At 45.3% G+C, this 60,948-nt stretch overlaps 3 protein-coding genes across 3 annotated transcripts; 2 read left to right on the top strand and 1 right to left on the bottom strand.

Annotated features, from left to right (window-relative positions):
- The first annotated feature begins 35,321 nt into the window (after nt 1-35,321).
- LOC100843447 (ribosomal RNA-processing protein 12) lies at nt 35,322-50,468 on the top strand. The gene is made up of 30 exons (XM_003565057.4): nt 35,322-35,885; nt 35,966-36,488; nt 37,177-37,425; nt 37,887-37,975; nt 38,672-38,882; nt 38,957-39,138; nt 39,241-39,477; nt 40,419-40,606; nt 41,331-41,427; nt 41,522-41,578; nt 41,666-41,800; nt 41,959-42,024; nt 42,218-42,331; nt 43,595-43,756; nt 43,840-43,968; nt 44,060-44,161; nt 44,624-44,703; nt 44,775-45,102; nt 46,282-46,403; nt 46,483-46,564; nt 46,653-46,743; nt 46,864-46,893; nt 47,010-47,122; nt 47,232-47,304; nt 47,440-47,560; nt 48,715-48,832; nt 49,118-49,257; nt 49,336-49,393; nt 49,540-49,610; nt 49,708-50,468. Exons 1-30 carry the CDS (start codon nt 35,340-35,342, stop codon nt 50,240-50,242), a joined length of 5,049 nt encoding a protein of 1,682 aa, XP_003565105.2. The 5' UTR covers nt 35,322-35,339; the 3' UTR covers nt 50,243-50,468.
- Nucleotides 50,469-50,572: 104 nt separating this feature from the next.
- LOC100844057 (cell division protein FtsY homolog, chloroplastic) lies at nt 50,573-53,360 on the bottom strand. The gene is made up of 11 exons (XM_003565059.4): nt 53,022-53,360; nt 52,819-52,923; nt 52,621-52,694; nt 52,469-52,527; nt 51,837-51,874; nt 51,641-51,761; nt 51,476-51,544; nt 51,311-51,393; nt 51,093-51,161; nt 50,937-50,999; nt 50,573-50,829 (listed from the first exon to the last, which is right to left on the bottom strand). The coding sequence occupies exons 1-11, from the start codon at nt 53,307-53,309 to the stop codon at nt 50,716-50,718; spliced, it is 1,083 nt and encodes a 360-aa protein (XP_003565107.1). The 5' UTR covers nt 53,310-53,360; the 3' UTR covers nt 50,573-50,715.
- A 3,733-nt stretch (nt 53,361-57,093) lies between these two features.
- LOC100829186 (uncharacterized CRM domain-containing protein At3g25440, chloroplastic) lies at nt 57,094-60,624 on the top strand. The gene is made up of 4 exons (XM_003567453.3): nt 57,094-57,528; nt 57,901-58,222; nt 58,632-59,033; nt 59,440-60,624. The coding sequence occupies exons 1-4, from the start codon at nt 57,416-57,418 to the stop codon at nt 59,809-59,811; spliced, it is 1,209 nt and encodes a 402-aa protein (XP_003567501.1). The 5' UTR covers nt 57,094-57,415; the 3' UTR covers nt 59,812-60,624.
- Nucleotides 60,625-60,948: the final 324 nt, after the last annotated feature.

The raw sequence follows: 60,948 nt of genomic DNA on the forward strand, positions 1-60,948 counted from the left end.
ACATCAGGAAGCAAAAAACGAAACCTTTCTCTGAGTCACATAGCTAAGTTCAAATTCAGAGATACAATCATAGTACAAAACAAACTGCAAAAACAGGAGATTCAACTTTCTAAAAACTGATCGAGTGATACAGGAAAAACAAAACTATTTTGCAGAGCTTGATCCGAAGAAGCCATCGAACGACAACATGGATCGAAACCTGGGATTATTATATCTAAATAAACTAGACTAGAATCTTCTACGCCCGGGTGGCGGGCACTTGAGCGGCGGGTGCGACGGATCCAGGTCCAGAACCGGGCAGACCCTCTGGAGCTCGGTGACGCAGGACTCCTCGTGGACGCAGCCGAGCAGCAGGCAGCAGCGGTCGCTCGGATTCTTGCCGCCGTAGACTGCCACAACAAACTCCTTGGCGCACCAATCCGGCACCCCTTTCACGGTGCGGTAGCAGTAGTCTTCGGGCGCCACGCGGTCCGCAGTACTTGTGCCGACGAAAGCGGCGGCGGCGGCGACGACGACGACAAGGCACAGGAAGAGGCTGCGGAGGCAGGGGAACCGGAACGGCGCCATTGTAATTAGACACTAGCGCTATCTGATTTGTGGAATTTAGCCTGTGAGATGGCTTTAGTCGATGGTGTTACTGGTCTCCTGCCTCCGTATATATAGGGGACGGGGGGGGGGGGGGGGGGGGGGGGGTTGTGCTTGCTCCTGGCTCCTTAATCAATCGCCGAGTGAGGTAGGCAAGTCCATGCTGGCCAACAGCCTTAATTTGTTACTCTGGATGAGGACCAAGCTTCCGTTTCCGTGACTGTCTACAAGAGTGAGCTAGGCTAGCCAGCGCTCCAGTGCGAGCAGTAGTTACTGGGGTAGCTTGCACGCCATCTAGCTGTATTGGAGAAATAAACTAACGGAATCTATAATGAGCCAATGTTCGCTCTTTAGTCTTTCGGAACGAACGCCTCTGCTGGCCCTCCAACCGGTGGGTGACAATTTTAGTCCTGCGGGGTGACAACATTAGTCATATGGGATTGCAACTTTACTTCTATGCGGGCGACAACTTTATCACGTCGCGCTAGAAGGCCAGGGAGCTAGCGAGCGTTTGGTTCGACGGAGTGGCAACTTTAGTTCTTTGGAGACCGTGACTTTAGTCTGTGAAGACGACAACTTTATTTCTGGAAGGATGGCAACTTTATCCCGTTGCGCCGGAAGGGCTAGGGAGCGAACGTTCGTTCCCTATTCCATCCCACTAAGCTAATACGACCTATAAATTTGAAGAAGGGAGTAGTATACAATTATATTTTTTTTAAACATTAAAAACAAGATTTTCTTAGAGTAAATTTTAGAAAACCACAGTTTCCAGGACAGTCGTATCGTTGAACCACACTTATTGCAAAACAGTCCGCAGAACCACATATTTTGAGACAGTTTGTCTCAACTAACCCGAAACCGAGTGGTTTGGTGGTTTCAGGTGCTTCCTTATGGGTGGGTCCCACCTGTCGGATGCCACAGGTGGGCCCTACCTGTAAGGCATCATGTGAAAAATGACAGACTGTCCCAGAAACTGCGGTTTTGTGAAATTTACTCATTTTTTTATATAATAGATTTTTCAACTTCTAAAACAAAATTTTGTTATCTGAAATATTTAAAATATTACTAATATACTTTTTTTTTACAGAACCTAAAACAAGATTTTACTGTCCAATATACTTAACATATAATTATGATTTATTACTATTTACAAATCAAGTTTCTATTATCTAATAGATTCAAACATCAACTACAACATTTATAACAAGATAGATTTTATATTAAAACTTCTTTTTAGGGGGGAAACAACAAGAGAGGCTCCTACTCTATCTTACTACTCAGTAATTAGTAGAACTGTACAGGTTACATCAGTACAAGGCAGTAAGCAGTTCAAGGGGACAAGCCCCTGGATTATTGTTACATACAAATTGTATCGGTTTTTTCAAGTTCTTTTGATATGAAAATTGTTTGGAATCTCTTAATCAATGATTTTTATTAGCAAAAATACTTTTCTGTCTTTTTCACATGGGAATTCATCGAAATAAAATAAACTTAAAATACATGAGATATTTTTGTGCGAAAAAGATCACGATGGGCAACTATAACCGTACACGCGGACTAAAATCTTGTTCAACTTCAGTCGTTCTAGAGGTGCATGCTATTCCATCAGTTTGCAATTTTTTTAGATGAGTTTTGCATGGATGATAACTAAGCAATTAAACTATGCACGGCATCGCAGAAATGCAAATCAAATGCACATTGCAAGAGAACAAGCGCATACAGATCGATCGATGAGCAATTTATTTCATGATTCACACACAGAAAAAAAACTTGAAGCACATCAGACGCGCACACATGGAGTCTTCCCCGGCGGCGGGCAGAAGCTGCGGAGCACGGCGTCGCAGGACGCTTCGCCGACGCAGAAGAGCCGCATGCAGCAGTAGGCGCTGATCTTGTACTCGTTCTCGTTGTAGAGCGCCCGGATGAACTCCTCCGAGCACTGCTCCGGCACGCTCGTCGCCGTCTTGGAGCAGTCGCCGTCCTTGCCCAGCAGCGCTTCAGGCGGGCCCGCAATTGGGCTGGCGGAAGAGACGGCGGCCATGAGGCCCACGAGGAGGAGGCACATGAACAGCAGGCAGCCGTGGACGCAGAGTCGCTGCGGGAGCGCCATTGTTGACCTGTGTGGACGGAGAGAAAGCGAGACGGAGATGTGCATATATATATGTAGGCACGGGGGATTGTATGTTTTGTATTATACGGGGATGCAGTTAAAACTTTCTACTCCGTAGTAGTATATTTTTATGGGCTTGTTGATCGACTTATCAAGTCCTTATATTTAGATACAGTACTATACTCTCTTTCATCCACAATAAATGTCATTGATTTAATTCGAAGTTATACTAGGAGGGATTACTGGCAATTCAATTAAAATCTGTAACGCGGATGGCCATTATTGACCAGTTTGCAACACACACCGCATCAGAGAAACGTGATGCAGCAAATGCAGGAAGCAAAAAACGAAACTTTGATCTGAGTTGCAGAACTAAATAAGAGATCGATAGCACAAAACAAACTGCAAACCGGAGTTCCTATATAGTATTTCAAAAAAACTAATTAAGCGATACAGGAACGACGACGTACATGGATCGGAACTGGGATTAATTATTACATGTAAACTAGATTAATTCTTCTCCTCCCGGCCGGCGCCCATATTATATACAGAGCGCTGGCAATGTCTCGGCGGGAATGGGCACTTGTACGGTGGATCCCGGTTGAGAGCCCCGCAGATTTTGCGGAGCGCTGAAAGGCATGAATCCTCGTGGACGCAGACGAGCAGTATGCAGAATTGGACGCTGGGATTCTTGCCGTTGAAGAGCGCCACAACAAACTCCTTGGCGCACCAACCCGGCACCCCCTTCTCTGTGCCTTGGCACTCTCCGTCTTGGGGCTCAACACTACTACTTGTGCCGACGGAAGCAATGGCGACGACCATGACGAGGCACAGGAAGAGGCTGGGGAACCGGAACGGCGCCATTGTTGATCTGTGTGCTACAGTGCTACTCAGTATATATGCTATACACTACTAGATAGATGATTTACTGGATGGAGAGAAAGCGAGACGGAGATGTGCGTATATATGTAGGCACGGGGCTTGCATTTTTGGTATTTTACGTGGATGCAGTTAATACTTTCTAATATATTTTTATTGGTGACTTATCAAATCCTTATATTTAGATATACTCCTTTCGATCCATAATGTCATTGATTTCAAAGTCGTAATAATTAAAATTGTACTAAATCAGCGACACTTGTTATGAATAGTAGTGAGTACTATACAAAAACTTGGCAGGAGATGCTTGGAATATTTGCATGTGGCTTATCACAAATCATAAGAGAAAGGTTGCTGGCAATCTTTTCATGTGGTTATTTCGCATACATATTGTGATAAATACTGTTTCATAAAGATTGGCACGGAACTAGTTCAAAACATAGTAGCAGGGATCGCTGGTCGGTCAGACCCAAGTCAGGATCGGGGTCGACCGGGTCAATTCCCAAAGCTAGATTATCTTAAATTTGTCCCAGAGGTGCCCGCGTCCCACAATCCCGTTCCTCGACCCGAACGAACCGGGTTCTTGGAAACTTTTATGAAACGGAGAAAGTACATAGTACTCATAGAGCTATGAGATAATCGTAGCTACTATCTGTTCTGATACGATGTATCCAAAATCATTTAATCGATCTCTTCTAAGAAAACACGCCCGCGCATGCAGGATGCTTGGCGGATGCAGGCAAGCAACACGCAACAGCGGTCACTCATTTTATCTACTCCCTCCATTCCATAATTCTTGTCTTTGTTTTAGTTCAAATTTATACTAAAACAGCGACAAGAATTATGAGACGGAGGGAGTACGTGTTATTGTGTTATTGGTTAATAGAGCATTCCATTCGGTGCTCGTTACCTTTCCTTCCGTCATCGTTCGGTCAGGTTCGTCTGTTGCTTTTAGTATAGGAATTCAGGAGGGATCTTTTGATGCTTTTAGTATAGGAATTCAAGTGGGATGCTGCGGCCCGGCCCTGAAGGGGGGCGAGCGGCGCGGCCGCCCAGCAGGGCCCATCATTCCGAGAGTCCCCCGAACGGCCTGTGTAGTGTACTGCTCGGCCTGGGCCAAGAACGACAGGTAGCACCAGCAGCCCAGCGCGTACCGGTAGCGAGCTTCGTGACTTCGCTCGCTCGAGGAGACGTGATGCAAAAACGAAACCTTCTTCTTAGTCACAGCACAAAATCCACTAAAAAAAAGTGACAGCACAAAACTAAATCTGTAACGCGCGTGGCCATTAGCCCATTACTCACTAGTTCGCAACACACAGTGCATCAGAGAAACGTGATGCAACAACACCAGGATGCAAAAACGAAACCTAGCTTCTTCTGAGTTCACAGCACAAAACAAACTGCAAACCGGATCGAGTTCTTATTTCAGAAAACTAAGCGATACAGGAAATAAAAAGAGAAAATTAAGCAACTTGATCTGAAGAAGCTGGTATATATTATTATATCTAAACTAGATCTCCACCGGGCGCCCAAAAGATATACAGAGTTCTAATGTTTACGGCGGGGATGGGCAGTGGAACGACGGATGTGATGGATCCCGGTAGAGAACCGGGCAGAGTCCCCGGAGCGTAGGAACGCAGGAGTCCTCGTGGACGCAGGCGAGCAGCACGCAGCAGTGGTCGCTGGGCTTGTTGCCGTTGAAGAGCGCCAGAACAAACTCCTTGGCGCACCAATCCGGCACCCCCTGCTCGGTGCCGTAGCACTCTCCATCTTGGGGCACCCAGGGCCGCTGAACAGTACTACTACCTGTGCCGACGGAAGCAATGGCGACGACGATGACGAGGCACAGGAAGAGGCTGCGGAGGCAGGGTGGCCGGAACGGCGACATTGTTGACTAGACTAGCCCTATTTCATTTGTAGAAGCCGGTGAGATAGCCTGCCGGAGTCGACGGTGTCATTTTGGTCTTTGCCTCCGTACGTTTATACAGGAGGTGACAGTGCTTGACTCCTTCATCACTCACCGAGTGAGCTAAGCTAGTGTATGCTGGCCAACAACCTGTGTTCCTCTAGATGAGGACCCATATTCATTCACTATAACTCACCAAATTAATCACCCGCGGAGTGAGCTAAGCCAGCGCTGTCTCATACAAGCAGTATCTTTAGCATAAAAAAAATTATATGACATATAAATTGGAAGAAGGGAGTCATAGTTTTTTAAAACTAATATTTTGGAACATTTTTAAAATGATTTATGATCTAGCAGAACTTATAAGAAGCAGCCGCTCGTCCTTTCTTCAACTAGAGCGAATACTTCGTTGGTCGTCCGGTTGGGAAGACATGTCTGCTTTTTGTGCGGAGGTGGCTAATATGTTTAAAATATTAATATATATTATTTATTTTTACAACACTTAAAACAAAATTTTACTATCTAATATAATTAAAATATAAACACAATTTATTAATTTTAATATTATATCATTTTCTATTATCTAATAGATTTAAAACATCAACTACAACATTTATATTAAAACATAAACATATTATTAGTTATATTTTTTACAACATTATTTGCAGAAAAAAATATAGCAAACAACTATTTATTATACAGTCCTATGTAATGTTTGAAGTAGCGTGGTTAATAGCAAATAAAATCAAGTTGACGATTGTACCTCGGCCCAAACAGTAGTAAATAATTGCCCAGCAGAATCCTCTTCAATTGTGTTCTAGATCGAACCCCGTTACTCTAGCGGTTTGCCTTGTTGGTAACTAAGCAACTGAAATCTTGTTTAAATGTTCGCGTCGCATCAATGTGAATACATATCAAACGCATTACTCACGAGCGCGTACACAGATCGACCGATGAAACGATTATTAGAGAGGAGCTAGCATCCTTCCATGACAAAAAGAAAAAAAGATTACCTGAAGCATATATATCACACGCACACACATGCATATGTATATGCTAGGTTAATTTCTGCTAATTAACAGTGTGCCTCTAGTGAAGAAGACCGGCCATGGCAATTGCCATAGTCGGGACGCGGGCAGACGGTGCGGATCCTGTCTTCGCAGGTCCACTCGCGCACGCAGGAGAGAAGCTCGCAGCAGTAGTTGCTCATGGAGCTCTTGTCGCCGCCGATTGTCGCGCGGAGGAACTCCGCCCCGCACCACCGGGGCACCCCGTCCACCGTCTTGGTGCAGTCTTCCTGGGCCTCCACGGAGCCCAGCGGTGGCTGTGCGCTTGCAATTGGGCCTCTGGCGGCGGAAGCGACGGCGGCAAGGAGGAGGCACGTGCACACGCAGGCGTAGAGTCGCTGCTGGAGCGCCATTGTTGATCGATCGATGTTCTTGCTCGATCAGTGTTGTCGACGATCGATCCATTTCTCCGGCTGGGCAGTAATATTTATAGATAATGAGATATTTGGCGCTTGGCTTGGATAAACACCAGAGATCTGTAAATAGCAGGTTGCAACTCACGCATTAATAGTTGACTTCAGTTTTTGAGATTTCTTTTGGGAGTTTCCTACTTAATTCGTGACTAGTAGATCACTACTGCATTAGAAGCTTTGCCTAATTTTGTATTGTGCTTCCCATCAATTTAGAGCTCCCTCCGATCCTAAATTGTTGTCGAAATAGTACATGTATCTAGACGTTTTTTAAAAATAGATACATTCATATTTGGACAAATTTGAGTCATGAATTTAGAATCAAAGTGAGTATTATCTAATATATTTATAAACAACAATATACTCCGGAAAAAACATTTCAAACATGATTTTATTATATTTTCACTGCATTTAATCCGATGTTATTATTAGTACTCCCTTCGTCCAACAAAGGATGTCTCAAGTTGGATTAAATTTGAATGCATCTATACACTAAGTTATGTCTAAATACATCCAAATTTTGACAAACTTGAAACATCCTTTGTTGGAAGAAGGAAATAACATATTTAAAAACATTTCAAACATGATTTTATTATCAGAAGAAAGGGAGAAATCAAGCGCCGTGCCGTGGGAATTAAATCCTGATCGATTCCGTCGCTGTCGTCAATCCCGTCGCCTCGAGTATGGAAGGAGAGAAAATCACGAGGTCTGTGCTGCGCGGTGCACCTATTGGGCCTCAGCCCTCAGGCCCATGTGAATTCGTAATGTCAACCGAAAACGCGGGGATCCAGTAAGAATAAGGGATCGGTTCTTCAGTTGACTCCTCTTAAAAAAAAGGTTCTTCCGTTGACCGAGCGTGCTACCTGAATTTTCTGAACTCATACTTCCTCCGTTTTATATTAATTGACGAAATATTACATGTATCTAAAAAAAAATTGTATATAAATACATCCATATTTTAACAAATTTAAGACACTTAATGTTGGACAAAGGAAGTATATGCCAACCGAACTTTAGACGAAAAAAAAGTTTCGTGAGTTCGATTCCGGTTTTTCGGTTCTCGGTTTATTTGCCCACCTTGATATGCTCCCTCCGCCGGGTATAAGTGACTCATTTCCAGACGGGGAGAGTACAACCGATGGATGTTCGAAATATGCCGTTAGTTCTGGAAACTTTTAAGGCACTCTTCCTAAATTACCGCTAATCATGCAAAATTTGGAGGCATATTCGCATACAGCCGGTAATTATTGAAACTGCAGCGGCAAATTACTAAAACTGCCGTAATTAACTCATAATTAAACGGCACAAATACAAAATTACCTTCTAAAACTGACATTAATTAATCAAAGGCGAGACGTGACGTAGTGCAGTAGACGATGGCGGGCATTTGCCGGGAGGAAACCACGGAGTCATCTCCGGCGGCGGGCAGACGCCGCGGAGCACGGAGTCGCAGGACGCTTCGGCAACGCAGAAGAGCCGCCCGCAGCAGTAGTTGCTGATCTTGGACGCGTTGTCGGTGAGGAGCGCCGCGATGAACTCCCCCGAGCACTTCTTCGGCACGCTCGTCGCAGTCTTGTAGCAGGCGCCGTCCTTGCCCACCACCTGATCTGCAGGCGGGCCGCCAATTGGGCTGGCAGAAGAAACGGCGGCCAGGCCCAGGAGGAGCAGGAGGCCCATGTACAGCAGGCAGGCCTGGACGTTGAGTCGCTGCCGGAGCGCCATTGTTGATCGATCGATGTGCTCTTGCTCGAAGTTGTCCCGTAAACTGAGATCTATATCGTCCTTGGCGTTTGGCTTGGATAGACTGCCGAGATCTATATAGACCGCAGGTTGTAAATCACGCATTAATAGTTGACTTCAATTTTGGAAATCGATCAATTTACGGAGTATGCTACCTGCTTAATTTGTGACGATGTCACTACTTGCCTAATTTTGTCTCGTGCTTTCTGCATAAATTGTTTGGATAAACACGTAAGCAATAAATTGTTTCGTGCTTTCTGCATAAATCCTGGGCGGCCAGTCAGCCTCACATGTTGGGAGACCCTTCAGCTGGACTGTGAGGTGCTGATCCAAGCGATGGCTTCTGAGTCTATGAGCAGATCGGGCATTGGTTTCATTCTGAAGGAGTTGCGTCGCCTTGTTAATGGAGATCGTGAGTTTAGTATAAAGAAGATTAGTCATACTCAAAATAGGGTTGCAGATTTGTTAGCAAATTTTACGAGGGAGGCTCGAGGATCTGATCATCTGTTGAATCAGCCCCATCCTTGTGTTCTTGTAGCTCTTGCTGCTGGTTGTAACCCTGTTATAGATTAATAAAGCTCACCTTTTCCTCGCAAAAACACGAACACGACAGAAAAAAAAAAAACGAACACGCCATTCCTGGAGGCTGGAGCCACCGCTTGCCGGCCCGACGCCCCGACGGTCCTCCTCCACGACGACCGCGAGCTATTCCCCGAGAGACGCACACAATATGTACGCCCCAATTCATTCACCGGCAACACGGATACGGCACCGAAGAAAGGCAAATGCATCCACGATCGACATTACAAGAACCCAAAGTAGAATCGCACAAACAAGAAACCAAAGTAGAATCCGAATCACACGCAGAACGCGTACAGAACTACAAAGACCGATTGATCGTGAGTACAGTACTATTTCGGCGGGCACTCGTGCGGCAGCACGGGACCCGTGCCCGGGGGCGGGCAGACGCGGAGGAGCTCGGGGACGCAGGAGTGTTCCTCGACGCAGGCCAGCAGCGCGCAGCACTTGTCGCTGACCTTGAACTTGTAGTGGCTGAAGAGCGCCTGGATGAACTCCCCCCCGCACCACTTGGGCACCCCGATGGCCGTCTTGTAGCACGGCCCGTCCTGGACTTCGCCGCCGGCGGAAGCCAGGACTGCTACAAGGAGACACCAAAAGCACAGCGGCAGAAGGCAGGCGGAGAGTCGCCGGAGCGGCGCCATTGTTTGATGTGGGCTTATCTATCTAGAATTCTAGATCGATCGGTGGCGTTTGGCGTGGATGTATAATGGGAGGTTTGTAACGTATCGTATGCATTAATTGAGACGGCCTAATCTTTGGAAATCAATTCATGCCATTCTTAAATTATCTTGATGTTTTGGATGCGGTGACGTTGCTAAAGATATTTTTTTAGGGGAATAATAACGTTGTGAAGCTAGTGTATATATACTGCTAGTGCACAGTGAATAATAACAAAGAAGAAGAAGAAGGGAAAAAAAGAAAAAGAAAAAAGAAAAAGGCCTTATTTCGGGGCCTTTGCCAAAGAACCCATTTACCTTTAATATTTTAGAAATTGCCCCCGATTGGACTGGACGGATCGGGTTTAGAACTGTTCGACCACGGCGTATTGGTGCCCCGATTTGCCGTGGGCTTTTCTGGCGGCCCACGGCGTATTGGTGCCTTTGACGAAAGACCCGATAGAAAGCCTTCGGCAAAGCCCGTCGTTGCCGGCCTTTTTCGGTAATGAGGCAATACATACTAATTAACTGTACTAATTTTTCAATTGGTTGGTTCTCATCGGTAAGGCGATGGCGTCTCAAATAAAGGTACTTTGATTTTTCCTTTGTTGTGGGGGTGCCTCAACGGACGTTGCCGCGAAGCTAGAATTTGGATTTGTGTACTTGCAGATCAGTTTATACGTATTTGTTGAGTTTTTGTTACTGTGTTGTAGTGCTTTTGTTGGTTTTATCTTTTGTGGTTTTGGAATCCTTCTCCATCGTTCTGGTGAAGATCTTGCGGTTCGACGGCCTATACCTTTAGAGGGATCATTCCCGGCCCAAGTAGTTCAACGGTCACGTCTTCTCATCTTTTTGGATGAGCGACTCAAGGGGCTTTTTAAAACCTTTGAAGGTAGTTAAGTTCGTGAAGGAATACGAGTGGATACGTTGCTGCTGTAGTCTGATTGTAGTCTTTGTGTTAAAGCCATAACGGTGTTTCATATTGCAAAAAATTATACCACGAAGAAGATATCTTTTAGGAATTACCTTGTAATTTCATTGTAATTCTTAATCACAGGAATTACCTTGTAATCTCTAGGATTTATCGTCATTGTATCTGTAATGATTCTCGTGTTTGAATAAAGTTACAATTCATTTTAAAAAGAAGAGCCGTAGGACCATGTCTTCTCAAAAATAAAAAAAATGTAAGACCCCGATTGAATCGTAGGCCCGCAAACTGCGGGTGTACATAAGTTTCATTTTTTTTCCCTCATATTTAAACTGATAGCGTAGTACACGTGGGTTGTTGCTATACAAGCATATCCGTTCCCTATTCTTGAGGGCAGAGTGGAGACTAATCTTCAGCTAGCTTGAGCACGTCAACGGGCTGCATGCAAGCATTCTCGATCCAATCAAGTCCACGCCGTAGTGGGCCTAGTGGCAGTGCCGTTGGACCTCTCAACAGCTTACAATCGGCTCGCTGCTTATAAATACCCAGGATCGATCGATCGAGAATTCGAGATAAAGCGCTGAATATCGAATTATCGATCTACTGATCACCAACATCAACAAAGCAATCAATCAATCAAATGGCGGCGTTCCTCCAGCAGCGACGACGACTCTCCGTATGCATCATGAGCTTCCTTCTCCTGGCCACCTTGGCTTCCGCCGCCGGCCGCCGGTCCCTGGAGAGCGCCGTGAAGGACGGCAACTGCTACAACACAGCGACCAAGTCTCCGCGGCAGTGCGGCGGGGAGTTCATCCGGGCGCTCCTGACCGACAACAAGTCCATCGGCGACCTCTGCTGCCTGCAGCTCTGGTGCGTCCTGGAATGGTCCTGCGAGCCCGTGCTCCGCGGCCTCTGCCCGCCTCCGGGGCTAGCTCCTTTTCTCCCCGGCGGATGCCCCAAAAACCCATAGACGATGACGACATACATCGTCTATATATGTATACCGAGTAGTCTATAGTACCATAGCTAGTGCATTTTCTTCTTGTGTGTGATGCGCCTGCTCCTTAACTTGTGCAATTCAGTCTGTCACTAGCCTCATGCATGTTACAAATAATACTCCCTCGACCAGTATTACTTGTCTTAATTTGTCCAAATATGAATGTATTTATGTGTAAAAAGTATCTAGATACATGTAATATTTTGATAAGTAATTCTGGCCAAAACGAGTAATATAATAAGAAGAAAAATGTTTGCAGTGTGCAGCACTGATCGATAGTGCAAACTTTACCAACAAAATTCGGTATAGTACATAAACATGGAAACGAGCATACTAATTAGCTCAGTCGTTTTTTAACACACACTCTTTTTTGCAATAATTAACTCGCTGGTTTTTTTGCTAATTCAACTTACTTTAGTGATCAAACGATAAATTACAGGGGAATACTATTTTTGACGATACTCTTCGGATAATTCGGTTTAAACAACGGATACACACAGTTGGATAGCAGAAAATCGGCTCCGAAGAAAATGCATGCCTCGCGCTTCAGGTCCAGCAGCTCACCATATATGAGGTTTGACCTGATTTTTCTTTTCCCTTTTTTGCTTTTTCTTTGTAAACGTTCGGGACGTTTCACATGATTTTTTTGGCAATAAATGAACCGCTGCGTCAAAAATGCCAATGCCATTCCAATATCCTTCTTTAATTTCAGAGGTACTCTATCAACGTCAAATTGTCCAACAAGGCACATACAAACGGAAGTTGTTTTTTTATTTAGAACACAGTACAAACGCAGACTCTCACAACACGCGCATACACTCACCCCTATGAACGCACACCCCCACACCCCTGCCCCTATGAGCACCTCCGAAAGACTGAGCCAGCAGTTTTTGAGATATTGACGAAGTCACCGCTTGCGCCTCGCTCTTGACGGGCACGTCACCTACCACTGAAAGAATAGCGCCGGTTAAATCTTGCAATAATTTAGGGAAATGTGACACCCATATCAAGTTTAGGACTTGAACCTGAGTGAGCTGGTTCCACCACAAGGAATTTTCTGTAATGTAGTAGTGCATAGTTATATATAGTTCCGCATGTACTAAAAAGTTAAGTTAACTCAAAATAAAGCTCAAATATCGTCCCTATGGTCTTTGCAATCTCCTAAGGCCGAAAATGGAAAATGTCCACATGGTCCACATTTTTTTCTTTCGAAAATGGAAACCTTTATTCATATAATGCTGTATCAAACAATACAACTACAGAAATAGTAAAGATAAAGATAAAGTTAAAGATAAGGTGTCAATTTAGGCCGTCAATTTAACTATTTCCGCATAAGTTGATACTACGTTGGTAGGCAAGCATATCTGTTCCTTGTTCTTGAGATCAAAGTCCTACACGCCGTAGTATAAATACCCAGGATGGATCGAGCGCTAGTAGCTGCCACCAATTAAGACCGATATCTCGATCGACCATCGACAAACATACACTCAATCAATCAATGGCGTTCCTCCGGCAGGGACGACTCTCCGTGTGCCTGTGCATCTGCCTCCTCCTGGCCGTCGCCGTCGCTTCCGCCGCCGTTTGGCCCCTGGGGAACACCGTCACCGACAAGGACGGCAAGTGCTACAAGACGGCGACGATGTCGCCGAAGGAGTGCGGGGGGCAGTTCATCAACGCACTCTTCAGCAAGTCCCCCGTCACCCCCCATTGCTGTCTGATGCTCTGGTGCGTCATGGAATGGTCCTGCGAGCCCGTGCTCAGCGGCCTCTGCCCGAATCCGGGGGTTGGTCCAATTCTGCCCGGCGTGTGCCCCCACAAATCTAGCTAGTATACCAACAATAGGAGCTAGTGCATTTTCTATTTCTGTGTGTAATGCGCCTTGCATTTTGCATCATCTGTAGCTCAGCATTTTCCCTTTTAAGCAAGGAAAGAAAAACCTCATCTTGCAAATCACAGTTTGTACAACTCGGTTGTTTGTTACATATATACTCCCTCCGACCCATAATAAGTGTCGGCGATTTAGTACAAAACTGGATCGGAGTTAGTAGTACAGTATGCAAATGACTGCTCGTTCACCTGGCCCTGAAGAGCACGTGATCTTCTTCCAAGACCATTGTCATAAGTAGCCACGAGTAACTACGAGGAAACAGCTACGATAGATCACATGGACAGAAATACTTGGCACCGATATTCGTAGCTACAGATCACATGGACAGAAATAGGATGATACGGTTTACGGTACTGAATACGAACTATAGATCACATGGACAGAAATAGGATGATACGGGTACCGTACTGAATACGAGGATATTAAAGGAAACGAAATATTTGGCATTTATTTTCGAATCGGGCTATTCTCGGCTCTGGATCCAGCCTGATCGCTCGGCTATTCAATTTTTGATACGGGAGGCTCACCCAAATGTATCTTTTGCCACAAGCCCACAACGGATCCAACAGGCCCAAATTTGCTTCAGTGTCAACTCCCTGCACATGATTGCATTTCGTTACCGGTTGCATGGAGAAACGTCAAAATGCGGAAGATAGATCTAGAAATGTTTATTTTGAAAGACCACGATGGAGCTTTATCTCCGTTGCTTATGTTTGTTTCGATTGTATCGATTTAGTGTTCTTTCTTTTATGAATCAATAAAGCCAGACCGTTGTTCTTAAAAAAAGAAAAAAGATTGCATTTCATGGATGGATGCAACTGGATCAATCGATCAAATTAATGGAGAAAGCCTGCAGAAACGTGACGCAAATACATATATAGTTATTTTCTTTTCTAAATTACATTTCAGCGTAGCAAAATCCTACTGCTATATATATATCGATTAGTCTCAAATGAAACAAGAGAGACCGATTGATGATAATTCATTTATTTTTCTAGCACCAAATTAAAGCACACCTGCAGCTAGCATCGATCCACGGCGGAAGCTGAAATTGCAGATCGATATCTCACACACACTGCACCACGCGCACTTGACACTGACACACAAAGAAAAGTTGAAGAAGAAGAAGAAGAAGAAGAGATCCATCAGTGGTGAGAGGAGGGGCAGGGTACCCCGGACGGCGGGCAGTAGTCGTGGAGCTCGGCGGCGCAGGTGGGCTCACGGATGCATACCAGGTTGAGGCAGCAGTCGGAGCTCACTTGGAATTTCCCGAAGCTGCCGGCCGTGCTGCCGGTGTAGATGGCCCTTTTAAGCTCCTCCACGCACTCCGGCGGCGCCCGCGACAGCGTGTCCGCGCAGTCTTCGCTAAGCGTCGACTCCACCATGACCGGCGCCACCGCAAGGACCAGAACCAGGGCCAGGATCAGGATGGAGTACTTGACCGCCGCCATTGTTTTGTAGCTATATGTAGCATGCGAGATCGATCTTTATATGTATGTATATATAGGAGCTAGAGGTTGTGTACGTCTACGTGTGGTGGTTTCAGGTTTTTGGTAACTCGCGGGATTGAGAAGTTTATGCCATGATTTGCAGCACATTGCCTTGTTATATGATCCTTCCATCCAAAAATAAAAAGGTAAATCTTAATATAAAAAACAAAAAAATGTAAGTAGGAATAAATTTATATTTTGGATGGAAAGAGTAGTGTTTTTTTTTACTGAAACTGAAAGTACGCACGACTAGCTCAGTAGGGAATAAACCGAAAGAAAATATACTTTTCCATCACCCAGTTTATCAAAAACTATGTAAAATCATTTCTCGACTATTTTTGTATGCTTATCGCCCATGCCAACTGTCGAAAAGTCAAAAACGAACCCCAAGGAACAGTCGTTCACCAAGGAATAATCGTGCATGGTTGAGAAAAAAACAAATCTTGTGCCATGCAGACCCTGGCCCGTTCTATAGAAGCATGACATGAGGTCCATTCTGACCGACACAAGAGGAGACCGAGCTATTCATATGTTGAGTCCTCTTTAAGATGGACCGATACAGCCGCCGCGTGAAGGCCCATGCGGCATTTGATCTGGGCTGGGCTCTTTCCTATGTCGCGTCGGAGGATGGGCTTTGAGGCCGTGCAAACGCCTCGCGAGCTAGGCCGGGGGTCCGTGCCGTCTCTGTGGGGTTAGCAGTGGCACGGCGCTTCGCTCAAAAAAAAGAAAACAGTGGCACGGCGCCAGTCGCGGCAAACGTTGTTCTAGCCAGCCATATCTAGCAAGCCAGTGCCTCCATTTCATAATTTTTGTCTCAAGTTTGTCAAAAAATAAATGTATCGATTCTTAAAAAACGTCTACATACATGTAATATTTCGACGAGAATTATGAAACGAAGGAAGTACGGTGGAGTACATGGAGGTGCTTTCTATAGATGTATGTTTCTCTCTGCTTGTTCATGCTGGTGGCCACCATACCTGGCCTGGCGCGTGTCTCCCCCACCTACCAATGCAAGATTCAAACGAATTTCAAAATATTTGGGTGTGTGAAACCGTGAGAGATTTGGAGCGTTTGTCGGGAATAATTTCCACCAAACTTACCAATGTTAGTTAGCTGTGGCTTGGACGGCCGGTCATATTTCTGGAACAATTTGAAAGCAAAATAACGTTGAGAGAACAGCTAGCAGACGGTACTGTGTTTCTCTCTAAAAATGTGCGCGCCCGCCCATCGTTAGCTTTCGCGCTTTCAAGTTCTTCCAAAAAATGTCTGTTAGCCACCACAGCTCACGTTTGTAATTTCTGGAAGAATTAATCGCGCCAGCTGCTCGCACAGGATATCTCACACGTTTTTCGAATTCGTTTCAATCAGGGGTAGCTGATGAGTATATATATAACAGGATCAAACACGCAGCATTCCACACAACTACACAAGCCATCGCAAGCACAGAAAGCACAGTCGCTTACCTGCTGTTATCAGCCGTTGCTCTATCTAGTCCTAGAACGCTCATATCGATCCATGGCGGAAAGATCCATGGCCTTGCTCGCCGACGACCTCCTCCGCAAAATCGGCGAATCCTTCCTGGAAACTTCCGACCTCGACTACTACATAAACTTCCGTGCCGCCACCCCCCACTGGCGCCGCGCCACCGGCAAGCCCACGGCAGACGGCGACCCACGTTTCATGCCAAGAAACTGGATCATGCTGGAGCGCGAGGACGACGACGGCTTCCTCACCTTCGTCAACCTCAGCACGGGCCGCTTTCTCCGCAAGCGGCTCCCTTGCCTCCGAGACTACTTCTTCGTCGGCGCCGCCACGGGCAGCGGGCACCTCGTGGTCGGGGAGAGAGCGCCGCCGTACCAGACACGGGTGATCAACCCTTTCACGGGCACCATGGTGGAATTCATGGCGCCCATCCCTTTGCCACGGGTGGAGACCGTCGTCGTGACATTTTCTCCCATGATGGTGTTCATCTCCGACGGCGGATTCGTGCAGTGGGCTGATCAGAACAGCGAGAGCTTCCAACAAGCAGAGTTCCTCCCGCGCTGGGCTCGGAGTTGCAGGCACATGACTACGCTCTTCGCTGGCCAAGTGTATGTGACCACTGGCCGTGGAGCCATCGCCTCAAGTAGCATCGTCGAAGCCGCCGGCACCGAAGAAGAAGGAGGCGCCCAAGTTGCTGATCAGAACATTGTGATGGACACGGCCGTTCTCGGCCCACCTTTGGGGGAGGGTCGTTCTTACGATTACCACTATCTGGTGGAGTCCGAGGGGGAGTTGCTTCTGGTGCGTGGCCAACATGACACAAGCCCGGTGGTCTACAAGGTCGACCTTGTGAACAAGGTGCTCGTGCCACTCAGGAGCATCGGCGGACGCGCCCTCTTCCTCAGCGACTCACGGTGCTTCTCCATCGACGCCGGCAAGTTCCACACCATCGAAGCCAGTACGATCTACTACGCCTACGCGGCTCCTGGGGCTCCTGGCTGGGTTCATGCTTACGACTATGATCAGAGCCTCGCCGAGAGAGATACATCAGGGCTCGTGCATGATCTTGGCACCGATTTTAGTCTCGGATGTTGTTGCCGCCCTTTCACCTTCCCCGAGCTCCTCACCAGTTATTTGACAGCCTTACATGATGATCTCACCGAACTAGAGAGGGTGGTGCATTATGGTGACGAGTACTACGGTTATGGCAATGACGAGGCGGATCAAAACGACGAATTGTTGATCGATCACACCAGTGATATATAGGAGACGAAGAGGCAAAATGGTCTTTTTTACATTGTTCACGTTGTTATGTTACTTTGGTTGTCCCCTATAAAAATATAGTCCAATTTTTCTCTAGCTTTCTGATCGAGTTTATAATTTGTATTCTTCTTGCTAGCTTCTATCAATCAAATTCAGCAGTGTTTGTTACATCTGCATATAAACACCAACTATTTCACACAAGGGGTTTGAAAGAACATTACCAAGAAATTGTTTATAACGAATTTTGTTGTTATTTTGCAAATCAATAAATATGAGAAGTGCATGACCATTCGGCGGTTGAGGTTAGAAGTTTCAAATGTGAGATAATCAGATAGGCAATTTAAATTTAGTGACAAAATACTCTACAGTTTAAAGAGACCAATCTACCTAAAGCATTAGTAACATTGGAGAAAGAAAACTGGCAATTAAAAAACTGGCCTCATTTTCATACATTAGTTCAAACATGCGATACCTTAATTAAGTAGCCTATAGAAGTAGTCATGAAAACTTGATCATCGGTTCAAACATGCACTCATATATGCAGGACCTTAAGAAGCCTAGTTAGCGGTAGCAGCATCTTTGCGAGATCAACAAGAAATAGTGAATTACAGACATGCCTTATCCACTCATCTCATGCCATGCCACTCTTGCTTACAATGTTTTATTTTTCTTCTATTTCTTTAGTAATTCACTGCTGAATTTTAGTCCTTTTATTCATTCCACCGGCCATGGCTTGACTAGTTTGACTATGCGTTGTTGCTTGTTGGCTTGACCCCTCTTAACTTGCACCTTGACACAGGAGGTGGTCTTTGTTGCTTGATGGCTGCCACGTAGAAGCAGAAGCCACCCGCGAAAGGAGAAGTACAGGACAGGTCTAACTGTGGAGCGCGTTGCCTGAATTCTGACCTGCAATGCCCGTTGTGAGCGAGCAGAGCAGACGACTATAACGAAGGCGCAAAAGTTTGAAATTTACGTAAACACACATTTGCAGCAGTAAACTGAGAACAAGCGCGGACCAACAGTTTATATATAGTGGCCAAAAGCACCAGATCGACTGCATGCATATATTATTAAGATAAAGCGATGGATGCACATCAAATCATTCCTCACTTAAGAAAGTTACAGTAGTTCAACATCTTCCTCACGGTCACTTAAGAAACCAGCGCCATGATAGATGGGTGGGTTAAGCCTTCTTTAAGTCACGAGTTCAGATTCACGGCTGTTGATGGTGTAGCTGGAGAGTAAATTCTGTTTTTAAAAACCGATTAGAAACCAATACCCTGCCTATGCACACCTTTGGCTCCCTGAAAAAAAAAACATACACACACCTTTGACCTGACCCATCCCTCGAGGCCTTGCTCCTACCATCCTGCCTATTACCATCCCTTGAGGCCATGATCGAGCGCCACCGATCCAATTTATTGGTCAAAGCCTTGTCTTAACGAAACAAAATATGCCAACTGTTATGAAAAAAAGGTTTAGGGTGAGAAATCATACGAAGAAACTCCATCTCAATTTATTTTTTGTATACTCCAACATCCAGTCTCATTATTAAGTACTTCATAAAAAACTGTGCAATGGTTATTTATTTTGACACTAGCATTGGCTTGTTAATTATATCTCCTATTCATATTTGTTATATTTTATATTGTGCTTTTATTAGAACTATATCTTAGCTAACATATGATGTTCATCAGCAGAATTTCATCGATCAACCTCGCCACAAAACCGCACAAAACGACGGTTAAAATCTTGATCCTATTGAATTCGTGTCCTTCCGCTCCTTAATTTGGACATTCCAAACTTGTAGTGCTACTTAGGCCAAAATTACTGTGCTTATCTAACTTATTTGAATATGACTTCTTTTATATGTATGTAGTTAATAATTTTTGTACAAAAACACTATTGTAAATAGCCGGTAAATAACTATTATGAATATATTTTCATCAACCTCACCTCGATCGAAGCTGCACAGATTAATTGTGCATGATTTAAAACCATGGCCCCATATGCATTGGTTTTCTTTAAAATCAATGAGAACTATGATGATATCACTGGAAGATATCAACTGAGGTTTTCTTTAAGAGAATATTAATGCAATCACTGCATACAAAAACAAATTTGTCGTCCTTCAAACATTTGAGACTACCGGTTTCAATTCATCACATAGATTTACATTGTCATTATTTATGACCTGTGTACAGTTTTTATATTATACTAGTGGCTTCCCCGCGCGTTGCTGCGGGTCGTGCGGGGAAAATAGATCTAATGTGATAAAACAGAATATCTCAATAAAAATTATATAAGATCATATTACATTTTGATTGTAATGATTTTGTAGGGAAGAAGAGTATGAGGACTCACAAGGATTGAAGAGAAAACACAAATATTTTTATACCGTAAGAAATTATCTTTTGCACCAATAATTTGTTGTATGACTGAAAACATATAAATATGTAGATTGAACAATTTGGCAGGAGTAAATCATCTAACTCTAGGCAAACAAAAAGATGGACATGATACACTGCAGGTAATATCATTGTAGTAAAATACATCCAATGTCAGCACAAATCATTGAAAAGTTTGCAAACATAACTAAGCAATTATCATGAGAGATGTGTGTGATATGCATGAAGCGCGACAGAGTAGGTGCGCATATCCATCTAGGAGGCCATAGTGATCCTTATTCATCAGCAGCTCAGCACATTGACGGTATCTACAATATGAACAACCATGTTAGTATTTTAAACAGAAAATTGTTCGAATAATTGAAACAGAAAGTTTATTTGAAAGTATATGGTCAAATTGGCAATGTGCAAAATGTTTCAAACCTCCCTTTTTAGTAATGTGGCATCGAGGAGCATAGTTGCAAGAAATAAGAAGATTGCAGAGGTGACTACATTTGGAGGTTTACCTGTATTCTGTGGACAAATAAACTAGCTTAGGTGGCGCTCACAGCTCTCAACTCTCTATGAAGAAGACGAACACAGGATTTGGTGCAGCGTACAACTTGCTGCGTTTTCTGCTTTCTCCTTTTTATTCACTGAGATCCGCGAGAAACGCTCCCTTACCGGTCGTGCCATCCCACGACGGGAATGAGTCTCTGATCGATCTTACAAGCACGGCACAACACAGAAACGTTGGCTCGTGCGGCAACTACAGACCCGGAACAAATCCAGATCCTAACAAACTCTATCTGAAGCAAAGTGCAGGAATAACAGAACTATAACAACTACTTATTTGCTAACAAACTCCCCCTAAGCTAGTTGTTGATCACCTTCATGCCGAGCTTCTCACGCACCTCCTGGAACTTGACACGACCAAGTGCTTTGGTGAACACATCGGCCAGCTGATCCTCAGTACGGATGTACTCGACAGAAACCTTCCCTTCTTCAATGCACTGACGGATGAAGTGGAAGCGCGTCGCAATGTGCTTGCTGCGATCATGAAAGACCGGGTTCTTGCACAACTGAATCACGAATTTGTTGTCGACGCGGATGGCAGTGACTTCAGGCTCCTTGTCGAACAACTCGCCAAGCATGCGACCAAGCCACACTGCCTGGCACGCCGCCGTCGTCGCGGCGATGTACCCGGCCTCGCACGTAGACAGCGCGACGACCTTTTGCTTCTGGGACTGCCAGGTGATGGGCTTGCCGTCGAGCATGAAGATGGCGCCTGACGTGCTCTTACGATCGTCCAGATCTCCCGCCATGTCCGCGTCGCTGTAGCCGTACACGACGCCCTTTCCGCCTCGAGCATAGTGGCACCCCATGTTTTGGGTACCGGCGATGTAGCGCAGCAGGTGTTTCACTGCTGCTAGGTGCTCAGAAGTGGGCTTCTCCATGAAACGGTTCACATACCCGACCGCGAAACAGATGTCCGACCGGGTGTGAACCAAATACCTGAGACTTCCGACGATGCTCCGGTACATGGTGGCGTCAACCGGCATCCCTGCGCTCTCCTTGCTCAGCTTGAGGCGCAGCTCCATGGAGACATGGACTGAGTTGCAGCCCTGCATGCCCGCACGCTCCAGCAGCTTGCCGGTGTATGCAGCCTGGCATAGCGACACACCATCGTCGGTCTGGTGCACCTCAATACCCAGGTAGAAGTGCAGCAGCCCCAGATCGCTCATACTGAACTGCCGCTGCATCTCAGTCTTGAACTGCTCGATCTCAGTGCTGGACGCCCCAGTGACAATAAGGTCGTCGACGTAGATGCCGAGGAGGATGCGCTAGTCGCCGGAGCCGCAAGTGCACACGGCGTGCTCGGAGACGCTTCTCTTGAAACCCAGCTGTGCCAACGTGGCATCGAGCTTGGCGTTCCAGGCACGAGGGGCTAGCCGCAGCCCATAGAGCGCCTTGTGCAGACGCATGACATGGTGCTCGCGCCCTTTCTGGATGAAACCCGGTGGCTGTGACACGTAGACCTCTTCTTCTAAGTCGTCGTTTAGGAATGCGCTCTTGACATCAAGGTGATGGAGCTTCCACCCGTGCTGTGCCGCTGATGCCGCCAGCAGCCGCACGGAGTCAAGGCGTGCCACTGGTGCGAAGACCTCGTCAAAGTCGATGCCTTCTTGCTGCACATAGCCCTTTGCCACGAGACGGGCCTTGTGCTTCACGATGTTGCCGGCAACATCTCTTCTGGTCTTGTAGACCCACTTCAAACCAATTGGGCGGTGACCGGCGTGAGCGTCCACGTGCCATTCTCCTCAATGGCACGGAGCTCATCGAGCATGGCCTGCCGCCAGCACTCGTGTGGCTGAGCAGCGTCGAAGGTGGCAGGCTCCTCATCAGGCAGCAGTAGCAGACGCTCAGCCCTACTGGGTGGAGCGGCATCAGGGCCGAGCAGGTCCGCCACGTGCCGATGGCAGTGATCGCCGGCATCAGCATCGTCGGCGTCGGCGTACTGCTCGGGGTTGTAGGTGGGCGGCGTCGTGAAGTCCAGCGTGCGCGCCGTAGGGGACGCGCGCGGTGTTGCAGGTTGAGGCGGAGTTCCCCTTTCTGCCGCAGTTTCTGCCGCGGCAGAGCCCTTGTCGGACGCCACTGTAGCAGATCCGGGACGGCTGCTGCTCGCGTCTGCCGTCGTTTCTGCCGCGGCAGGGATTTCCTGCCGCCATGATGCTCCCCCGAAACCTGAGATCGGCACAGTAAACGACATGCCCGTTACCTCGTCTGCCTCGTCGCCCCAGTTCCAGCTTGCGCCCTTGTCGAAGACGGCATCACGGGTGACGTGCACGCGACGCGACGCCGGATCGAAGATGCGGTAGGCCTTGGAGCATGTTTCGTAGCCGATGAAGACCATCGGCCTTGAGCGATCGTCGAGCTTCTTCAGGCCGGGGCGCGTCACCTTCACGTGCGCGACGCAGCCAAACACCCCGTAGGTGCTGCACGTCTGGCTTCTTACCATGCCAGGCCTCGTACGGCGTCCGCCCATCCACGCTGCGGGTGTACGACCTGTTCAGCAAGTACACAGCCGTCGACACGGCCTCGCCCCAGAACGCGCTCGGCATTCCCTTGGCCTTCATCATGCTGCGTGCCATGCCCAGCACGGTTTGGTTCCAGCGCTCCACCACACCATTTTGCTGCGGCGAGTAGGGTGCGGTGTGGTGGCGCTGGACCCCGTGGTCGGCGAAGTACTCGGCGAGCTCGTTGGAGGTGAACTCACCACCGCGGTCAATGCGGAAGACGCGCAGAGTCTGGCGCGATTCGACCTCAACACGCGCCTTGAAGTGCTGGATCGTGGTGGCCGTTTCGCACTTCGAGGCCAGCAAGACCGCCCACATGTACCTGCTCATGTCATCGACAACAAGCATGAAATATTTCTTCCCACCGTGTGTCGCCGGTGTGATGGGGCCGCATAGATCAGCTCGGTGGCGCGGTACTTGGCCTTCTGCGGGAACGACAGCCGGCGCTGCTTGCCAACTAGACACGCGTCGCAGAGTTGCTTGACGTGGTCCAGCAGCGGCAGCCCGGCAACCAGCTCCTCGCGCCCCATCTTGTGCCGCGCCTGGAAGTGCTAATGGCCCATGCGAGAGTGCCACAACCACGCCTCGTCATCGCGGTGCATGGCCAGGCACAACGGCCTGGCGATCTCAAGCCGCACCACGTACAGCCGGCTTTTGTTGCAAGGAACCTGCGCCAACAACTTGCTATTTCGGTCAAGTAAGGTCATGACGCCGACGTGAATCCTGGCGTCGCAGTCGTTCTCGTCGAGCCGCCCGAGGCTGACGATGCTCGTCTTCAGTCGAGGGATAAAGTAGACCTCCGTCAGCGCGCGATGCTCACCGGAGCGGATTGAGAAGAGGACGGAGCCGCGCCCTTTGATGTCGACAAGCGACCCGTCCCCAAACTTCACCTTGCCAATCACGTTCCAGTCCAGCTCCGCGAATGCCGATACGTCGCCGGACATGTGGTTGGAGGCGCCGGAGTCAAGGTACCAATGCCCATCGCAGCCCTCCTGGCCGCGTTGCAGATGCGCCTCAGCACGGCGCTCGTTGAGGAAGACTTGGCCGTCAAGCAGCACAGGCCCGGCATCCTCCTCGGACAACATTGCCATGAGCAATGTTGGCTCATCGTCGCGGTCGTCGACGGGCATGACGAGGTGCGCCTCGTCCTTCTTCTTCTGGCGACAGTCCTTGGCCCAATGGCCATACTTGCCGCAGTACCGACACTGGTCACACGCCGGCTCGTCCTTGCCAGCATTGGGCGCCGGGGTGGGCGCGTTCTGCTTGTCCTTGCCACGGCCCTTGCCGCGACGCCTATTCTTAGCGCCGGAGCCGCCGCTGCTGCCCGCGCCGTCACCATCGCGTGCCTTGCTTCACGCGCGCCACTGCTCCTCAGTGAGCAGCAGCTTCCCGCCAGCATCGCCGCCGTCGTCCTGCTCGAGCCTGTCCTCTGCAGCCTTGAGCTGGCCTGTGACTTCCTCCAGCGAGATGGTGTCCAGGGTGCCGCTTGTCTCTATGTTCATGGCAACGAGACTGAACTTGCGCGGCACTGCTCGGAGAAAACGGCGTAGCACCTTGCCCTCCGTCATGGACTCGCCAGGCTCTCCAAGCCAGGCGACGATTGAGGAGAGGCGGAGTGAGAAATCCTCCACAGACTCGCCGGCCTTGTAGTGGAACGTCTCGAACTCCGTTTGCAGCGCCTGCGCCCGGCCCTCTTTGACGGCCGCCGAGCCCTGGCGCATCGTCTTGATGGCATCCCAGGCGGCCTTCGCATTCATCTTGGCGCCGAGAATTGGTACCAGCTCCTGTGGGACAGACCGGAGAATGGCCTCCATTGCCGAGCGCTCGTCGGTGGCGATGTCGGTGCCGATCTCGACGGCGTCCCAAATCTCATGCGCCTGGAGGATGACCTTCATGAGAATGGACCACTCACCGTAGTTGGACTTCGTGAGCATGGGGAAATTGGTGTTCGACATGGCGAAATCTCTGGCCGGCCGCGGAAAAGACAGTGCTCTCCCGGCCTCCGTCGCTGACTTCTGCGGCGAGTCGTCGTCACCAGCTTTACCTTTCCCTCCGTCACCGTACTTGGTCATAGGCGCCTCCAGTCCAGGGAGAACTCGGGCTTTGATACCACTTGTGGACGATGGGTGGCGCTCACAGCTCTCAACTCTCTATGAAGAAGACAAACACAGGATTTGCTGCGTTTTCTGCTTTCTCCTTTTTATTCACTGAGATCCACGAGAAACGCTCCCTTACCGGTCGTGCCATCCCACGATGGGAATGAGTCTCTGATTGATCCTACAAGCACGGCACAACACAGAAACGTTGGCTCGTGCGGCAACTACAGACCCGGAACAAACCCAGATCCTAACAAACTCTATCTGAAGCAAAGTGCAGGAATAACAGAACTATAACAACTACTTATTTGCTAACATATTTATTTATTTTTGATGAGAGTGATCATCTGATGTTGCTGAAAAGATCGCTCAAGAGGTGGGATCTGCTTAAGTACATGAGGTGTGCTAGTTTACTTATTGCGGAAGTAGGACATACACTTTTGTTTATCTCGTTTGTTCACATTGTCGCAAGTAGCATCCAGTTTGGCATTGCTGTTGATGATGATATGACAATATATATCAACCGTGAACCATAATTTTTCTCAAGATGGAAAATTGTGGTCCAATATAAAACAGAATACAACTGGAATACCTTTGAATATCTACAACATTGTTCAGTTCAAAATCGAGCTGTCTGTTTGTACTTAAGCTGATATCGTGCTACAAATTAGAAAACTGTAAAGTACTAAATTTGGTGTAGGAATTTTGTACCTGGGTGGGTTATCAATGCTAAAACTTTCAGATTGTTCATCTAAAATTTTCTCCTGTGCAGATGATGGTACAGTAACACTTGAACTTGAATTGCATGTCAAAAATAATTTCAGTTGAAAGGAAAAAATTAATTAGATGACAAACCTTTGAGAAGAATTCATGTCGGTGGCAGCTTGGAGCGATAATATATCGTTCTGCACGAGCAGATAATGTGCTACTGATAATCAACAAAAGTAGGCTGGCACATACATAATTGACTTCAAATGACGCTACTGGAAGAAGGGTCTAGGATCTGGAGGGCAATCATAATTCTAGGTGGGTATGTTAGTTCCCTAATGTTGGAAAACAACTGATCAGAATGCTTGAATAAAACTAGTCAGAGTGCATACTGAGTGGCACTAAAATTAAGATTAGAAAATAAAAAAAATCACTATCATCCAAGCAGAGAGCAGTGCGATTCAGGTGTATACATGCCCTCTAAATACAGGATTTCATTCCTCAGTGAGTAGTCAGCCCATTTTCTAATGACTGCAGTAAGTATTTTTTTCCTGTTTTGCAGCCTAATAAACATGTAGAATGACTGAAAAAAGGAGCATACTTAATACATACGTACCTCAGAAGCAGCCTTACTGGATGGAATCAACGACATGATGTAGAGATTTTCTTCACCCAAAAACTGGCTGCAATGAGGAAAGACACATAAAACACTACCAAATGAGGGTCAAGGAGATAGATGAGCCAAAAACCTGTGTAAGTGCTCACCAGGAGGCGTATAGGCAACGGCAACAACTGTTGAATGAGAAGAGGACATGGAGGGATGTTATATACGGGCTGTAGCACAACAGCCAACCGACGGAAGCCCTAGAGGCCATTAAATCCATGGAGTATTGGAGTGCCTCTTCGCATGCCGCGGGTAATGGAGACGGTTATCGGAATTGATTGGAGATTGAGAGAGAAATAAAGGTGGCGGCTGCATGGAAGATCAGAGGCTATTCGGCAGACCTCGGTGGCGACGAGCGACCAGCGGTCGTTGCGGCGAGCCAGCGCCATTATCCCCTTCTTCCCATTCATGTGCGTATGATCAAGAGTTACAGCGATCCCTTTTTTTTTGGGTGCAACTCGACGTTTCTTTGGGGAAGTGGAACACCGGCCCATTGTAGGGCTGGGCTAGGCCAAATTTCTTTGGGCTGGGTTGGATTAAGTAGGAAACAGAACACAACACGCCTGGAAACTGAATCAGAGCCGTAGAAATTACATCGAATGGACTAAACATTTTAGATGACGTGGAAGCCTGTGCTTTGAGCTTGCAAACATTAACTACACTAAATGGGGATGAACTTTATAGAGATCATAGATAACGCACCTTTTTTTTTGACTGAAAACAGTAGGGTTCCTACTGCCTATATTCATGATTTTTGGTTTACCTGTTATGTCCAGAACAAGAAATAATATTAGGGTTCCTACTCCATATATTTACAATCAACCTTTTATCATAATTTTCATTGTCAAGAAAGGTTGTGGTATGGAATTTGGTTGGACTGAGATGGTTTAGCTAACCCAAATAATTCATTGCACTCGATGTTTAAAGATCCTAATTTGTTTCGATAGAATCATAAAGCATCACTGTAGTTCTCTTGCAGCAAAATAAATCACTTATATGGGCTAGGCCGGCCTTGAATCGATCCTACGTGACAGCATCAAGCAACAAAGACCACCTTCTGACAAGGTGTCAGTTAAGAGGGGTCAAGGCCAACAAGGCATAGTCGAAGAAGTCAAGCCATGGCCGATGAAATGAAGAAAAGGACTAAAGAAATAAAAGAAGAACATTGGGACAATAGTGTAAGCAAGAGTGGCATGCATGAGATGAATGGATAAGGCATGTCTGCATTTTCAATTTAGTACTTCACTATCTCTTGTTGATCTGGCAATGTTCTGCTGCTACCACTAACTAGGCTTCTTAAGGTCCTGCATGTTTGAACCGGTGATCAAGTTTTCATGACTACATAGGCTTCTAAATTAATTAAGGCACAGCATGTTTGAACTTATGTATGAAAATGAGTTCAGTTTTTTCATTGCCAGTTTTCTTTCTCCAATGTTACTAATTAATGCCTATCTGATTATCTAACATTTGAAACTTCTAACCTCTCAACTGCCGAAAGGTTATGCACTTCTCATATCTTATTAATTTGCAAAATAACAACAACATTCGTTATAAGCCATTTCTTGACAATGATCTATAACACCTTGCGTGAAATACTTTATGTCTTATGCACCGGATGTAACAAACACTGCTGAATTTTATTAATCGAAGCTAACAAAATGATTACAAATTATAAACTCACAAAAAGAGATGGAGAAATTATACTTTTTTATAGGGCAGCCAAAGTAACATAACAACATGAAATGGAAAAGATGATGTTGCTTCTTTGTATCCTATATATCACTGGTATGATCGATTGATCATTCATCGTCTTGATCTGCCTCGTCGCCATAATCATAGTAGTACTCACCATCATACACCTTCATCTCTAGTTCGGTGAGCTCAGGGAAGGCTGTGAAGTAACTGGTGAGGAGCTCGGGGAAGGTGAAAGGGCGGCCACAACATTTGAGAGTAAAATCAGTGGCGAGATCAAGCACGGGCCCTGAATCTCTCTCTTCGAGGCTCTCGTAGTCGTAAGCACGAAGCCAGGCAGGAGACGCGTAGTAGATGGTACCAGCTTCGACGGTGTGGAACTTGCTGGCGTCGATGGAGAAGCATTGGGAATCGCTGAGGAAGAGGGCGCGTCCGCCGATGCTCCTGACCGGCACGAGCACCTTGTTCAGAACGTCGACCTTGTAGACCACCGGGCCTGCGTAAAATTGGCCGTGCACCAGCAGCAACTCCCCCTCGGACTCCACCAGATAATAGTTATCATAAGAATGGCCCTCCACCAATGTTGGGCCAAGAATGGTGTCCATCCTAACTGTCTGTGCAGAGCGTTGCTGCTGTTGATCAACAACTCGTGCGCCTCCTCCTTCTTCTTCGGTGCCGGCGGCAGCTTCGGTACGACTTGAGGCGATGACTCCATGGCCAGTGGTGACATGCACCTCGCCTGCAAAGAGCGTCATGCTCACGCAACACAGAGGCCATCTCGGGCAGATCTCTCTTTCCCGGAAGCTCTCGCTGTTCTCATCGGCCCACTGCACGTACCTTTCATTCTCGTCGGAGATGAACACCATCATGGGAGAAAATGTCACGACGACGGCGTCCACCCGTTTCAAAGGGATGGGCGCCCTGAATTCCACCATGGTGCCCGTGAAAGGGTTGATCACCCGTGTCTGGTACGGCCACGCTCTCTCCCCGACCACGAGGAAGCCGCTGCCCGTGGCGGCGCCGACGAAGAAGTAGTCCCGGAGGCAAGGGAGCCGCTTGCGGAGGAACCGGCCGGTGCTGACGTTGACGAAGGTGACGAAGCCGTCGTCGTCGCGTGTCAGCAAGATCCAGTCTCTGGGCATGAAGCGTGTGTCGGTGCCGTCTGCCGTGGGCTTGCAGGTGGCGCGACGCCAGTGAGGGGCGGCGGCACGGAAGTTGTAGTAGTAGTCGAGGTCCGACGTCTCCAGGAAGGATTCGCCGATTTTGCGGAGGACGTCGTAGGGGAGCAAGGCCGATTTTGCAGCCGTGCGGCGCCGCTGGCGCCGATTGGTCGGTCGGTGTTGTGTTCTAGCCATTGATATGAGTGTTCGAGGACGTAGCTAGGACTAGATGGAGCAACGGCTACTAGCTAGGTAAGCGTATATGCTTTTCTGTGCTTGCGATGGCTTGTGTGTAGTTTTATTTTTGGATAAGAAGCTTGTGTGTAGTTGTGTGGAATGCTGCGTGTTTGATCCTGGTATATATAATCAACGTACACCTAATCATGATTGAAACGAATTCGAAAAACGTGGGAGATGTGCTAGATGGCACGATTAATTCTTCCCGAAATTACAACGTGAGCTCTTGCTATTTGAGAGACGTTTTTGGAAGAACTTGAAAGCGCAAAAGTACTAGTGTTTGATGGGCGCGCACATTTTTAGAGAGAAATACAGTACTGTGTCTGTTCTCTCAACGTTTTTTGCTTTCAAGTTTTTCCAGAAATATCACCGGCCGGCCAAGCCACAGCTAATTAACTTTTGGTAAGTTTGGTGAAAACTTATCCCGCCAGTGCTCCAAATCGATCTCACACGGTTTCACACACCCATTTTTTTTTTGAAATTACTGTCTGCTAGCTAGCTGTTCTCTCAACGTTCTTTTGCTTTCAAGGTTTTCCAGAAATATCACGGCGGCCGGCCAAACCACAGCTAGTTAACATCGGTAATTTTGGTAGAAACTAATTCATCCAGCCAACACACCAAATCTCGCATGGTTTCCCACACCCAAAATTTTGAAATTCGTCTGAATCATGGTGAGACGCGCCCAGAAACTGCATATATATACACAACCAGACAGGCGTAGAATAAACTTCCACACAGCCGAGCTACGCAAGCACAGAAAACATACACACAAGCGAAGTTTGATCCATAGTAGCTAGCTAGATATGGCGGCCACCGTGACCACCTGCCGGCTGCAAGATACTAAGGCGGAGCCGGACTGGTCAACTCTCCCCGACGACCTCGTCGGAAGAATCAGCGAGTGCTTCCTGAAGACGGACGACCTCGACTACTACGTCGTCTTCCGGAACACGGTGTGCCGGGACTGGCGCCGTGCCACCGTCAACCCCACAGCAGACGGCACGGACCCCCGGTTCCTGCCCACCAAGTGGATCATGCTCGACCACTCCATCTTCGACGACGGCAACGTCACCTTCGTCAACCTCACCACCGGCCGCTTCCTTCACAAGAACGTCTCTCACGTCATCAATACCTACTTCTTCGTCGGCGTCATGACCGGCAGGCTCTTCGTGCTCGGGGAACGTGAGCCACCGTTACCAAACCCGTGTGCTAAACCCTTTCACGGGCGCCATGGTCCACTTCCAGGCTCCGATACCCGCGGAGCGAGTCACCGCTGTCGCCGTGACGTCTTCTCCGACAACGATGAGGGTGTTCATCTCCGGCCTGGACGGCGACTCCGTGTCGTGGGCCGACCAGAGCAGCGAGAGCTTTGGAGATGGACACGGAGAGTTTGTGCCGGCACGTGGGAACATGCGCTTCCCTTGCATGGTCCCGTTCGCCGGCGACGTGTACATCGGCGATAGATGGGACGACGGACCCATCGTGTCGGGAACCGACGTCGTCGCCGCCACCGCTGCCGACGAGGAGGAAGGCGTCAGGTTAGACCAAGTGCAGCAACTCACCACCATCCTCGGCCCCGATTTTCCAGAGGCCTGTCGGATGAATATGTACTACCTTGTCGAGTCCGAGGGGGAACTGCTGGTGGTGATGGACAGGCTCCCGATTTACCAAAATGGCCCGGTGGTCTACAAGCTGGACACTGTGAACAAGGAAATCCTTCCGATCAGCAGCATCGGCAGCCGTGCCTTATTCCTCAGCTCATACCGGTGCTTCTCCGTCGACGCCAGCAAGTTCCCTGGCGTCCAAGCAGGCAGCATCTACTACGTGGAACAGGAATATACGTCCTCCACGGTTAGAGATCACGTTGCCATTGCTAATTGGTGGGATGATGAGCATGGGCTCGAAGATCTTAATGATTGTGGTCGTCGTCCTTTCACCATTATCAAGCTCTTGACGGATTACTGCAGGACCATCGAGTACTCGGAACTAGAAATGCTGTCACCTTATGGCGAGGATAATGGTGATTACGGTTACTATGGGTACTACCCTGATGGGGACGAGTGGGAGTCATCGGCAATGAGGGGATGGATTCAATGATATGTAAGGGACGAGAGTGAGAGAATAGTTAATATTGAAGCTTACTTCTCTAGCTTTCTATTGAGTTCTATAAGTTGTAATCTTTTTGTTTGTTTTGGTCAATCACATTTTTAGCTGTTTTTGTTACTCTAGCAAGAAGGATATTGATGAAAATTTTATACGCTTTGGACTGGAGTCATGCTAGCTTGAGATCGTACAACGTGAAGAACACAGAAAAGAGGTTCTGACAAACACACAAGAGAAGAACCAAAAAAACTCAATTCTTTTTGGACTTTTTTATATTTTGTTTTCCGTTCGTTTGATTCTCGTTTAACCCTGACTTAACTGGGTGAATTGTTAACCATGTCCACAATTTGTGGTTATGCTAAGTTATGTATCTTTTGCATAGGAGTTCAATTGTTATGACGTACTCATTTTTTTAGTGCTAATAATCTGTAGCACCTTTACTAGCCATTGTGCTTCTTTGTAAAAATTTAGTGTATAGATCTTAAAACAACTACAAAAGGGAACTAAAAAAGGTTACACACTTACACGGGTGTTTACAGCTTTTTTTTTTTGAGAGAGTAACGTATAACTTTCAGACCGATAACTTTATTCAAACACCAAAACTGGAAAAATCTATACCTTCTAAACTTCCGGTATAGCATTGCGTCGGTCACTGTCGCGGGGTCGATGACCCGGTGGGATCGAACAGCTAGCATCTGCCCGATTGGTCCACAACCTGTGCCTTCTTGTTCACTGAGGTTACAGTCTCTATCGATTTCCATCCAGGGCTGTGTAGTGCACTTGAAGTAGTAAGTTTAAAGACACTTTAAACTTAATGGCACCGTTTAACCAAGCACTCTTGTAGCTTCGGAAACTCCGTGTTCAGATCGGTGAGGCAAGAGACGAATTCATCGTCGGTTACCTCCATGATATCCTAAATACCCTCTAGACCATGAAGACAGATTAGTCCTGGCCTCTATGTGACTCTGTGTATGAGTGTGTGTTGTTACGGTATTTTCAGCCAAGGCAGCAGCGTAGTAATTCTTCCACGGCATGCTCTTATAAAGACTTCCTCCGATCTGTAAAGATGAATTTCCATACCTTGTTCTTATATGAGTTTCATGAGTACGATCTAGACTATACTTATTTTCTCAGGGTTTTTTTCGCATAGCGAGTAGAGGAATAGTTTATAGTTTTGGAACCACCTGAACAGGAATCGCTGATCCACCTTCAGTCACACTAGTGCCTCCATCTCAAGGAATCTATAAAAGATACCAGAAAGCCCCAAGAAGATATGGATGCGATAAACTCTCTGAACCTAGAGGTGAAAGTTCCGGTGGTGATGGTGGGCGGGCCAGACGATCCGTACCGATGCTTACGTTCGGCTTTGCTCCTATCTTAGCAATCCGAACTTACTATTCAAGGCAACAACCTTACTACACAGCCCTGGATGGAAATCGATAGAGACTGTAACCTCAGTGAACAAGAAGGCACAGGTTGTGGACCAATCGGGCAGATGCTAGCTGTTCGATCCCACCGGGTCATCGACCCCGCGACAGTGACCGACGAGACGCTATACCGGAAGTTTAGAACAAATCACTTTGACTCGGACAAAGATACAGTGGAGGGAACCGGAACGGAAGGAAGGGATCTTTGAAAAAAACGCAAAAAAAAATTCAGATTTTTTTTGGAACGGATCTAATCGATCCGAACTATTTTCTACGGACAATCAATCGGTCGCATAAAAGCGACCTCCCTACACTCTTTTTCTTTGGTTGGCGTGTTTTCCAGCCTTTGCTTTTTTGGGAGCATGGCTGAAAACCACCAAAGTTTTCCGGCAAACCCCCCGTAGGCCCCCACCTTGCCAGCGAGCGAATGGAAGAAAAATAGACATAGGGAGCGATCTCCTCCACACGTCATCTGAGCGCGTTTTACTCTCTTCCCAATAGTAGACTATTCAAACCTCAAAGTCTTCGGACTTTTTTTTTGGAAAGCCAGGTTTTTTTTATATGAAACTCAGGCTAGAAGACGAAAAGACGTTCACATTACCAATTCCGTCTCGTCTGATCTTTTATTGGTATTTAGGTACAATGCTTTGGATCATAGACCATAGAAATTACAAAGTAACTACTATAATTAAGAACTAAAATGAAATTTCTAAAAGGCATTTTCTCTATGGTATCATTCTTTGCACCATGAAATGTTGCCGAGGTTTCAACTGGTGTTTACAGCTAGACTTGCTACAACTATTGATCGGAGATTGTACATAAGCATATAGGATTGAAGGATTAAAGCATGCAACCAAGTACTCCCTCCGTTCCTTAAAGAATGACATATTAGTTTTCATTAAGATAAGGCTTTGACCACCAATTACTATGCCAAGGTATCGTTAGATCCGTTATCAAAAGTACTTCATGATACTTGTGGTTTCATGTCATATAAACCACATTTTAACATAGTAATTTGTGGTTAAATCTTTGTCTTAATGAAAGCTAATATGCCATTCTTTAATGAACGGAGGGAGTACATAGATCTATTTTCTTCCGCTGGTTGGTGGAAAGAGAAGAGATAGCATCGATGTGCCTATGACTTCAGACAAAATCTATAAGATTGTGATCGTCTCCTTTTCACCATCGTCCAACTCTCGTTCAATTATTGCATGATATGCCGTTACTTGGGTATTAGGCATGGGCATGGTCGAAAAAATCCTAAAAGGCCACGCTGGGCCCATTTGACGCTATCGGTTGCCCATTTCACAATCAAACCAGTGGCAGTATTGCCTTCGGCACCTCCTTCACTTATTTCTCCTCCTTCCCTTGCCTACCTTCTCTTGTCGCTCATCTCTATTACTCCTAGACATTCACACAATCGAGTGCTAAGCTAAAACAACAGTTGCCCAATGTATATATTTCCCTCGTCCATCTTTGCGTCCACCCATGTGTCCCCAAATTTTGAAGGAATCCTTCCAAAATTGCACCGAGTTTCATTGAACATTAAGTAAACTCTTTGAAGCGCAAAACTCGAATAGAGTTTGTTTGAAATCTCAGAACAAGCCGAATAAAAAATAAAGGTCACTTGCTGAAATACTGTTGTACGCTAAAATTGAAATCGCTTTTATCTGTTTTTTTTCTGTCTCCAAAAAGAGCCAAGGCCTTTTGGTATATAATCCGAACTTTAAAACCCTAGAGCAGAAAAATCTTTCTCCCGGCCCAAATCTCCCAAAACCCTTCTCCCTCGGCCCGTCGCGTCCGTTGCCATGAAGCGGAAGCAGAGAGCCTCCGCGGCGGCCGCCGCCGCCGAAGTCGACGCCGACGAGCCCTCCCTGGCCCCGCTCCCCCTCGACGACTACTCTGGCGACGTCTGCGCGGCCCTCACCGCGCGCTACGGCCGCTCCGCCGCCGCACAGCACAAGCACCTCCTCGCCACCGCCGCCGCCATCCGTTCCATTCTCGCCGACGACGGCCTCCCCCTCACTGCCGCGTCCTACCTCCCCGCCGTAGTATCCGCCCTCCGAACCGCCGGCCCGTCCGACCCCGCTGCCGCTTCCGCCCTCGCCTCCCTCCTCGTCATCCTCATCCCCCACATCCCCTCCCTGCCGCCGGCCTCTGCCTCCGAGTCTGCCTCCTCGCTCGCCGAATTCCTCGCCTCCCCTGACGCCTCGAAGCTCCCCACCGGCACCGTGCGCTCGGTGGTCAAGTCGCTCGGCCACCTGGCCCTCCTTCTCGACGCTGCGGCTGATTGGGACGCTGTTGCAACGCCTCTCGAGGCTCTCCTTGCTTCTTCCGTGGATCAGCGGGCCAAGGTGAGGAAGCTAGGCGTATGATTTCTTACTGCTGTTAATAGAAATCGTGCTCATGTGCATGCCATTTGTCGCTTTGATAGGTTCGAAGATGTGCACAGGAGAGTGTGGAGAAGGTATTTGCTTACTTGGAACGTTCTGGTTGTGTGAAGAAAGCTAGCAATGCTGCAATTGCCTTGTTCGAGACACACATTTCGTCAGTGCAAAGTCTTGCCAATTTGGATTCAGATGCTTCCGAGGCTAAGGAGACCGAAGCGGTTCATATGCTAGGTGCAGTAGCAGTTTTAGTTCCATACCTATCCAAAAAGGCAAGGAATACGGTGTTCTCGGGTGCTTGTCAGCTATTGAGCCGGTGTTTTAGTCCACTTACAAGGCATGTCATCAGGCTTATGGAGACCTTGTTGGAGCATCTGAAGGCTGAGAATGTTGAATCAGAGTTGGAGAATCTCATCTCCTTGGTGTTGGCTTACCTCCCTTATGATGAGAAGAAGCCTGATGATACCATCATCGCAGCATTGCAGCTTATGAGAAGTTGTTTAGCAAAACTGACTGATAACCCAAAACAGTGGAGAAAGGCTCTTCCAGCTGCATTTGAGGCAGTTTCAGGTATGCATCTTCACACTTTTCATGCATCGTGGTTTCATGCCATGATGCTTCTTATAAATATTCATGGGCCATGGCAGTTCAAAAAACATCTTATGACTTTCCAGTCTTTGGGAATAGTGAGTTCTGTTGTTTATCATAATCGCTTTTGCCAATTCTCAGTTGTCTGAAACTTTTGTAACTGTGATTCTGCAATTTTTAATATTATTGTAATTTTTCGCCAACAGTTTATATATAAAGTGAGGTGAGATGGGATGGTTGGATCTTGGATGTTGATCTAAAATTCTGAAGACTTAGAAAATGACTGAGATGTAAAAATATTTCAGGAAACTTAGGAATATATACTTGTATCATAATTGTGCATGTTGAACCTGTAGTCCACTTGTCCTCAACCATGCTTCATCTGATGGTATATTCATGGGTGCATTTTGGGGAAAACTTATGGCAGTTACCAGTTAAGACTTGCAATCTTGTTTTTAATCTTTTTTGAGAGAGCATCTGCTCAAATTTGGCATGCTATCCTTCTTTGATGTGTATGATCCATGAGTACATTTCTAAGGGGATTCTTTGTAATTAATGTTGATAGACATTTTTTGGTCAACCTTGCCATACTTTGTGTTGCTGATGTATGTATCTGTATATTATCTTATGCCACTTACCAACCTAACATTGGTACTTCTCAATTCGGCAGGATACCTGATTCTGGACAGAAAATGTTCCGAAGATGTAGCAAAACTGTTGATAGACTGCATCGATTCTCATGTTGACCAAAGTATTTTTTTGACTAATGAGTCACGGTTACATGATTGTGATGCTGAGGATTCGAGTGATGGGGCTGCCATCAAAGCAATATGTTTGTCTATCAATAAAAAACTCCGAAAGTGTGTTTCTCCTCCTGATAGTGTGTTAACAATTGTCCTGGTTTTGTTTCTCAAACTCGGTATGTCTTAATTATTTCGGCAAGCTCATCTGCTTTTGTTTGGATCAATATATTTATACAAGTAATCATTTGAGAGAATATTTTGAATTCCTAGTTATCCTTACTATCAGCATACACTGTTTGTTTTGTTTCAATGTGGTTTACTTGTGCATAAAAGAGCACACGCCTTTAATCTTATTTCTTGTACATATATTGCAAAATTTTGTATGTTGAGTACGCAAGTACACATAGGTGCTAGAAAAAGTATATAAAATAAAACACAATGCTAGTAGACTATTTACTACAGCAAGTACCTAGTAAACTATTTAGACACATTAAAGATGGAAAGCTCAACACCTTCTAACCTGCTATATTTGTCATGCATTATGTTCTCTTTTGGCATGTATGCTATATTAACATTGCCATGTTTTACATATCACTCACTTGATTCATTAACTTTTGTATTTGGTAATTTTCTGCAGGGAAGAGTTCTTGCATTTTTATGAAAGATATTCTATTAACTTTGTCACGGCTTGGTTCGAAAATACGCAAAGAACCACGCCTAAGGAATGTAAGTTCATTTCTTGATTATGCATTTGATACAGTACCATCTGGAAAAAGGAATCTCTTCACGTCTTCTGCATATACATCACCTCTTGTGTGAACATAAAGCATTATGCATATGATACATAATCTAGCTTTTGTTTGTTACGTAAATGGTCATACATGAGAGTTGTTACTACTTATGATTCAGCATTATCTAGCCACTGCAAAAAAGGAAGCTGGAGCCTCCGAGAGCATACCACTTTTTAGGTGATACCATGATACCAACGTCCAAATAGTGATCTAGAGAGTTCTAAAAGTTTCCAGTTATGGCAATATATAATGAAATGTATTGCACACGTTCATTCAACACCGAGATGTATATCAACAAAACGTAAAGACAAATTTTAGCGAGTAATGTGGTATCAAATTTCGATTTGATTTTCTTTGACATGAGAGTAATATTGTGTAATTGTGTTGATGTTTTTCTTGAATTTTTAATGACCATTTACATCACTATTTCGATGTCGGTACAGTATCACGGAAAGAGAAGTATCACTGGATATGTTCTCCTTGAGTTCCATATAGGATAGTATGGTTTAGTTTACACTAAATATTGTTCTATACCTATTTGCATCTGTTAGGTAAAGAGAAAAGGCTTACACTTTGCATTGTTAACCTTTATGTAGCTTTTTTTAAGCTTGCATTTTTGTTACAATTGCAGGTTGAACAGTGCCTTGGGGCAGCAGTAGTTGCTATGGGGCCAGATAAAATTCATTCACTACTTCCAATATCTTTTGATGAGGATTGGTTTACATGCTCAAATACTTGGCTTCTACCCATTTTAGATAAGTATATTTATGGGGCCTCACTGCAACACTTTTTAGAGTATATTGTACCGCTGGCGAAATCTTTACAAGATGCTTCAACCAGAGGTAAAGACAAACAAATTACTAGGCCCTAAATTCACATTTTACACAGCTTCATAATATTTTCTTTTTTCCCTTAGCCAAAAAAGCACGGAAATGTAAAGAATTGCAAGTTTGGAGTGATCAATTGTGGAACTTGCTTCCTGCGTTCTGCCGCTATCCAACTGATGTATATCAGAATTTTGGTTCCTTGTCCAAACTGCTGGTTGAGATGCTGAAGTCTGACCGATCTCTCTACAAACCCGCTTGTAAAGCCCTACAGGTTTAGTTGAATACGCTGCAACTTACCTATATTCAGTTTTTTAACTCATAGACTACAAAGCTGCTTCATGTCTTCTCAGATAATTTGTCTATTGTTCCTCAGCAACTTATAGATGGGACTAGAAGATTAAGTACCAGTGATCAAGACGATGAAATCTCTGCAGAAATTTCAGCCTTGTTCTCCTCGAAAACTAATAACTTAAGCTGTGTAAGCTTACAAAGGTGCTCTAAAAAAGATCCCCGCAAAAGCATGAAAGTCCTGGCATCACATTCTGTGGATCTTCTCTGCACTTTTGCAGATTATTTCCTTGACTCATCAGAAAAGCGCCCTCATTTAAAGGTGCATCACTTACTCTGTTACTCAATTGTTTCTTTTATCAGATGATGATTGTCTTGTACAGCATACGTAGTTTCTGAAACAGCAACTCATACTTATGAACCAGCATTTGCCATTTGATTAATTTGGGCAAGTTAGATGCATGGATGCATGTTAAAGATGTTAGATTTAGGAGGCACTTGTCATTGATTAGGAGGCACTTTGCCGTTGAAAGGAGAGGCTGCCTAGATGCTTCGATGCTCGTTAAGTTTGGAATCTTAAACCATAGGCCAGAGGGGGCTTAAGTTTATCTACCGTACTAGATGACCTGGTCCATGGCTGTTTCAGCCAGATGCAAGAACCAAGTGCATTGCAAATTGGGAGAAATAGAAAATCCTGTCTGCCTATCCTTGATGGTCTTACTAAGTGGCGGCATAACTATGAATCACTCTGTAATATGGCCGCATGACAATAAAACTTAAATTACTTTACAATATGCAATGTAAAACTCAGGCATAGAGTTTTGTTCCCACACAAGTGAATAGTTTTGCTGTACAAAATGAATATGCTATTCATTCTGTGTATGCCATGTACATGACTCAATACTCACTTTTGGAAGACTAAATGCAGACTTGTGTAAAATGGTTTTCAAATATGTGAGACTCAAATCTCTATGTTTAGGACAATAGTATGCCTCTCCTGTCCTGTAAAGTTGTGTTGCACTACGCAAATTTTGCGTGTGTCGTGAAAATGGCTATGTTCTTACAGGTTGTAAGATCTCTAGCTGCTTGTAAGCCCATACCTTCGATTCGAGACAAACATTTATTGGCCACAGTGATTTCAGCCACTACTTATCTTGATCGAACTTCAACAGTTATTGTGTTACTTTTCAATGGTTGCTGACAATCTTTTCCCAGACCGCACATTCTGTGATATTTTATCAAGTCATCTTTGTCATTTTGCAGGATGCTGTGAGATCCCTGGCACAACTTTCTGGTAGCGCAAACATTTGTAGCCTCTTTCTTTCACTAGTTAAAAGATTTGGTCTGGAAGATACTCCATTGGAGGCAGAGAGTCTAGAACCTCAAACGAATGAGGTAGACGGGAAGGGCGAGGAGAGTACTGACGCAACGATGGAGATAAATAATAAGAGGTTTGCTATTTATCTTTGCTCATCTATGTTCTGTAGGATCGCTTCTTTTTTATCTAGGTTAGCATTCTGTACAAAAAGAGGACAAACTCACAAATAAATTCCCAGGTTCTTAGTAATGTCATTTGACTTTCTTCCATGTAAACGATTACCAAAAGTCATCATTTCCTCATGTGTTTACATTCCATTCTGGAGAACTTAATCCCCAATGCCTTCAGTTTTACATTAGGATAAGTGCTCTGGGGCATAAGACAATTTAGTGAGATAACCGTTAATGATCTTGTGGCTAGTCCTACCCAGAATAAATGGCTGTAGTAGTATACTTCTGGCAGTTGTGTATCATTTTAGTGGTATATATTAGGGAGTGTTATATTAATATGGTTTTAGTTCATTGATTGGAGCCACTTGATCCCAAAGAGCTAACTTGAATATGCAGTGATGCCGTTCTGAAAACTCTATATAACAAGGTGTTACAATAATCATGGTTCCTGCTGATGCAATGCTAAATAGCTCAGGTGTTAAATAATCATGAAATGGTTCTCTAAAAAATAATATCATGGAACAATTATGGCATCAAAACTAGGAATTTTTTCTTGGAATTTTACCAACCTTGTTATCTGATTATTTGCATCCTGTATTCATCAGTGTTTTTTTGTGGTAGCGCACACATGATGCATCCATCCAGAAGCTTATTTTGCACGGCACGATTATATTTTCGCTTGTGCAGGTCACTTATAATGGAACTCATTTCCACGCTAGCTGAATCTGCCGATGAGGATGTGCTTGATTTGTTTTTTGGGTTCATCAAATCTTCTTTATTACTGGTATCCCATGATAATCTCTGCTGTTATTATGCCCCATATCCCAACTCTTAGTAGAAAGTTCACTATTTTCACACCACTTGTCTTTTCTTCACAGAACAGCAGCAAGTCTTGCGAGAGCAAAGCCCTCTCCGCATTAAGCATAATTTTGAAGGTGAGCATGAGTTCTTTGCAATTTTCAAATTTTGACATGTACTTTTTGTGCTATTAATCATCATCTCACCCCTTTCTTTACTTTCAGGAACACAATGGATATTCTTTAGCCTGGTTGGATGAAATAATGATGCTTCTTCATGGAATAAAGCCAGAATCGAATAAGGCAGTTTTAGAAGGCCAGTTAGTATGCTACAAGCATTTGTTGGTTCACATGATCAAGGTAGGTTGACTGTTTGTATTCTCTTTCCATAATAGTTAACCTAATGTAGTATGAAGAGCTTTCCCTTTGCATGACATCAATATTGAAATTGCTATGTTGATCTGTATCTTTCACCTTTCATATTGTGTTTTTTTTCTTAATTTCTCTACCGTTTGTAGGTTAATGAAGAGAGCACCAGCAAGAAGGCATTCTTGATTCTAAATGAGTTAATACTTGCATTGAAGGTATGTTTTCATACCCTCATGTTTTGATCAATTATCAATTGTGTATTATGGGGATAGCATCCTGTCATATATATGCCATCGCTTTCCATACCTTAATGCAAGGCCATGAAAAAGGCCATGCAGCAAGATTTTTTTCTTCATCTTCTGTGATCAACTGCTTCATTTCATTATGTTTTCTTATTTTCAAATGCAGTCTAAGAAGGAAAGTAGAAGACTAGCATACGATGTACTCCTGGCTATTAGTACTAGCTTGAGGAGCTCCGAATCAAATAACGGAGATTCAGATCTTCAACGGCTGTTCACAATGGTTAGCTAACGAACTTCTTCGCTGCTCTCAAGATATTTTTATTAGTATGTTTATTTGAGGAAACATTTATTCTTGTCCCCTCTTCCTAATCATTGCAGCTCAAGTATTTGTTTCGCTTCTATGAAAAAAAATCTAGCAACATCTTCTCTCTATTTCTAGCTTCAAGTGATAGTATTGCACATTCTGTAGCATCAAGTCCTTATGTCTGATATCAGTTATTGATGCTTAGTGCAAGAACAAAAGTCATTGGAAACAGTCAAACTAAGGTTTATGATTTTGCAGAGTCCAGATTTAGAAGCATACAAGTAATAAGAGTATATATGAGAAGAGTAAGCTTCCAGCTCTAAGAGCATCACAATAATGTTGGACCATCACACTATTACAGTGATGTTATTTAAATTGGCTAACCTGCATCCCTCAGGAGTCACCCTCTGCAAAACCGAACCGGAAACCGAAAACCGGAAAAAAATAACCTAAACCGAACCGAAATTTTGGTTTTTCCGGGCTACGGTTTCGGTTCCGGTTTTCAAAATGCCTAACCGTTTGGATTTCGGTTTTTTTCGGTTAAAACTGAATGGTTTTCGGTTCAACCGAACAAAACCGAAACAATATAAAATAGAAGGTGCAGTACCTAACATAAGCTAACTAGTAACCCAGTGGTCTGTGCCTTCCGAGTGATCCTGTGGTCCAGTGTTTGATTCCTAGCTGCTGCTTCTTTTTGTTTGCTTTTTCCTGGCTTATTGGGTCGGCTCTATGGCAAGATGGGCCGATTTTGAGCACGCATGGTCTTGGAAGAGGCAGTTTTGGGCTGACTCTGGGCACTCTCGGGCGCAGCCAACAGTAGAATCACAGCAAGTATCTCGATCAAAAAGCACGTGCTTCTGTGTCCAAACATGCCTATAAATTTTATGTGTTGCTCAAAAATTCGCGTCAACTTTGGTTAATTTGGTTATAAACGAAACCGAACCGAATTAAATGGTTATAACCGAAACCGAACCGTATTTTTATACATAACCGTATTAACCGAAGTATACAAACCGGTTAACTGAAAAACCGTATTAACCGACCGATACGAACCGAAAAACCCGAATGCACACCCTGACTCAGGAGTAGAGATCTACCATACCTATACTACTTTATCATGCCCACTCTATGTGAAGGTGTGAGTAAGCAATATAATTCAACATGGCAAGTGTGTAAGACTGTAATATGCAGGATTTCCATTTTCGAAACTTTGACAAATGATAACTTGTTGATTTTCAGGTGATGGGATATCTTTCAAGTCCATCTCCTCACATAGTGAGTGGAGCAATTGCTGCGCTATCATTGCTTATATACAACGATGCTAATTTTTGCATGGAAGTGCCAAATTTGATACCGTCAGTTCTAGTTCTGCTGCAAAATAAAGCTACTGAAGTAATTAAAGTGAGTTCTGTGTCATTACATGCCGTATTGATTGTTTTCCTGTTATGAAAGAGGCTGATTTGTTTTCTTATATACAATTTTAGGCATCTTTGGGCTTTGTTAAGGTGTTGGTAACATCTTTGCAATCAGAGAAATTATTGAATTTACAAGCAGATATCTTGACTGGCATATTACCTTGGTCATCTGTTACAAAGCACCATTTCAAAGGGAAGGTTAGTCAGTGCAATTGTTACATAGGTTCGTTCCATTCGTATGTTCTGTACCGTGGACTTAATAAGATGTGCTATGATGTTTTGTATGCAGGTTGTGCTAATATTGGAAATATTGATTAGGAAATGTGGATTTGATGCTATTAACTTAGTTACACCTGAAAAGTACAAGGAGTTTGTTAGAAGTGTTGAAGAGGTGAGTTTCCGTTTGCTACTTTTTCCTGGCTTAGCTGTGGAATAAAGATCTTTATGTTTTCATCGATGGGATGTTCTGTACCCCTAAGCTTGTATTTGCTCTTGCTAAACTACATTTAGCCTATGATTGATCCATATCTGTCTAGTGTGTTAGTTAGTGGGGGTAATTCCTTCACAATCTTCTTAAAGTAGCTCGCATAGTGAGGTGATGTGGTCAAATGGAGTCCTGATTTCTAGCTATTCATTGCAATGATGCTGCAGTTTTGTCTCTGAGCTCTTGTCAACTTAAAAAGAGTTACTCTTTAACTGCAAACTCTCCAAAATAAAAACAGCAAACCATGAGGGGGCATGAAGATTCCGACCATTCCCTTCTAAAATGCTCAGCTGAGCTTGCTCGCGTGTAAAGCAAAACATAATTCAAACTTTGCATTGGTTGAGAAGCTTTGGTACTTCAATTTTGCAGGGCCGTAAGGGGAATCATAATCCAGTGGCAGATGGTGCACAGTCCGAGGAAAAAGGTCCTGCATTGTATACTCCAAAGAGGTTAGCTGGCGTCAATTCCTTCCTTTTTATCCTCTGCAACCTTTTACTAATATCATCTGGTATATATACAGAAGAAAATGGACTGATTCTAGCGCTGAAATTCGGCAAGAGGAAACATCGACCGGAAAGAAGGAATTCTTCATCAAAGGGGCTGGGAAAGCCCACTTTCGGGGTGCTAGAAGGCAACACGTCAAAGCATCAGGCGACAAAGGTGATAGAACTAATTTCAGATCCAAATCCAGAGCACATTCAGGAAATAGTGAAAGTCACAGAGGCGAAAAATCACAACATCACGATAAGAGACCCAGAAGTGGTACGTTTAACAGGGCTCAAAACAGCGGAGTGAAAGCATCCACCCACTCTCCTAGATTCAAGAGGCCTAGAACTGCAGCGGCAACATGAGATCAAAGGAAGTCACTTGCACCACTAACGTCTTGAAGAATAAAGACGTACATTTTTCGGGTTCCATCTTGGAGACTTGCGCGAATCTACCAGACCGGATCCAGTTCATGGCTTTGGCTCCTTGTTCTGCACAATATAGCCAAGCTCCATTGGGCCGAGATTTTTGAACTCCATCTTGAAGTGCTCTGCAGATCAACCACACCTTGGTTCAAGCGTCAGTTACCTACGGAGCAGTGTGTTACTTCCATATCCACCGCTTTGTGCAGTAAATTTTTTGACTCGCGAGTGGATAAAATTCATGTGACTGCGTTTACTATTTAATTATACAAATGTGTCAGTGCCATCACTGCTAATCTGCTACTGTTAATTCCATGATACTCCATACATGTTATGATCTATAGAAGTTTTACTGAATCTCGACTACCATCTACGCTCGTAGGTTTCAAACTGCTCTAGATCATCTTTGCGAATTTTCTTTCTTCGTCTTGTATACAAAGCTCGGTTCAATTCCAATCTGATTTTGGACATCCAATTTGCATTTCGGGAAGGAAATGAGATTTCTTATTGGAGAACTTTTTGTACTATAAATCTATACAAATCAATGTCACTTATTTACAGACAAGTGAATCTGTACAAATCCATGTCACTTATTTCTGGACGGAGTGTGTCTCCGTCAGTAGCGTTTTTCAGTAGAGTTTTTTAGACGCAATGCATGCATCTATACCGTTACTTAGACGTGCCAGCAAAATCACTGGCGGCAAAGGCTTGGGGCTTGTGTCGTGGATCATCTTGCGTGGCTTGGGGCTTGTGTCGTGGATCATCTTGCGTGGCTTGGGGCTTGTGTCGTGGTGCCGCAAGAGCATTCAACAGCCTTTTTTCTTTGACAGCAGGGCATCCAACAGCCTAATTACAATGGCGTCAGAAATGAAACGTGCAGGCCGTAAAGTTCAGAACAGCAAAAGCTCTGATAATCCTTTTTTTTAGAATAAAAGCTCTGATAATCCTTTTGAGCAAGTTTCTCCGACTTTGAACTGGGCCTAAAGATGCTCTTATGTGGCTCGCCCTCGGCCCATATACCCCGCGGCCCTTCGAACTCATCCTCACCTCTCTCTCAGAGCTCAGACAGATTCTTCCGACCCTAGCAGCAGCAGCAGCATCTCCACGCGTTCTCGCTAGGTTCCGGCGGCCATGGCGGTGGCGGGGCCGGGGCAGCTCAACCTGGACGAGCTCCCCGCGTGGGGCTCCCGCGGCGTCGACTGCTTCGAGAAGCTCGAGCAGATCGGCGAAGGCACCTACGGGTTAGTCCTCTCCACACCCCGCGATTTCTTTTCCTTACTCGAGTCCCCGCCCTAACCCTACCACCCGCCGGCTCGCCAGGCAAGTCTACATGGCCAAGGAGACGGAGACCAACGAGATCGTCGCGCTCAAGAAGATCCGCATGGACAACGAGCGCGAAGGCGTAAGCTCCATCCCCCCCCCACGACCTCTTTGTCTCCCCTCGCTCGGATGTCTTTCTCGATTGATTTTTCTCCTTGTCGTTGGAGCAGTTCCCGATCACCGCGATACGGGAGATCAAGATCCTGAAGAAGCTCCACCACCAGAACGTTATCCAGCTCAAGGAGATCGTCACCTCCCCAGGTGTTTGAAAATTCCATCGCCAGCACCTTGAATTTGGGTTAGATTTTTAGATGTGGGCGTGCGTATGGGGTTTGTTGTTTCTTTGGACTGATGGAGCTTGTGCCGTGGTGGGATTTGCAGGACCGGAGCGAGATGAGCAAGGGAAGTCAAGTATGGCTCGATTTCATTCTTGCAGTTCTAGTGTGCCCCTGGTTTTGTTGTGGGGTTGGTGATGATTGGTTTTAGGTTTTGTGAGGTCTGATGCCTTGTCGTGTTGTTGAAAATAGTCGGTGGTAATAAGTACAAGGGGAGCATTTATATGGTCTTCGAGTACATGGACCATGACCTCACCGGGCTCGCGGATAGACCAGGGATGCGGTTCACCGTGCCGCAGATTAAGGTAGAACTACCGGTTCATGTGGCTTTAGTGTTTTCCTTTGGATATTAATGCGACGACTTTATCATGATGCATTGATCTTCTGATAAATCGTGGTCTTATCTTGGTCCAGTGCTACATGAGGCAGCTGCTGACAGGCCTGCACTACTGCCATGTCAATCAAGTGCTTCACCGAGATATCAAAGGTATTATATTATTTTGACCGCTCCACTGGAATGTTTGTAACAATGTGCTGTGACTTGTTGGATGTTGCTGAGCTGATATATTAAATTTTTATAAATTGCTATTGCTAACCTAATATATTGATACTTTCCTTGCAGGTTCTAACCTTTTAATAGACAATGAGGGTAACCTGAAGCTTGCTGATTTTGGCCTTGCGAGATCATTCTCTAGTGATCACAATGGAAACCTGACTAACCGTGTGATCACCTTGTGGTACAGGTAGAATTTCTGCTGCTCACAGGGTTTTCACACTACGGAGCACCGATGCAGGGATATGGATATGGGGACATGTGATACGGCATTTTCCAAAAAAGCCATATGGTTATATAGTTAAAAAATGCAATGTAATCAAGATAAAAGATAATTTTGAGAACTGAGATGAGATTTAACCATTTGTTGCCTGATTGCCTCCACATCTCCTTTTGAAATTTGAAGTCCTCGATGATTGAATGATCCTCAATTTCGTCAATGCTCATACCCTGGTCTTTGCAACTTGCAAAATACATCATATGTAAGTATTAGAAATTGTATGGCATTCTTCAATTGTACAAAACATGAAAACAGTAAGTTGGCTTACCCATATATATCTCCAAAGTCCCAAGTATAGTAGCAATGTAGCATATCAGTGTATCATTATTTTTCATTAGCAGCAGCAGTCTAGCAGATTTGAACATAGCAGTCCAGCTGTAGGCTGTAGCGCATAACAACGTAACAAAGTCCACTGAGGCACTAACATCAGTACATAATATGATAACTACAAGGTTACAAGGCTCAGGTGGCCCATAGAAGAATATGCCACTGCCACTAGATGCCATGCTTCCTAGACAACCACGGGTGAACAACAGAAATAACTCAACAAGCAGCAAGGCCGTCGGTAGGTGGCAGCAGCCAGCAACGGCAGCACAGATGCAAGAAGCCAAGACAACAGTAGAGGGAGGAGGGCTAGACTGCTGGAGGGGAGAGATGAGGGCAAGGTGCCTTGGTTGAACAGAGCTTGCTTGCCGCCGGGAGGAGTGCTGGGGCCTGGGGATTTCGGCGGCAGCGGCGTCTACCGGTGATAAAAGGTGGCGGTGGCAACCGGCGAGTCCAGGCAGCGGTGTATCAGTTGCTTGAGTTCAGTCGAGCGCAGTTTTGTGATTTATGTCCAGTGTGTGCCTGCCTGTCTGCATAGAAATAGGGTTGCAATCGGGCCTAATGGGCTCCCGTATCCCATCAAAAGATAATGTATCTGTCGAATCCCTGTATCCCACCATATCAGGACGTTGAGCTGGATCAGTGCTTCCGGGGTCACAATTGTATTGGTTCTATATGCTTCATTTATACCTTCTATTCTACTCCATTCTCTTATTAATCGGTTGGATTTCTGCATTTAGACCACCAGAGTTGCTACTTGGAAGCACAAGGTATGGTCCTGCTGTTGACATGTGGTCTGTGGGTTGTATTTTTGCTGAGCTTCTCCATGGGAAGCCAATACTGCCAGGAAAGAATGAGGTATACCTTCTATGAAGATTTTAGCAATGAAGTGTATAACCTATGCATTTATTGCGCTCTCTCGTCAAATATTGATTTTTATAATGAACCATCCGTGCATCATATTTGCGCATTAGTTGTCGCTATTTTTAGCCCCCTTGCGGCCATTCATAAATCTTTTCTAGCTGCTTCTCTAAACTATTTCCATTTTAGTCATATGCTTCCCAATTTTGGTTTCACAGATTAATCTAGTTAAATAGTAGCTGTAACCCATTTGTCGTTTAACATCTTATGCCATTATTGCAGCCAGAGCAGCTGACTAAAATTTTTGAGCTTTGTGGCACCCCTGATGAGGTAATCTGGCCTGGGGTCACCAAAATGCCATGGTACAACAATTTCAAGCCTCCCCGACAATTGAAGAGAAAAGTTAAAGATGCATTTAAACAGTGAGTGCTAGGCTTGGCATTGTTCTGTCGTTTAGCTTTACTCATGTTCCTGCTACTCACACTTTTATGTACTTGCAGTTTTGACCGGCATGCTCTGGACCTGTTAGAGAAGATGTTAACATTAGATCCATTACAGGTACTGCATGAAAATTTTGGATTTTATAAAATCTGTTCCTTTTATTTCTGTAGGCCCGGTTGTACAAACATTTATCGTTGTTTACTTTTCATTCCTTAACTTATTCACTCTCCTCAACAAATTCACTCTCTTATTTGATTGTGCAGAGGATATCGGCAAAAGATGCACTTGATGCAGAATATTTCTGGACCGATCCCTTACCATGTGATCCAAAAAGGTAGCTCCGATGGCAATTCTTGTTATACTGCCAAACTCCTAATACCTTCTATCTGTAGCTTAGTTGAACCATGCCGACTAAATGTTTGATAATGCAGTTTGCCAACATATGAAGCATCACATGAATTCCAGACTAAGAAAAAACGTCAGCAACAGAGACAAGCGGAGGAAGCTGCAAAGCGCCAGAAAATACAGCATCCTCCTCCACATTCTCGCTTGCCTCCGATTCAGCATCCAGGCCAGCCACATCAAATCAGGCCCGGGCAGACTATGCACAATGCTCCACCCGTGGCAGCTGGTCCGAACCATCACTATGCAAAACCCCGAGGACCGGGAGGCCCGAACAGGTACCCACAGGGTGGGAATCAAGGCAGTGGCTATAATAATCCGAACCGTGGAGGCCAGGGCAGTGGCTATGGGAGTGGCCCATATCCCCAGCAAGGACGGGGACCTCCACCGTTCCCTGCAGCAGGTGGTCCACGTGGCGGGGCTGGCAGTGGATATGGAGTTGGTGGGCCAAATTATCCACAAGGTGGTGCACCGCCGCCATATGGCGCGTCTGGTCCAGGCCGAGGCCCGAACTATCCTCCTGGTGGTTCTCGCAATCAGCAGCAGTATGGGAGCTGGCAATAGTATGACAACATCATCCGGCGATGAAACGCCAGACACCTATTTGTAGTATCTTTGGTATTTAATTGCTACTTGCTAAGATTGTTGCACGGGCAGCTCTCAAAAGTATTTGCTTGTGGATCTAGTTGTATGTTCATTGTATGATCACTAATTAGACCTCTTTAGAGACTTGTACTATGGCTGAGTAAGTACATGATAAAGTTTGCACCAACTCTTTTCTTTCTGTTTATAGTATTCTTGCACAACGTATCTTTAGTGTGACTTGATACTGTTTCTAGATTAATCACAACAATCATGGCATGAACGCTTCTGAAAGTGAGACAACAACCGAGCAAAAAGAACTGGGATGGTCAAAGCTTTGCTTCTAACTTCTAGCATGTTAGCTGAATCTTGTTACATGATAAACACTAATGACAAGACAGGATATTCGTGGATGTACATGAGAAAAGGATTTTTTTTTCTTCCAAAACCAAAATTTATGGGAAAATGGCTTCGACAAATGCTTCAGCATCAAAAGGTTGGAGATCTTCCACTCCTTCGCCAATGCCGACAAACTTCACTGGAATTCCAAGTTCATCTACAACGCTAACCTGAAATGGATCAAGCCAAAGAATTCAGGTCAGCTGAGCTGACTAGCTGAGTCCAGTTGCAGCTATTTGTTTAGGACCTAGGACTTTCAACTGGATATCGTGCATACCACGCAGCCACCACGAGCAGTGCCATCTAGCTTTGTCAGGATGAATCCTGTGATTCCAACAACCTATCATGAAGCCAAGGAAGCCCATCATTATCACCATCCTAAAAGAATATAACCAATGGATTAATTAATCAAAAACAGCACAGTAGCTCTTACATCGTTGAATTCTCTCGCTTGCTGCAGCATATTTAAGCCAGTTGTACCATCCAGAACCAGCAAGATCTCCTGCAGAGCATGGAATGCATGATACAAGCTATCACACGTGACCAAAGAAGCAAACACCGTAATGTTGATGAAATTGTACATTCTTAAATTTGCCTCAAAAACTACTCCACTATGCAATAATGTACGTTAAATATTTAAGTACGGCATACATTAGGAGCACCAGGCAGGGCTTTAGCTATGACTTTCTTGCAAGAAACCAACTCTTCCATTAGACCGTAATTTGTATGGAGTCCTGTAAAATAATTGCCAAAGATAGTCAATTTCCCAAATAAGTAAATATATTCTGCTCCAAATCTTTTAGACAACAACCGTACGTCCTGACGTATCACATAGAACAACATCAAATCCTTCACGCTTCCCACGTTTCACTGCCTGCGAAAGAACTACCAAGCGAGTCAAATTAGATGAAATATAAGAGGTTGGTCTCATTATGAAAACATAATCCTTCCACCATTGCAGATCAGAAGTTCATATCATACCTGATGGAGCCTGTGCCTTCTTATCGTTATCGATAACAATCTCTGAGCCAGTTCTCTCAGCCCAAATTTCTAGCTGGTCACGAGCTGCTGCTCTGAAGGTATCACCTGCTGCCATCAATACCTATAGTATCGTTGAAAGCAAGTACATAAGCAATATGTATAGCTAAACTAGCAGATGTCAAGTAAATAGCCTCACCTTCACTCCTTCATTCTTAAATCTGTAAGCAAGTTTTCCTACAAATATTGCAGATAAAAAATTATATCAATTTGCCAACTCATAGCATCATGTTGACGTGACGAGTAACAAAAAAATAATTGTGGAAAAATAAGCAATGACTCTAGTTGATAGAAATACCCAAATTACCACCCCGTATTAAATAGTCTTACTGTATAGTATTGATGCTAGCTTCAAAGCAACCACATAACCAACAAAACCTTAATCTAGTGCTACCCCACATTCCGAATGTGGATTATCGATTAGGCAGCTTGTGTAACACACTCTTTATTGGCACTACAAATTTACTTCAAAAAAATTGTAAACCTTCCCATTTAAGAGATTATCTTTGGAATATGCTCACATAGTTCATCATCTGCATAGTGGTAGGTTGGAACAAGCACCGAGGATCAAACACTGATTGGAAGAATGAAGACGATTGAGAATTATCAAATGTTATTACTAACAGGGTGGTCAATAAAAAGCCCTATAGGCCAATATCATCAATCTGAAAAGGTTTAAGCCATATTTTTCAAAGCGGGACATGGTTCTTCTAGTTACAAGATCTACATCGAAACGCAATCGAGAATACAGCAAACCATGTCAAGGACTACCTAGTGATGTCGTCTTTCCACCTCCATTCACCCCCACAATCATGATAACCGCCGGCTTCCTGCCAAAACGACCAATCACACTTGAGACCTCCCAAAAGAATAATTCAGACACCAGGCAACAATGATACACTAGTCAGGAGGGAATGCAGAACCTGAAGCCGAGCTGCAGCTCGGTGTTGCTGCCCTTGCTGGTCAGCAGCTGGAGGATGCATCTCTTAAGCGACGCCTGCGTTCCACCGTTCCAGCACAATTCACAAACAAATCAAAACATGGAACCAGTCCCATTGCTTCCACAGTAACGAAGAACTACTAGGCACTAAGTAGAAACTTTGCTGGAACTAATCGATCACCTTTATCTCGGGCCCGGACTTGAGCTTGCCGTCGCGGATCTCGTCGCGGAGGGTGTCGACGATCCGGAACGAGATCTTGGGCCCGAAGTCGGACACCAGCAGCGCCTAAGAAGATTTGATGAAGCCATCAACCAAAGAGGCAGGCAGCCGAGAGAAGAAGAAGAGAGACTTGGTGATGATGATGTGGGAGCCGAGGGGCGGACCTCTTCGAGGTCGTCGAGGACGCGGTCGGTGTCGGCGAGGTTCCAGTAGGTGAGGAGCTCGTCGACGACGGAGAGGCTCTCGCGGGTCTTGGAGAAGCCGGAGAAGAGCTTGTCGACGTCGCTCTTGGCCTTCTCCTTGATGAGGCGGCCGAGGCGGGTGAAGAAGCCGGCCTGCCCGGCGGCGGCCGCGCAGCGGAGGAGGCGGCGGCGTCCGGCGGAGGGGGCGGTGCGCGGGGAGGCCGTGGAGGAGAGGAAGGGGAGCAGCGCGTGGTGGGAGGGTGCCGCCATTTTTGGGCGCTTCGGATTGGGTGGATAGAGCTGAGCTGGCCCAAATGGAACACTTTTTCCTCGGAGATGGGATTATGACAAGTCGTAGGGGCCTTTTGGAAAAACAAAACGTGGTTTTCTGGTACAATTGGTATTTAAATCGAATTTAAACTAAAAAAATATTACTCCCTCCGTCCTAAAATAAAGTCTAAGACTTATTTTAGGGTTTTATTTTAAGACGGAGGGAGTAATAACTAGGAGGGAAAAACTAGAATCCACAACTGGAGGTTTTAAAACTAGGCATTTTTGACTCAAAGGATTTTAACGAAAAACTTGAAGGATTTGAATCTTTAGGATTTTTTTTCCCTATATATAGGGGTTGCTTGATTTCCATGTTTTTTTCCAAGGACCCATTTGCATTACGTTTCATATAAAATTTCTCATCCACTTCAACAGCTGAGATTCCTTTTATTTTTTAATCAAACAAACAAACAAACAAACTTTGTTGCAACTACAATCCCGTATCATTCAAATGGACATGACATTGCAATTGTGTGTTCTTTTTTCTCTCTAGAACAACAATCTTACTTTATTTGTTCGACGAACTGAATATAATTGATCGTAGAAATTTGAACTGCAACAAAGTTCCTAGATTGGCTTGGCTAGTCTCAGTTTATTTTGTGCCCTGAGGGCCTTGTATTTTCCTTTTCTTCTCTTTGTTCCCCCTTTCTCCCTTGTACAGTGTTTTCTTATATTTGATATATACACCGTCAGATACTCTCCTATAGTTTTCAGTAAAAAAAAAAACAAAGTTCCTGTGTTTTTTCTATCTCGTGAATCAAAGAGTCTCTAAACTAAAATAAATAAATCTAGGCCACGTACAATTCCAACATTGGGCTATGTACAATTCCAGCACTGAACTCTTATCCTCCACGCTGATCTCTGCTGCTCCATTGGGCGTCCGGCCGGCAAAAGAAGGAGCAGCAGCCTCACCACGTTCCGAGCCGTCTCCAGCACCGGGCCACTGTCCGTCCAGGACGCGTGGAGGCGGCACCCAGCTCGTCCTCGCCGTGGTGACCAATGAATGGAGCAGGTGCAGCATGTGGGAGATGCCCTCGGCTGCTGGTAGCGCCTCGCTCGTGTCGCGCCCCTTGTTGCCGGAAAGGTAGAACAGCACGAGCTTCACGAGAAGCACGGGTGGGGGATATATATCCTGTGGCATCGAACTCCGGCAGCTTGGTGGCGGCCATCAGGTCGACGAGGACAAAAAAGGGTATCTGGTTCTCGGCGAGGATGAGGTCGACGGATAGCTGCTGGGGACCAAATGGCGTGGTGTGTAGCGACGGCTCCTCCCGGCCAGTGGCGATGTTGAAGCAGCCATCGAGCACCAACATCTGGATGAAGTCGTCGGCGCCGATGTCGACGACCTCCTGGGCTGCATACAGCGCCCGGGCCTCCATTTCCCGGGCGGCGACGATGCGGGATGACAGTGAGGTGGTCCGCGGGGTCCGCATGGCCATGCGAGATGAGGCTATTGAGGTAGGCCGCCTTGAGCCGTTCGGCGGGGCGGAGACGCCTGTTCTCGCGGTTGTGCGTGGAGCGGGCCAATGGCGACAAAGCTCGGCGTGTAGGCGGCGGCGTTCTTGTCACGGAGGTGGGCGGGGACACGGGACAGCCGGTGGCTGCTCGCCGTTGCCCGGTGCTGCTCCTCCGCCGCCGCACCAGCCTGCTTCTGCATCAGGCTGCGTGCCAGCCACTCCACCTGCACCGTGATGTCAGCGCCGCTGCTGTCCAGGGTTCGATTTCTTGTAGCCATGGAAATGCACGTCCTGTTCACGATCACCATCATGCACGGCTATATATAAACCCTGTGCAGCGAATGGAATTCTTGGGAGGATGGATGGTGAGATGGACACGCGCGTAAGGAAAACACACACACACATGAGAATACGATCCTCCAACGATGTATCTTCTGTCAGCGATAAAGATGAAACGGGGAGGGGCAAAACTGAACAGAACATCAGTGCCAATTCTTTGCTTTACTTGTGCAGGGCAGATCGCACAAGATTCATCCATGGTCTTTCTGTATGCAGTGTCAAGTTTATTATTCTAAATTTAGTTACACACATTCCTACTAACTTATACAGGACCAGCTGTCAGCTCGGCAAAGAAATGCTTGGGAACAAGGTCGACACGGGTGGTTCCCCCTTTGAGTTTAGCATGACCAGCATGAGCTGGTGAAGGCAGTGGACAACGCCCCCTTCTTGTTCAATGGCTTGTGGACAGAGCCGTTGTTAGCACGAATCAATCGATCAATCAAGCCGGATTTACGGCGTGCGTGCGTGCGTGCGTGTGTTGGTTTTTATTGTAATCAGCTTAGAAACTCAACGCGGGCTCAAATTGAAGTTCGCCGTTGATTCTCAGCCCAGAGCAGATAGCCAGATACCCAACCACAATCAGGGCCCATGGGTTTCTGAACTTGGGCCAATTTACCCGCAAGGGCACACGCTCTCTTTGTCTCGCGTCTCACTCTCCTCTCCGGTACGGCTCGCTCCCCGTTGGGCAGCTCACTCGCCAGCGACTCAACCCCTAGCCTCCTCCTTCTCCTCCTCCTCCTTCCACCGCTCGAGTGTGGCCCGCCTCTCACTCCTCCGTGCACACGGCGCCGCCCCCATCCTCGCGCACGGCGATAAGTCCAGCGACGGAGCCCCCCACTCTATGAATTTCGTTCTCTCTCTGTATATGCTGGCAGATTGACCATTGATTTGCCTAGTAGCCAGAGTTCAACAAAATAAATTTGCTCACTAGTTCTGGATGCAGCGAGCGGTAGCTTTCCTTTGAGTTTGGGTATGCAGTGATCTAATGGCAAGCCAAACAGATTGAACAAGTACTGGCCTGAGCCCTGAACAACAGGATTTTGACATGGAAATTTGGGAATTTCTTTTGTTAGGGGAGACCGTAAGTTCTGTAACTGTGTAGTGACAACCTCCTTTGTTAAACATTCTTGTATTAGCTATTTTTATCAGAAAATGCAGACAAATATATCTGCACGGGTCTTTGTGAAACACACCCAGTTCACTCTTCTTACAGGCCATGTTTTAGAAACAGATGGCAGTTTCTTGCTAAGTTTCACAATGCGTCATTTGCGAAGGACAAATTTTTTTGAGGTAGGGCAAACTAATATCCATACATATAACATTTAATATTTATTTATGGTTGCAGCAATGTATTTTTGATGTATTTTTTTGTTTTTTAATAATTTGTATGGCATTGTATTTTTCAACATTTAATATTTGAATAGGTGAATTTGTATTTATTTTGGAAAACAATTTAATATTTACGAGTGCTCATAACAAGACGATTACAATAAGTCTCATAGAAATACAGATCACTAGCAAACATATAGTTATATTTTTTGTATCACCAAAATATGAATGCGTGTTTGTGATGATCTTTGTGCCACGTATGTTTGGTAATCTAATGTTTCATACAACGCTATAACAAATAGATATGGATTGTCAACTTAGGTTTTTATAACTGTTAATCTGTAGTTATATGTTTTATTCTAGAAACATCTCGGTAGTTAAAAAAAAGAAGATCAAGTAGATATGTGACATAGCAAACGAGACTATTCTCAGCAAAGATATTGTTACATTAACAATCGTATAAAAAGTATAAAGTAATTGGACCCGGTCGTATTTTATGTTTATTTTTTAGATTAATACATTTGGCCAGTAAATTCTGCCCAAACCCAACTCATCTTTGCATTTGCCCGTAAACTCAACTGGTTTTGGCCCATCCAGGTGCCGAGCGCCACGCCCTGACACACACCCACCCCCCCCCTCGCTGGCTCGCTCCGTCCCTCGTCTTCCTCCTCGCGCGAGCGCCGCCGCCCCTCCCTCCCCATCCCGCTGCCGGGCGCCGCTCCTCCACCGTAGGTATCTATCTCCCATTCGATTCTCTCGGTCCCGACCTCCCATCACCCCACGAGGGCACGGACCCTTTAGTTCCCCGTCATAATCTTCCCCAATTCGTAACTGAGGCAAAAATCAAGGTAGGGCGGCCGCCCTACCTTGCCCTACCGGGTCCTCCGCCCGTGCAATGCGTTGTGGAAGGAGTAGTGGATAATGGCAATCCTTCGTTTCCTGTCACGTCAAAATCTGAGAAAGTTTGCTGCTTCTTTCAATCTCCTTAATCCTTCCCAAAAGATACTACTTCCACCTCACCCTGCGGCTCTCAGGTAAGTGGTTGATCCTTAGTTTTATTCATATACGTGAGGAGGCAACTACCACTTGGCCAGAACTTGTACCTAATTGCTTGTACATGTAAATCAAGTGCCAGAATTCACCTGTTGCAGCTGATTTATGCGACCAAATTGTAGCTTAATTCAAATAATTATGCAAGAAGTTTGGTTTCATTTCCTCTATAGTGAAACTGTTTCTGTTGAGTAGTGGAACATGCATCACTGGATTTGTCATGTGTTGCTTATTTGGTAACTCAGATTATTGTATCAAGTTTCAACATAAGAATTGTGTGGCAAGCAAACAGGACATACTAATCCATGACATGGTTGATTTAATTCACCTCATATTTTCCCTTCTACTTGTTGCAGAACCAGTGTTATTTCCCCTAGCAGATGTGTAAGCCCCTTTTGCCCGTTTGTGAATTCATGGGGTGTTAGATGGGCCAGCTATGAATCAGTGAATCTGGTTCTGTCTAGCGATGGGAAACCCAAGTTTGAGATTGAGGAGGTGGAGCCCTCCAAGAAGGGGAGGTATTTGACAAAGAGGCGTTTGAAGCTTCAGAGGAAGCGGGAGAAGAGGAAGAGAAAGGAGGCCAATAAAAATGATCCAAGGCGTATCAGACCCAAGGGGAAGAAAATAAAACAGAAATTTCCTACAGCTGAAGCTCGACTCAAATACAAAATCGAGAAGGTACCAACAAGTTGTCTCTTTTTGCCATTTTGGTTTGTTTGATTACTTCCTTGCTGAAGCATTTTGACGAGTGCACTATGCAGTTTCGTTCAAGAAGAAGTTGCTTACTTGGCTACTTGCTAGGAATAGGACTTGCCAATTGCTACTCAATATTTGAATCTTCACTCTAGTTTCATCCCTTGCCCAGAATGGTCATATATTGACCTGCTTATGTTTTGGTGGCCATTTTTACATAATGCAGTTGGTTCATTTGAACCCTGTAAGACCTAGGATTCACCATTTTTAATGGCCATAATCAAAAGCATGATTAGCTTTTTGGAAGAAACTTTCATAACCATCAAATGAATGCTTAAGTGGTTTGAAGATTATGTTCTTAACTTCTCCTTACTGTGTTTTGTTTCTCTTCCAGGCCAAATTAAAAGAAGCTATGTTGATTGAGAAGCTAAAGAGATATGAGGTTGCTAAAGCTGAAGGCCCCGTGGCTAAACCAGATGATCTCAACGGCGAGGAAAGATTTTATTTGAAGAAAGTTTCACAGAAAAAGTCAAATTATGTACCAATTGGAAGGCGAGGAGTTTTTGGAGGTGTAATTCTGAACATGCATTTGCACTGGAAGAAACATGAGACTGTCAAGGTCATCTGTAAACCCTGCAAACCAGGGCAAATCCAGGAGTATGCAAGTGAGATAGCTCGACTGAGTGGTGGTGTTCCTATTAATATTGTTGGAAATGACACCGTAGTCTTCTACCGAGGAAAGGACTATGTTCAGCCAGATGTCATGTCACCGATTGATACACTATCAAAGAAAAAGGTAGGTATAATAGGTTGTTGGTTAATTCTTTTTTCATGCCTTGTTTTATATTGGTACTTGCTTATGCTTGGTAGCAATTAACAGGTAGAAATGCCGGAGTTTTTCTTTTCCTTTTACTTCTGTTTTGTCGCTCGCTGGATGGCAATTATCTGCTTATAATCCTAAGTGTACCTTTCAGCATTTAAATTTTAATGACAAAAGTTGAATAAATAAAAATTGGTATAGTTTATATTTAATAAATTGTAAACTTGAAGATCACTTAGCAGTTAACATCCATTCTAAATTTCTGTCAGTACCATACCAGCGGCCTGTTTCTTGATTATGTTAAAAAATACAGCTCAAGTTCGGTGGCAGCATTTGGTTGTGATCATTATGCCCACTGACATCTGCCTTCTTTTATCATCAGGCACTTGAAAAATCAAAATACGAACAGTCGCTGGAGACAGTTCGGCGCTTCATTGCAGTATCCGAAAAGGAGCTCGAACTGTACTATCAGCATGTCGCACTTTACGGAAAACCACAATCCCAAAATGCTGATCTGATTTATGGTGATGATAGAAAAGCTTCTTCACGGGAAATGGAGGAACTGAATCATGGGAAGGACCAAGGATCTATTCTGGCCAGTAATACTAATGGTTTCTCTGATATTGACATCACGGATACTTCCGAGTCTGAAGAAGATGGTTTTAGTAGTGACTCTGATGTCAAGGATGAGTCAACTGGAGATGTTAGGGACGGTTCTGAAGACACTGTTGTTTCTGATCATGGGGTGTTCTAGGGAGTGAAGTCCTCTTGTGGTACTGTGTCAGAACACTGAATTACTTTAGATTGAGCTACCACCTTGCAAGATGGAACTTTTATCATTCACTTCAGATATACCTTGATGCCTTTTTATGACAATGTTAATGTGCTCAATCACCACATGCTTTGTACATTGCTGCTAAAGTTTTATGGTTCTCCTGTTGTCAGCTGCAAGTCTACAGTCAAGTTGCGAAATTGGTTTCCCATGGAAAATTCATGCTGTATGCACTCAAACTCAGCTGTTATCTTTCTTCTATCACCAAATGTTGTAATCCAAGTTTGGTGGATGCTTCGAAAAGTGCTCTCACCCCCTGGGTCAAAAAGGAAGCTCGGGAGCCTGCAGGAACACAGCTGTCAAAAGGCTAAAGTGTACAATACCAGTGGCCTGCTGTATTATACTGCTCAAGAAAGGTTGCCCTCGCTTTTTGCCAGGCCATCAGCCTCTAATCCAGTGGGATAATTTCTGGTCAAAGCCTGAGTTTCGTCGTGATTGCGATCTCACATGACTGAAAGAATTCTGACTGCCCTTGAACCATTGCGGTTCCCATTTTGCCCTTGACGATTGGTAACGGTGCTGCTGTTGTGTAGATGGTTAGTTAAATCTGCCAGCCATTACAGGCTGCAAGGTTATCTCCTGAGAATCAGATCAGACCAAGAGTCCAAGAGTTGGAACGTATGTGGGTCAATTGACTTGACTATTCTGAAGAAAATTATATTATTGATTTCGTTGGTTCACTTTGACGCAACAACTCTGTTGGAAATTAAAAATGCAAATAGAGAGCACCTTACATATTCTGTTCTACCCAAAAAAAAGCTACTGACGATGACGTGTTTGGTGAGATCAAAGTTGAACTTCTATCCCATGACCATGGTTTCTATATAGTATGTACTTGTCCAGCTATAAATATGTATTATTCACAAAACATAACCCACCAAAAGTCAACTTGCATACAACTATATAATAAAGCTAAGGGAAATACACATCATCAAAGGCGCGCAATAGTGCTGTTTTTTCTAAACAAAACAAAATCAACAAGTACGTGATCTTCACTACTTTGCAAGGGTCAACTGCAAAAGTACAAATTAAAGAGGTACATATATATGATACATGATC

This window comes from Brachypodium distachyon, chromosome 2, assembly GCF_000005505.3.
Source record: "Brachypodium distachyon strain Bd21 chromosome 2, Brachypodium_distachyon_v3.0, whole genome shotgun sequence".
NCBI classification, from domain to species: Eukaryota; Viridiplantae; Streptophyta; class Magnoliopsida; order Poales; family Poaceae; genus Brachypodium; species Brachypodium distachyon.

Bases quoted from the DNA above. Each gene is read 5' to 3' on its own strand.
- LOC100843447 (XM_003565057.4), top strand. From the start codon at position 35,340: ATGAAGCGGAAGCAGAGAGCCTCCGCGGCGGCCGCCGCCGCCGAAGTC. The intron at 41,579-41,665 runs GTGAGCATGAGT...CTTTACTTTCAG, and splicing joins CATTAAGCATAATTTTGAAG to GAACACAATGGATATTCTTT. The intron at 41,801-41,958 runs GTAGGTTGACTG...TACCGTTTGTAG, and splicing joins TGTTGGTTCACATGATCAAG to GTTAATGAAGAGAGCACCAG.
- LOC100844057 (XM_003565059.4), bottom strand. From the start codon at position 53,309: ATGGCGGCACCCTCCCACCACGCGCTGCTCCCCTTCCTCTCCTCCACG. The intron at 51,875-52,468 runs GTAGTCCTTGAC...CAATATTTGTAG, and splicing joins TGGAAAGACGACATCACTAG to GAAAACTTGCTTACAGATTT. The intron at 51,162-51,310 runs GTATGCCGTACT...CATGCTCTGCAG, and splicing joins CCCTGCCTGGTGCTCCTAAT to GAGATCTTGCTGGTTCTGGA.
- LOC100829186 (XM_003567453.3), top strand. From the start codon at position 57,416: ATGGCAATCCTTCGTTTCCTGTCACGTCAAAATCTGAGAAAGTTTGCT. The intron at 57,529-57,900 runs GTAAGTGGTTGA...TACTTGTTGCAG, and splicing joins CCTCACCCTGCGGCTCTCAG to AACCAGTGTTATTTCCCCTA. The intron at 59,034-59,439 runs GTAGGTATAATA...TTTTATCATCAG, and splicing joins ATACACTATCAAAGAAAAAG to GCACTTGAAAAATCAAAATA.